Raw genomic sequence first — 68,699 nt, forward strand, 5'->3', positions numbered from 1 at the left:
GGCGCAGATCTCAGGGCCTTCATCTGACAAATGGAGGTCACTCTCTCCCTTGAGAGACAGAGCTTCCTTCGGCACTGCACCTCAGACATATTGAGGTAGCTGCTTTACCACCTGTAAACCCTGGCAGCAGGATAGTGGCATCTTCTGTAGCCCCTTCCGCCTTGTACTTCCTGTTGGCCCTAAGCCTGTCCTCCCAAAGGTGGTTCCCCTGGAGACTGAATATGGACTCCTGGCCTCCTCCCCCTTCTGGCCCTCCCTTCCTCCTCAGAGGAGGTACCTCCAATGGAGAGCACAATTCCCATTCCCAGGCTAAGGGAAGGCTTCCTGAAACTAGCAAGGTCCCAGAAATGATGCTTACTCAAGAGTCCTGACCTGAAGACTGTTACTCCTGTCCAAGCAGCTGTGAAGAGTTTTGAAATATTCCTGCTCTCACAGGCAAGTAACAGTAAGTTTAAACATTAAATGTCTGCCAAAGAACACTTGCGATCTCACTCACCCCTCTTATCCTGCCCGTGAACGAGGTTTATACAAATGTGGCCTACCCTCTTGCCTGTTGTGCCTGTGCAACAATCTGAAGTTCGCACGGGCCCTTAAAAATTGGTGTCAATTACTGGCTCAAGGGCCTTAACTGGCCCGTTAACTAATGGCAGGTGCGCATCAGAGGTCATCATGCACCTGCCTACCGAAATATCATAATAGTGCACGGCGATGTCGGGATGCATGCCCGACGTCACCGCGTGTCATTTCACACGTCAGCATGCGGGGCCCGCCCCCGCATGCTGACAAGAAAATTCTGCCCATGACTTAAAAATAGTGAGACTCAATGCTTAAAATACAAGGATATAGTGTTCAGGAAAGACAGAGAAGGAAAAAAGGGAAGTGGGGTGGCAGTAATGATTAGGTAAGACATTGAAGTATTGGGAAGAGAGGGGACAAGGACAGAGTTCATTTGGTTAAAGTTGAGAAGCAGAAAAGGTAAAATTACACTCCTTTGGGTATTCATCGTTATTATTATAAGCTTCCAACTAGTGAGGGAAAGAAAGAGGAACAAATCTTCAGGAAAATCACAGTGATGTGCACAAACTATAGAGTGATGATACCAGGGGACTTTAACATTATCCCAATCTATATTTGGATAATTAAAGTAAAGGGTGAGGAATGGGAGGAATTTCTGAACTGTGTTCAGAAGAACTTCCTTAAGCAGTATGTTTTTGGCTCAATTAGAAGGGAGGCATTGCTGAATTTGGTGCTGGGAAATTAGGTGAGCCGAGCAGAGTAAGTGCCTGTAGCGGAACATTTGAGTAAAGTATATCAAAGTAGATTAGTAACAGAGAAGAGCAAGGAACAATCTAATATAGAATTTCTAAATTCTAAATGACCGTACCCAACATGCCTATGTTTGCAAAACTCAAAATATGGTGTCCAACATCAGATGTGATTCTGTGATTGGACAGCACTTGTTTAACAATCCTGATTATGCTAAGAATTACATTGACAACCAATTTAATATTATCACTTGGGCTCACAATGTGGCTCACGTATGCATACTAGAAGATATATATATTCACACATAGCGAGTCCATCCATTGTGCCCTTTTCAATTAAACAAAAGCTTGGGGGACAGCCATTCCCTGGTTCATTCCCCGGTTCATTCCCCATGGCAATGCCGTGACCAGAGTCGACCTCCATGGTTTGAATTTAAGCAAAAGCTTGGCAGTTCTCTGGTGCATTTTCCATGGCAATGCCTCTACCAATCAGAATCCATATGAAGGCCAATCAACACTCTCTATTCTAATGCTGTATAAATCATTGTTCCCTTTAGAATTTGATCTTTTTGTGAATCTGTCCTGATTAATGCAAGACAAAAAGCTTTGACAGCATGTCTCTTTTTTCAGCAATACTCAATTTCTAAAGCAGAATAGGGCTTGAACCAGAGACCAACAAGAAAAACTGTAATGGACAATAGGTGATTTTTAAGCAACAGATGCTTCAGGTATAGGCTAAGTACATTCCAACAAGGTGAAAAGTAAGGGACTCAAAAACAGGGCATCTTGGAGATAGATAATATGATGAAATAAAAAAAGGAGCATGGATGGAAATAAGACTGGCAAAGAGATTTTGAGAATAGGATGGCAGTCAACATAAAATGGCACCCAAGCATCTTTTACCAGTGTGTAAATAGTAAGCAGGTAGTAAGAGGTGAAGTGGGCCCTATTAAGGACAAAGAGGGTAATATATATTTAAAAGGCACAAGGCAAGGCTAGAACACTCAATGCGCTCTTTGTATCTGTTTAGTAAGGAAGATGAATCTGACAAAATATCAGTAGAAGCAAATGGATAGTGTGAAAATTGAAAGAGGCAGTACTGGAAAGGCTGGTTATGCTTATTATTAATCTACTTTATGATTATATCATCTTACTCAAATGTTCTCCTACAGGCACCTGGTCCAGATGACTTGCATCTCAGGTTGCTAAGGGAGATGGGGGTGGAGACAGCAGAAGGCTTTGCCTTAATTTTTCAAGCTTCCCTAGATATGGGGAGGTGCCAAAGGATTGGAAAGTGGCAAATGTGGCACTCTTATTCAAGAATGGATGTACGAACTCTCCTAGCAATTATAGGCCAGTTAGTCTAATGTTTGTGGTGGGTAAAGTTTTGAAATCCCTAATCAGGGAAAAAAAAAATCAACGGGCACTTGTAGCACAGATTTGGAAAAAAACAGATCATGCTCGACTGATCTAATTTGGTTTTTTAAAATGAAGCAACAGTGAAGGTTGATGAGGGAATGTGGTGGATGCTATCTAAATGAATTTTAAGAAAGTTGTTTGACAAGATACCACATAAAAGGCTGGTTAACAAAATTGAGCCTTATGGAACAGGAGGGCCAGTGTGCAGATGAATGAAGAATTGACTTTAAGAACAGAAAGCAGCAACTCGTGGTAGATGTTTGTTTTTCGGACTGGAGGGTGGTAGGATGTGCTGTTCACCAGGGGCCAATGCTAGGACTACTGCTTTTCTTTTTTGCTATGTAGAAATGACTTAGATCTTGGAATACAGAGTAAAAATTCAAAACTTGCCAATGATACCGAACTGGGAGGAGTGGAAAACAAGAGCGGATAGTATGAATTTCCTGATAGGCTAGCAGAATGGGAAGAGAAATGGCAGATGGAATTTAATACAGAAATGAGTGAATTTTGGCAGAAGGATGGGGAGAGGGAATATAGACTTAATGGCACAAATCTAAAGAGTGTAGAGGGCTGCATGTACACTGATTTTTGAAGGTGGCAGGACACATTAAGAAAGTGGTTAGCAAAACATATGGGATCTTGGGTTTCATAAATAGAGGCACTGAGTACAAAAGCAGACAAGTTATGCTGAACCAAGAAAAAGTTCTGCTTAAGCCCCACTTAGAGTATTGCATTCGGATCTGGTCACCACACTTTAGGAAAGAAATGAAAGCCCTTGAGAAGGTGTGGAGGGAATTTACCAGAATGGTTCCAGAGATGGGGGCAGCTTTAGTTTCAAGGTTAGATTGAATAGGCTGGGGTTATTCTTGGAACAAAGGCGATTGCGTGGAGATATGATGGAGGTACACAAGATTATGACATGCTTAGATTAGGCAGACAAGGAAAAATGTTTCTCATTAGCTGATGATACAAGGACTAGAGGACACAAGATTTTGGGCAAGAGATGTGGGGAAATGTGAAGAACTTTTTTACACTGAGTGGTAATGACCTGGAGCTCACTACCCACAAGGGTGGTGAAGCAAAAGCAATCCAGAATTTCAAAAGGAAATTGGATGGGCACTTGAAGGAGATTAACTGTCAGGGCCATGGGGACCGAGCGGGGGATTGGGACTGACAGGATTGCCCCGGGGTAAGCCAACATTGACTGGATAGACCAAATAACTTCCTTCTCTGCCGTAAATGACTCGTACCCATTTTCCTTAGCAGAGAGGTCAATAACCGGAGGCATAGATCTAAAGTAATTGGCAGAAGGATTAAAGGTGAGATGAGGAGAAACATTTTCACCCAGAGGTGACCTGGAACCCGCTGCTTGAAAAAGGCATAAGCCCTGATCGTATTTGAAAAGAACTTGGATAGGCATTTGAAGTGCTGCAATCTACAATGCTAAAGAGGACTGGAAAGTGGGATTAGGCTTGATAGCTTCTTCTCAGCTGGCACAAAAATAATGGATGGAATAGTTTCCTGCTGTGCTATAAATTTCTTTTTGATATTAAACATGTGTCCCATCTCCTACTCACCTAGATGTAAAAGATTTTGCAGCAACACAGAAGAAATCAACAGCAGGTGCACTTTCAAATTATTGTTCTATTTATGAAAAAGATGCTTTAAAATATGAGAATCAATTGATTTAAATTACAGCATGCTTTGGGAAATCCTGACATTTGGTAATTGCACCAGCCATTGTAAGCCTGAGCTTTGCACACCAGAAAGGTCCCAGGTTTGATACTTGATCTGTGCAGAGTTAGATCAGCTGGGAAATAAGAGACAGGCATTACAATTAGCCTCAGTAACCTGATTGTTTATTTAATTGGGAGGGGTGCCATGTTTGCCAGCATTTCTGCTCCTGATCAACATGTCTGAATCCGACTGGCAAGTAAATATGTAGATGCTCAGTCCAGCCAGACTCCTGGTTGACAATGGTGCCCACTTTACTTGGGCAAGCTACTAGAGTCTGTACCAACCTGTGGAACTGTGCTCTAGCAGAAGTTAGTACCTTTCGGACAGATGGAAATTAACAAGAGGACTTCCACATCAGTATTTGAAATACATAAAAAATCAATGTTTGATCACAAAATCTCCCAGGGAAAAAGTATGAGTAGAAAGAGATTGAAACAAAGTGAAAATTCGCTGAGAATTTTTATATATTCACTGACCAGGCGCTGAAGGGAGTAAAAAAAATCAAAACTTTCTACTAGCTATGATGGATCTCATTAGATTGATTGATTATGACTTTTTATTGGGGGGAAGAAGAACTCCCATTTTATTAATATACCCTACCAGCAAGTACAGTTATAGACAAGCTCAACTTGGGCTTGGCTGTAATACCCTCTGTACTTGCATAGCTCACCAGCTGATTAGACTACCAATATTTAACATTTTTTTTAACATTGTTCTAAAATTCAAAGCAAGCAAAACAACTAAAATTTGAAATATGCACTTTGAATTTTGCTGTTCTGAATTCTTTCAATACTATTAAAGGTTATTAGATTTTAGAGCATACAAACATACGAATTAGGAGTAGCTGCTGCTCGGCCCCTCGAATCTGCTCCGCCATTCAATATCGGAGCTGATCTGATTGTAACCTCAACTCCACATTCCTACCTACATCCCCCATGATCTTTCGTCCCCTGGCTTATCAAGAATCTATCGACATGTGCCTTAAAAATATTCAAAGACTCTGCTTCCACTGCCTTGTGAGGAAGAAAGTTCCAAAGATTCATGACCCTCAGAGAAAAAAATTCTCATCTGCCTTAAATGAATGACCCCTTATTTTTAAACAGTGACCCCTAGTTCTAGATTTGCCCACAAGAGGAAACATCCTCTCCACATTCACCCTGTCAAGACACCTCAGGATCTTAAAAGGTTTGAATCACGTCACCTCTTACTCTTCTAAACTCCAGCGGATGCAAGCCTAGCCTGTCCAACCTTTCCTCATAAGATAACTCACCTGTTCCAGGTTTTAGTCAAGTAAGCCTTCTCTGAACCACTTTCAATGCATTTAAATCCTTCCTTAAATAAGTAGACAATATTGTACACAGTACTCCAAATGTGGTCTCACCAATGTCCTCTATAACTGAAGCATAACCTCCCTACTTTTGTATTCAACTCCCCTCACAATGAACGATAACATTCTATTAGCCTTCCTAATTTTTTGCTGCACCTGTACGCTAACCTTTTGCGATTCATGCAATATTAATTTGAACTATCAGAAACCAAATCAAATTGCATTGGAGTGTGCCATCATTGTAAGTGATTTATTACTCAGTTGAAGTTTCCGTGTATTTTAAAATGGGAAGGAAACTACCAAGCTTGGATATGCTGCATATTTTATGACAAGTACTCTCATGCAGGATCAAATGGATCCTCATCAGCTTCTAGGTTGGACTGTGCTTGTGACCGCCCTCCCCCTCACCCCTTCAATGTGAACAAGGTTGCTCTGGGATGATGTGGCTTCTCCCTCTTATTAAATCACTGAAGGAACTCTAAAGGGAAAGAGGCTTGAAGTGACAAGTGGCAGCGCAGCACAGAGTATTTTCTTGCAAAAAATGCTTTTTTCCATGTAGAAATCATTAGAGTAATGTTAACAGGAAGTACTCCCCCGGCAATGTCTTATTTCTTCAGGTTATTTTTTTGCCTACTTTTAGAGCTCTTTAAAAATTTCACAGGACAAGCAAGTGACCTGCTGTCTGAGGCTGGTTGCTGCTACTATGAAGCCACACACACTTTGGCTAGAAGACTTTACGTCCAACTATCCCTTCCTGTTGGATACTTCTGCTTTCGCTTGGCAACTACCTTGAAATACCAACCTGAGATTTAAAATCTTTAAATCTGAACTGATTTGCCACACCCTCCTTGCTACACCAGTACATGATCTAAAACCATAACAGACTAAAAACAAATCTCACATTTTAAAATGAATTTAAAGATTTAAATGAGGATACATTTTCAAATGCCATTTTTACATTTAATATTTAGTTCAGAAAATCTTGATCATTGGGTGCACATGGTACAAATGTTTTTACTTGGTCAAATTTTAGATAATGGGAGAATTCACAAATTATTACTTCCATTCTCTGAAAATTCAAGCTCTTGGTTTCCTGCACGAAAGAATGTTTACAATTTTAAAAAAATCTAGACTCTTATATACATAGTTAAACTTTGGGCATTCTAATCTTCATGAATGTTGAACAACTTTGCAATTTCATTGAGGTCATCATGTTCTTCACCATCCTTAATGACCTATGGGAAAATTAAAAAAAAACTTTAAAACAAAGCAAACCAAAGGGAAACATTGGAAATTTCCAAAACAGTGTCAAAGTGTCCCTTTATGGTTTCCTCTCTGCATTGTGTACTTCCCCCATCAAGGGCAGAATTTTACGGCCTTCTCATGGCGGAGACAAAGCCGTAAAATGCGGTGTGCTATTCAAAAGTTCACTGACTTCTGCAGGACTGTAAATTCCTGCCAGTACACCAAGAGTGTATGCCTTGATCATTGGTACCAACTCCCAATATTACCGGGAAACCACTGGTGGTCCAGACAGAGTAGCAAGACAGTGCGGTCTCAGGATCTTCTGCCTGCTAGACATGGATCTATGGCCCTCTCAGATCAGTTGTGAAACTTGTATGTTTGTATAGGTGAGCTATTCCTAAAGCTTCTATCAATACAGTTCTAAACTGGCCACTGGTAGATGCCATGATGAGTGTCAGAGAAGAGTTTGTGCAGAGAATTGAGAGTATGAAGCAGCATCTAACTATTGTGGCACAATAAATTAATTCATTGGCCTGGGCAGTTCCATTATGAACAGAAAAACATTTTCTGAAAGAAAAATAAAATCTGTATTTATAAACTATATAATTTTATTTCCCCATGTTACACTATAGCTTTTCAGCCTACTGCTTGTAATGTAAAGCAATTCTAAGCTGTGTCATATGCACAGTAACATGAACAAGCCTTATTAGAATATTAAGTTACAGTCATCAGAAATACACAGTAAAATCTTTATTATCTGGTATTTGCAGGGAAGGTGTGGTGCCGGTTAATCAAAAATCCCACTTAACAGAGAATTCCATTTACCAATGGAATATAGCACAATACTAGTAGCATGAATTAATTTGCAAGTACTCAGAAAATAAAGAACAGTATTCTTTTTACTTCCAATCTTCAACATTATATTAAAGGTGAAAACAATACAGTACACAGGGACGGGTTCCATATAAATTTGTAATTGCTTCTGGTTGGCAAAGTGACGATTCGTATTTGGAGAATACCAGTAATTCTGGTTGGTAGAGGATTTTGGTTGGTATTGTGCTGATTAACACAAAGTTTATTGTAGTTATATTAACCCAGTAAAACTGAAATTAAATTTTAATATAATTTAACAGATTAATTTCAGGCTCTTTCTTAACTCTTTCTCCCCACTGATCCACTAAGCAAATGTTTAAATATTTTTCCTGCTCTCCATTCTACAAACAGCAGCCGCATAATTAAATATTGGCCTTTGAATGGCTGAATATAACTCTAAAGATGCAGTTTTTCCATCTAATTGGTGCTCAAGGTTGCAACTGAAAGATCAAATTTCAGCATGTCTTATAAGTACTACCTTTAAACTGCATACCAGTTATCTCATCAACAACCCTAGTATCACAATCACGCCTTAAGTATGCACCTTACTTTTGGTGCTCCATGTTTTAAGGGAAACGCCTCCAACTGAAAACGCTTGGTGTTAACATATAGCCTTTAAATTAGAAATTTATCCACCCTGTCCTCTTGATTTTGTCCATTACAACTGGCATTTCTTTTGTGTAGTGCAATGGACTTCAATAGAAGTCCCTACAACAAGTTCTAATGCAGCTGCCATATCGTTACCTTTCACTTTAATTATTATACTGTGAACAAGATTGTTTTTCTGTTAACTGCTATCTCATAACAAATCTATTATACTGATCACACAAGTCTCTGTATTTCCAGCTTGGTCATTAATTTAAATTAAACTAGAAGCTCATTCCTAAATAGCTAAAGAATAAATTTGCAATAAACAGCCACACACACCACAGGATGACTTGGTACATATACTGTAAATGGGAAGAAGATACAATCCAGTAATTTAATGAGAGCTTTTGTGGCATTGAAAATGCTTCCACAAGCTTCATTAGATTTGAGAAAGCAAGACTTTTTGTACTGGAATTAAGATATAGCTACAATATGTCAAGGTCTTCAAGACAACAACAAAAGGACAGAAAGTCAGTTCATGTCTAAAATGGGAGGTTAGAAAAAACATCTTTACACAAAGGGCAGTTAGAATATGGAATTTTCTATTACAGCTGTTGAAGCACAGTTCATAATAAAGAAGAGCAGTTGACATATGTATTTCATGAGTCTGATTAATGTAGTTCAATAGAATTACAATAGAGTCCTTTTTCTCTGGAAGAGAGGAGGGTAAAGGGTGAACTAATAGAGGTCTTTAAAATTATGAAGGGGTTTAACAGAGACAGGGAAGATTTTTCCACTTGTGGGGAGTCCAAAACTGGAGCCATAAATATAAAACAGTTATTAATAAATCCAACACAGAATTCAAGAGAAATTTCATTACCCAAAGTGTGATTAGAATGTGGAACTTGCTACCACCTTGAGTAGTTGAGGCAAATGGCAAAGATGCATTTAAGCGGAAGCTAGTCAAGTCCATGATGGAGAAAACAACAGAAGGGTTTGTTGATAGGGTTAGGTGAAGTAGGAGAGGAGACTCATGTGGACCAAAAACACCAGTACAGACTGGTTAGGCCGAATGGCCTGTTGCTACACTGAAAATCCAATGTAATTAATTGCAACTAACCTTTCTAGCAATCGGCATCCTGTTAAAAATATTCCACAACAGAATTCCCACAATCACTTTCTCTCTTAAGTAGAATATGACGCCCTTTCCGTAGTCCTCCCCCTCCTGAGGTGGATGAGCTGAAGAGACAGCACCAGCAGATACACTTACAGAAGTAGCGACTTCTTCTGTCTCACTTTCCGATCGTATTCCTGTACCTACATTCATGAACAAAACGTACATTAATCATGGTTAGTCACATTGTACCATCTAAACAGGAAAAACTGCTAAATAAGTACCCAGCGCATACATTACGTTTCATCAAAAGGCAAAAGGTACAACTTCATGTGCCATCGACAACCCTGTATGGCAACAGTCATTGGGTAGTTATTACGAACAAGAACCCTGTTGATTTGCAATCCTTCTATCTTTGGGTACTAACAGCACTTACAGCACCCTTACTGTAATCCTATGATCAGCTAGCACAGCAAACACCAGGGATTGAGGATAAGATTGTTCTAGTGTTTATGTCTCAGCATCATATACATCTATGGAGCCCTCAGGCCGAGTTCTACAATGGAGTTTTTGCCTGAGCATCATACTTTTAAGAAATATTGGCACTGATTTTATCTTTTGCCAATGAGAAAAATGGGTGATAGCGAATGTTATATGCCCAGCTTGACTTTCTTTTCTAATGCAGACAATTCTGCAAGGTGTATAATGAGCTGTTATGCTACTGCCTATATTTAAAATCAGGTCAATCATTTCAAATGCAATTTAATTCAAAAAGTAATGCAGCAGACTTTTTTTTAAAAGGTATTAAAAAGAAATTAACTACTAGTTTTAAATATTGTTTTAATACAGCATCAGCTTGTTTGAGGAAAAGCATTACATAATCTAAAAGCAGTATTCTGAATACAACACAGGAGGTATAAAAAGATGGACTCATGCTACATACCAATTGTGCCATCCATTGTTCCTAGTAAGCAAGCATTCTGTAACTTACCAGACTCTTGTGTCACAGCTCTGGGGGTGTCTTTAGCAGTTCCTTTGGCAAACACTCCCACAGTAGGCAAACTACTGTCTACAATACCAATGGCTTCATATCCTACATCAGGGCCCAAGTCACTCCTGCAACAGAAGGAGTTAAACTGAAAAACATTTCACATATTGTGATCAATTGGTCAGTATAAAACATTTACATTTGTTACTCATGTTTAAAATATATCTACTGAAAGAGAATACTAAGCCAACTCATACCAAAACATTGACTGATGCCAATAAGGCTTTGCAGCTCCAGTCATGTTCTCACCAGCCAATCTGCCACTCACTACAGCATGATCATGGTGTTCCACACGTCTCCTGCCCAACTTAAGATCATAGAAACAAGCAGCATCTCCAGCCTGGTGGACATAAAGGAAACACAAAGTGAGCATTTCCATTTATTGCGAAGTGAAAGGCCATATACGATTTGTTTCTGAAAAATTTAGCTTGATATTTGTAGCACATTTCACAACTAGGAAATGATGGTACTCATGCTCTGTTTCACAACTTTTTAGCAAATTTCATATCTTACCTAGAATAAAAGTTTCCTGAGGAAAAGAATATAGAAACAGACAATAATAAATTATACTCCTGTAGATCATGCCTTTGTATTCAGAAACTTCTACTCTGCAACAATGTGAACCATGAATTACTTATTTTAAAAAAATTAAAATCAGTTTCCAAAAAGGTATTATCAGGCAATGATCTATGTACTCACCACCCAAATGTTTGAACGTGCTTGCAATTCTGCATTTACTCTGAATCCACCCAAGTCTGAGTCCACCTCCATTCTTGCTGACTTTGCTAATTCCACACTAGGCTCAAGACCCACTGCTGCAACCACATGATCAGTCTTTATCTGCAAACAGGAGAGCACATCAGCTCAAGGTGGTTTAACTGGAAATTTCATTAACAAGACTAAAATACTTGAATAAATATTGCTCATTCACAGACTTGCAATTCTATGTGAAGAATACTCACTGTTTGCCCATCCTTAAATTTCAGAATAACTTTGTCTTGATACTTTGCAGATTTCACAACTGTGTTAGGCATGACATTAACACCCTCTAAAGAGGAAAAGAAATTACAAAACAACTGTAGTTTTTCTGACATATAGTACTTAATAAAAAGGCTTTGTACATGGTTCACTGAGCCAGAGAGACAGATCAATAAGCTCCCATGTTCATGTTGATGCAATGACATTCACTGGCATTACCATCACTGAATCTACCACCATCAGCATCCTGGGGGGGGTGGGGGTTTTACCATTAGCCAGAAACTGAACCGGACTATCCACAAAAATATTGCAACTGCAAGAGCAAGTCAGGGGCTGGGAATTCTGGAACAAGTAACTCACCTCCTGACTCCACAAAGTCCGTCCACGACGCAAAGTCAGGAATGTGATGGAATACTCTCCCATTTGCTTGGATGAGTGCAGCTCTAACAACATCAAGCAATGGGATATTGACCAGATAACCTGCTTTAGGGAAATTGATTGAGGGGTATATATTGGTCAGGACACTGAAGATATTTCCTGCTCTTCTTTGATATGGTGCTATGGGATTTTTTTAAAGTCCACTTGAGATAATAATTGAGGCATCAATTTAAAGTTTCATCTGAAAGACAGCACCTCTGACCGTGCAGCACTCCCTCAGTGCTATTCTGTGAATATCAGCCTAAAGTCTCTGGACTGAGACTTGAATCCACAGCATTCTGACTCAGAGATAAGAGTGCTACCAACTGAGCAAAAGCTGACACATTGTGATCAGCCACAATCTGACTGAATAGTGAAAAAGGTGAGGGACTGAATGACAGCTCACCACCTCCTTCTCAAGGGCAACTAAGGATGGGCAATAAATGCTGGCTCAGCTAGTGAAGCCCATATCCCATGAATGAATAAAAGAAAAACGACCGAATCCTGCTCCTTTATAGAAAGTCATAACATTAAATAAATCTTTATCACCCATAAATTGAATTATGCAATTTACTTACAACACTATTTAATGTTAATTTTTTGAATACTGTTTTGGCTTAACCCCTACCACAAAGCTTGTAATGATACAACTGCAAAAGAGTCATGTTCAAATATGCTTTTTTATATAGTGTGATGCACAACAGAATAAATCTGTGCTGAATTAAACTCAACTCAATTTGAAACATCAATTAAACAGCATTTCTTACTCTAATTAAATGTTTAAAATCTTAGAGGGGGAAGAAGGAAACAGAAGGAAGGTGTGTGTGTGTGTGGAGGTTTGGGGGGGGCGGGGGGGGGGTCTGTTGATTGAGAGGGAAAGAGAATAAAAGATGGTGAGGATTATCAACCTGAGCTGTACAAGTGTCTCTGCTAGAAGTGTGTATATGACTTGCCAGCCTATGATAATTACTAATCATTAAAAAAATGAATTTTCCCTTGTCACACAAATTCTTAAACTTACATGCTAAGACTTAAAAAAAATTGCATGTACATATATTGGGATTTATTCCTTAAAGACCAAGATTAGCCAAATATTCCAAGACCTTTCAAAAGTTTACTTATGTGTTGAAAGAGCAAATTCCAGAGTTTAATATCAAAGTAATAAATAATTCCCTCTGCTAACCAAGTCCCCGCAGAATCAGGTTCAACAAAAATAGTAAACAAAAACATTTACCTTTTCTTACTTTTTCAGTTGTCCAGTTGCTGAGGTATTCTGGGAGAATCTTACCCATGTTTCCTTTCTCTGGAAATATCTGGATTACCTCGAGTTCTGTATCCCGTGCTGTGGTTTAACATATGATGGTTAAAAGAAATGCTCTATGAAGAACTGTAAAACATACAACAATCCATTTTCACAAATTTGGCTTATGGACAAAGTTTTTCTGAGTTAATGTCTGTTTAAAATATATCTTTTTAAATGTTCCTGAGGAATTGCAAGGTACTATCTAGTAGAAGGCAAAACTTTCATCTGAAATCTATTTGCTTCCCCACCACCACCAAAATTCTCTTGCCTGTGAGTGAAGAATGCTCATAGCTAAGCCTGATCTTGTCCTTGACCAATATCCACATAAGCATTTTCACTTGTGACTTCTGGGTTAGAATGATGGATTTATATATTTAGAAGAATATTGTGCTCATCAATAAGAGACACGTTCATGCTATGGAATAAATACTATCCACAGCTTCTACTATGTCTTAATCAACTATTACTAGGTAAGGAGAAAAGTTTTTTCATTCCGTCAAATGGCTGATGATTATCATTGGACAACCTTTCTAAAGTTTTAGAATTATTTGCAAACCTGTTCATAAAACCCTGTCGTTTATTAATACTGAGGCATCTGGGCATCAATTATCTGCAAATCTCAACCAACTTAGCAACTGCATGGAGGATATTGATGCTTTTAGTTGCTATTGATTATAAGGCCAGAGTTAACTCATTCGTATACTTCTCAGGCTTCCTTCCTTCTCCTCCTGAAGATCCCATGCCATATGCTGTTCCAGGAAGGACTCTGCAATACCTCTCACTCATGTGACCATTCTTTACTTATGAGTCAAGACAGTGAATGTTGACAGGCTATTCATCTATTCAGCATGTCCCCTCAAGCCTGTTCTGTCATTCAACATTATCTCCTCCATCAACTCCATTTTCCTGCCCCATCCCCATATTCCCCAATTCCCCTAGTGCCCAAAATCTATCAATCTCAGCCCTGAATACGCTTATTGACTGAACAGCCACAGTCCTGCGGGTACAGAATTCCAAAGATTCACAATCCTCTGAGCTGAGAAATTTCTTCTCAACTAGGTCCTAGATGGCCAAGTCCTTATTCTGAGACTGTGAACCCCTAGTTCTAGATCAGAGTTGTCCAACGAATGGCCCACTGACCACAATCTGGACTGGAGAGGCAGAGTTCAAAATATAGGTAAAGTGGAAGATTCTGCAACGAGCTTCTCCACCAATCATTAGTGAGGCTATCAGCAGCAAATGCAGGAGAGAAGCAGTCTGCGATTAGAGGAGCAGCGAACATTGTGAAGGTGAGTGGTTTCATTCAGGGGCAGAGTCTGCTGAAGAGGAAGAGGCGCTTTCAGGGAGGGGCTGACCTTGAGACTATGAGTGAGCCAGACACACACACACTCTAATGGTCGTCTTTATTAATTACTCATTTGTTAAAATTATCAGTTTATTGCATTGACATTTTCTCTTGCTCAGCAAGTTGTTTCTTTTCTTCGTATTTGAACCTTTTAAAAAAAAGTGTTTAGTGCTGTGCCAAACCTTACCTTTCCAAAATTTGCTCATCAGCCCCGTGAGTGAGAAAAAAATGAAATGTGGCCCCTCTGACAAAAAGGTTGGACAACCCTGTTCTAGATTCTCCAGCTAGCGGAAAGAATGAGCTGGAGGAAAGAGTCCCTCAGCACCTAGTCAGGCAGCATATAGTAGGTGGAGAAAAATAAAGTTTTATTTTATATTTGTTCATGGGTGTCACTGGCTGGGCCAGCATTTATTGCCCATCCCTAATTTCCCTTGTTTAGAGGGCATTTAAGAGTCAACCACATTGCTGTGTGTCTGAAATCACATGTAGGCCAGACCAGATAAGGATAGCAGATTTCCTTCACTAAAGGACATTAGTGAACCAGATGGGTTTTTACAACAATCAGCAATGGGTTCGTGACTTTTAATTCCAGATTTTTATTGAATTCAAATTCCACCACCTGCCATGTTGGGATTTGAACCCCGGTCTCAAAAGCATTACCCTGGGTCTCTATATTATTCTACCAGTTCATATGAAAGGTCATCGACCCAGTTTCCCTCCACAGATGCTGCCTGACCCGCTGAGTTTTTCTAGCATTATTTGTTTTGCTTTCAAATTTCCAGCATTCATAGTATTTGCTTTTGTTCTCTCAACATCTAGCTTGTCATGCCCTCTAAAATTTTATACATTGCAATGGGATCATCTCTCATTCTTCTAAATTCCAGAGAGTATAGGTCCATTCTACTCAATTTCTCACAACAACAAACCAAAAAAAAAAACATACCACGTCTTCCCAAAGCACAGGCCAATTCACTGCCCAGGAATCCACCACCAATGATAACAATAGACTCCACATTTCTTGAAATCTTCTCCAAAGATCTAAAATCTTCTATCTGCAAGAGGATTTGGAGTTAACATTAGAAAAATGACTTTTCTTCTCCAAAGCAAAATGTATAACAATCATAATAAAAAATTCTCAGTGACATTTAACTACTAAAAACATATTCACCCCACTAACTCCCCACCCAACAAGGTAAATTTGTACACTCATAATGGTAAACCTTGACATGGCTAGCATTTTCCATACACTATTTAACATGATCTAGGTCAGATATAGCATAAATTTGATGCTGGCTAAAGCCCTCTCAACAATATGCATTAATTCTCACCTCAGACCAACTCGCCAATGCTAATTGCATTTTGCATAAAAGCCATCCTTACGTTGTCAAACAGCAAGATTATTGGGAACTGGATTGGGATTGTTACTTCATGTATGCTGACCTCTAAAGTTGGCAAAGGCTTTCATCTATTCTAAATGGGGGCTGATGAAAAACCAGTCTCAGAAGTAAAGGTACAGCCTCCTGCAAAATTTCTCTCATCCAGGACATATCTGTAATGTGCATATTTTATTCATTGCTTCACCCCTTAATATCAGCCCAAATTTTAAAAATTAATGCAGTTTTAACCTTTATTAACTGGGAATAATTGCCTTTGTATTAAATCAAATTATTTCCTCAATGATATGACAATCTCACCACATAACTAAGCGCTATGAAAAGGTCAAAGTCTAACTCTGTTTCTTCCAAAGAAACCTGGTTATGTCAACAAAGCAGCTTTCAATATTACAGGATAATTTAAGTTCCATAGTTCTTCTGAAAAAGTACGTTTCAGAAGGTTTGATGGCTGTTGCATACATTTACCATCTTTCTCTATACATAAAATCTGAGAAAGCTGTGTGTTTGTTAAGATTGATATCAGTTATGGTCAGCAAAACAAAAGCCCTTGCAAGACTAATGTTGAAGGAATTACAACTGAATTTGTAACCCAGACTTCAATTTCTTATTTACCAACTGGATAGTTATGTGGGCCTTGTCCTCTGCTTTGTATATTTAAAATCGACATTAATTAGAATATTTGTATTTATATTTACAGGATGAGAACATTAAAATTTTAGGAAGTTTTGTTTATGGATTAAAAAATGTTGGCCATGAACAAATATTAATAGAATCACAAGGATGGCTGCCATGTGAAACTGAACTTGAATGATAAGATGGTCCAGTGATAAAACTACTAATGTAGAATCTATAGTTGCAGTGTTACAGTGAATAACATTTTTGCAATTTCTGTCCCAAAAAGTGCCATTGTTTATCTCCCACCTTCAGCCTATTACTGTAAAATCGATAGAAAAATTTATAATCTACATTCAATATATTCAGGTATTTTCCTAGCTAATTTACTCCTCTCCTCTTAAAGAAGATGCTATTTTGATGGGGCATTATTCAACGGCTGTCAAAGTTCTCATCTAACTTAGTCAAGTACCCATTATTCATGCAAGCCTTGGTAATGAGTGTTGACTGGCTATTTGACAAATGAAGCCATCACAGCCAAATCTGATTACAGCCCTGCTCCAACATCGAGTAAGGTGCAATTCTACCAAACATATCTGGAAAACAATCAGGATTGGGAACCCTAGCTGAATTTTCCCTTCCTAACCTAGGGCACTGAGGCAGTTGTATCTGTCCCACCACCTGAGATCAGCAAATAATGGGCAACAAACTTGGGGCTTTCCTGGTTGTATGGCTCAGTTACTCAATGGATACCTTCATATAGAACCACAGAAGTTCAAGACACAAGAGGCGCCATTAGCTCATCACAACATTATTCCCACTTCCCTGCTCCCTTCCTATGGCTTTGTAATCTTCCTCTGCTTCAAATATTTATCCAAATTCCCTCAAAGGATACAGTAGTCTCAGCCTCAACTACTACTTCTTGTATACTCCATAGCCTTCTGTAGAAAGACATTACTCCTAATCTATCTCAATGTTTTTACGTGAAAGGAACTTTACAGCAAGTTCCTGAAGATCTTTAAAATGTTACTGCCAAGCTGTTCTTTGAGTCATCGAAGAAGGACATTACTGCCAGTTACATTGGAAATTCCAGTCTCTGATCAATTCTTTGAGAGGGAAAAATTTGAAGAATGGAAACCAGATATAACTTGTCCTCTCTGGTGCTTGGTGGAGGAACAATGACAGGTCTCTAGAGTTAATGGTTATGTTAGCATTTTGGATTTTAGAATCGCTTCAGATCTCAGAGTCTCATTGGCAAATCCCTGATTAAATGGAGTGATTGATGCAGAAGGTTTATGGTAAGAACCTCTTCCAAAGAATGTAAATTTTAACAAGATGTATTAAGTCAAATGTTTAAAAACAACAAAAGGACTTATTATCATCCACAGATTGCAATCTAATGCTTTACTGCGCAGGTACTGTAGAAATTAAGCAAATATAACTGATCCAACCAGTACGAGAAATATAACTGGAAACAACATGGAAACTTCATAAAAGGCCTAGTAAAAGATGACAAAACATAAGAGAACGGTATTAAAAAAAAACTTCCTTGCATCATGCTTGCTCCAGATTATATCCAGCCTTTGAAGAATCAATGAACAAAATAGATAGTAAACAACATTTGAGTTACTTGCAACACCAAGGACACTGACTGGAGCAATTCAAGTGTTTGCACCACTCAATGCTGCAGTCTGCTATGAATTTTGTATCAAGTAGAGAAGGAGACATTGTTCACAACGCACTTCATGAGTATTACACACAAATACACTGTAGCATTGTTTTATATTTAATTTACATATTTCGAACAGCTTCTACTACATATTAAATTACAAAATACAAATGATCCTTACATTTCTATACTCTTAAATTATAGTGTGGTATTTATTTTCATGCTTAAATTAATCTATTGGTGTATGAGATCTCTCATGGCATTATACTTTTCGCGTGGTTTTTGAATGCTGCCCACTTTCTTGGAATCACCATGCCCACATAATCTTCAAGTTATTACAAATAACTCCAGATGCAGAACTGTAATTTGTTTTTTCCAGTATCTTGCTGACCTCTCTTTCTCCTCAATCAAATCCAAACTAAACCCGAGATTAGATATTGTTTTTGAACTTAATCAGCCAGCTAAACCTGCATCAAATATTCTACACTGTCTTCTGCATTGGACTCAAATTATTACTCCAAACATTACAAAATGAATGGCAGTAACATGGTCACGCACAGCATAAAGCAAACAATTTGGGTTGGGATCTTAGAAATCACGTTATGGTTTATGATATTTTTCAGTAAACATGGGTCCCATTATGTAACATAACATAGTTCATGGTCCAGTTTGAAAAATGAAGGATTTATAGAGAAAAACTGATTTTGCTTCAAACTGGGACAAGGCTTTATGATGCTCTCCAATGGATTGGATTTTATTTCCATCTGTACTTCAAGGCAAAATCAGTTTTTTTATGTTACCCATTTGAGGTTATTCATTGTTATAAGTCCCGTACCCAGCAGTATCAGCCCATATCCAAGGACTAACTTTAAACATACCAAAATTGCTGTAATATTTCCTCCCTTACTTCGACTTAATATCTGTAAATCTTCCTCCATCTCCTTGGCTGTAACTTGAACGCCCTATCTGAATCCACTGTCTCAAGTAGTTCCCTTTCTTAAGTCCTCAGTTAGTAGACAGCTAATGGAATGTAATGGACAATTCATGATCAATAGTTAGCTATCGCAAGGATGCAATCTATTTTGTACATGTAAAGTTTCTTCTTATACCCTATATCATGAATTTCTAATTTTTTAAAAATCATTTTACAATGCCTGAGCTACCTGTATCACTTTAAACAAGCTTATTGTTTAGAACTGCACTGTTTTTATGGCTACTGAGTAGACTACTTTTACTCAGGCCTCAAAGTTAATGGGAGTGAGGTGAGCCATACAAATAGATTTTGGAATAGACCATGGAAGCAATGAAAAAAAAAATCCAGCAGGCCAATCTGCTTGATCAGATTCCTGTCCATATATGCTAAATATCATTTGCAAATGCCAGGAAAGTTACCCATCTGAATGATTTGCAGCCACTATGAACTTGAAAAAGTAATAATGCATTTAACTAGGATTAGATTTTCTATCATCTTATGCACTTATTACTTATTTGTGACTAGTGGAAGTGAAATGCAATGACGCTGTTCCATTTGTGTCAGTCAGGTTATACTCCCCAAACACAGCAATGCTCTGTTTTGCCTCATGTATCTAAATTGCTTCCATCATACTTAGATACTGAGCCAAGTAAACTGCATAATCAGTATCTTCTGAAACTCAGGGCAGTGCTGGGTGTGAAAACATTTCATCAAACATCACTGAGGTTTAGGTATACTCACTGACTTGGCTGATGGCATAGCTGGTTAATGTCATGAGTTGTTTAACCATATATACCACAACGTGAGAGGTTGAATGTCTTACATTTCAATCCCTAACCAATGTTCATGGTGCATTATAACTGAATTCAGAACCTCAAGGTTTAGAGGGGGTATGTGTTGGGGGGTGGGGGTGGGAGAAGAGAATAAAAGATGGTGAGGATTGTACAAGTATCTCTGCTAGAAGTATGTATATGAACATCAAGTGAGCACAGACTTTGCACTTACTATAAAATAACCTTATTTGTCTATGCTCACATGTGGTCAACTAGGGATATTACTAGAGTGTCTGACAACTGTGAATCAGCACCCCAGGAACTAGTCAGTGCATTCAGGACAGGAGTAGAGAAAGGGAGAATGTTGGCAGCAGAGGGAAGATGGAAGGGACTTACTAGCAGGAGTCATCAGTTTATGATTTGATAAATACAAATTGCAGTATATGCTGCATCATTTGGTTTTGTGTAGATGTCAGTTGCACCAAGATTGGAAAACCATAATTCTACCCTAAAACCAGAAATTTTTTAGTATGGCTCTTTGTTAAAGAAGTGTAATTAAATTGGAGATTAAAATTCACAACACTTTTTACACTCATGAAAAATAAAGTGTGGACATTATAATACAAGTCATTAGTCACGGCTAGGAGGTTTGACGTACGCAAGTTAATTAAGAAAATTAAAAGGAAAATTGTGAAAAGATAGAAATTTGTAGGAAGTCAATTTAGAACACTTACAAATTTTAATATCTAAAACAGAAATAAAATGTATGAATAAACAAGCTTTTTCGAACTGCCCACATTACCTGTTGCAGCTAAGTTTCTGCTTTTCTTTGCTTTGCATTTAGGAATTCCCTTTACGTATTTCAGGCTAGCTTACTAATTGTCCCGAATCATCCCATCGATCATAACTGTCTTGCAATGCAATAAGTTACAATCCAAATTAATAAAGTAAATTTGCAATAAACAAAATGGTAATGTCCAATAGTTTTATCATCCAGCTCTTCTACATTCCAGGAGAACTGACAGCCCCCTAGTACCTCCCCTAATTGCCCATGTGTGCACCTAGACAATGAGCATCAGTAAGTTTTATTTCAGATTCCCGCATCCGCAGTATTTTGCTTTTAGCATCAGTAAGTTATTTGACCCTTGAGGGCATCAATATCACCTTGCTCTTACATGTGCATGCGTGCTCAAGCATGCACACGCATTCAATAAGGGATCACTGAATACAATCAGTAGTGGTGCACTGGCTAATTTACCCATCCATTGTTAAAGGATGCTAAGGCTAACAACAGTAGTGTTTACACTGCTATCGCCCAATCAGCTAACCTAATACAGGCCAGGGACTGAAACTGGAATGCTCCTGTCCTATATATAAAACTCTTTTACTACACAGTATTGGAGCTTAAATGTATAAATTGCCAGGAAAGTGAAAATATAATCACAAAATAGAATCCAAGTATGGGGCACAAGTCACAGAAGCACTACTGTACAGTTACCTTTCTGAATAGAGTTGTCCGCTTTTGTACCTCTTCTCCTGCTCTTTCAAGTGCTGGAAGGTTACGTGGAGTTCCACCTAGGGGCACAAACAGAAAATTGAGTAATAGAAAAGAAAGTGGCGGGGGGGGGGTTTGCTGTGTGAAGAAAAAAATTCTTAAGCAAAAACTCTGCAAATAGTTTGAAAAAATATGTAAAAGATAGCAGTAATAAAACAGAGGCGACATAGTGCATAGTGGATGGGTCATGGACTTTCCCCTGCTATTATTAATCAGCAAGCTCTTGATCTCACACCACATAGTCATAATGGGGTGCCAGAGGAGACCAGATAGAGAAGAAACCAAGTTTATACATTTGAAAATAAAACACTGGTTAAAGAAAACAAAGCCGTTTGTTGCATAATAGTTTCTGAAGTTATTTATTGTTCACAATAAATGAATAATTTTAGAAAACTTTCCACTATAGGTGAAAAACATTCATTCTTTCTTTCCCTTGCTTAATACTGACACTAAACAGCACAAATTGCTTAAGCTTACATATAAAATATACATTACAATAAGAATGCACTCAGAAGTGGCCATGAACTAAATTCAAAGGACTGCACATTAAAAATATCATTTACCTGTTGCTATTAAACATTTATCATATGTTATTTCTGAACCATTGTCCAATCTTATTTTATTCCCTCGGACATCCATGTGTACAACCTGCAGACGAAGGAACATAATGCAAAAAATCTTGTAATTATGCATGGCCTTCCAAAAACAAAACATCTTGATGTTTCTTTTACCCTTTGTGTTTATACCCAAGCTCAATTCCACACCATATCAAATATGCTACTACTCCAAAGTATTGTCAGAGAAACCCAACTTAATATCTGTTGATTTGCAGTTTATTAATCCCTGTGTATTTCACATTTATGCATGTCACCACCTAAACTGGATTAAACATCTGTGAAACCAACTGATTAAGTAATTGGAATTAGATAATCCCCATACATTTCACCCTTTTGCAGATAAAGCCTAAAATTGTGAAATGCGGTCAAGTTGATGCAATTCAACAGGAATATCAAAAAAATATATTAAGGCAGCAAGCAGTCCATGACAATCACTATCCCTGAGTTCCTGAGCCAATCTCTATCTAAAAGTATACTGCTGTGTCCATATCTACTATGAAAAATTATACAACATCCCTACCATTTCTAACAACAGTATAGAATCTGATGCAAACTTGCTACAATCACGGAATTCAAAATTTTGGACTTACTTTTTTGCTAGTCAACACTGCCACTCCTCCATTCTCCACAAATGGCAAATCTTGAGGACTCACATAGAAAGATGGGGGCTGGAAAAAAATGCTGTGAACACAAAGATTACAGATTAACCGAGTTCTTTTACATCTTTGAAATAGAGCTGTAGCATTACAACTTAAAAAGCAGGGCCTCTAATTAAACTTTGTGATAATATGGAACAAAGGCATTCATCCAAATTCCTCTCTCTTCTGCTCAACCCATTTAAAAGAGCTGACATCTCTGTTAAAATAGTGGAGAGAGAATTTCAGACAAATTTGTTCCCATTACCACACAAAGAAATGTCAAGGTCCAGGACCCTGGATCCGTAGCATTCAGTGATTTTGGAGCCACTGAAATCACCACAGAATTTAATTTCACTTTTTTTCTTGTTCTTCTTCCTCAGATTCTGGGTTAGTGATTGTCATGGACTGCTTGCTGCCTTAATATATTTTTTTGATATTCCTGTTGAATTGCATCAACTTGACCGCATTTCACAATTTTAGGCTTTATCTGCAAAAGGGTGAAATGTATGGGGATTATCTAACTCCAATTACTTAATCAGTTGGTTTCACAGATGTTTAATCCAGTTTAGGTGGTGACATGCATAAATTTGAAATACACAGGGATTAATAAACTGCAAATCAACAGATATTAAAAATAATGGTTACACCTAACAGCATTCAAACTCAGAATGTTATTGGTTACCTGTTGGGCAGATGACTGAAGAAAATATGAAATACATTTAGTTCATTGATTTTAATTCTTTAATCAGAAAGCTTTGAGAAGCTCAAGCCTTGCCTGTGTTCTCAGTCTTTCAAGTGCTAGTATTTACAAATTATATTTTCTTGTATAATGAACAGTCTCAGCAGTGAGTTTCCTCATTTAAAATTATAACAATGTATCTCCTAGCTTGTTAACTGTATGATTGCATTATCCTTTTTCTTCAACTCAAGTGCTGGGTGCACTGGAGCTTTAAATGTAAATGAGGATATAATGATATCATTTGAATTCTCATTTCAAATGGGAACACTCAAGATTGAACAGTTTTAGTTTTAACGTTTAGGTTCAGTTCACCACAATAGGTGATCCATGGTTAAAATATTGGTGCTTAGAGTCCCTATTTTAGATAACTTGTACTGATCTTAGATATGAAACCAAGAAGATACTAATTGGCAGCTTTATTGCTGGAACTTAGAGGAAACCTTTACTGAGCGCAGTAAATAACCTTTAAACAGATGTAAATGCTCAACTTATCTAAAAAAGTGCATCATTGTTTTTGTATATGCAGTTTTAAAAATGATTATATATACAGGGATATTTTAATCAATTGAGATATATTAAAGTTCCATAATCTGCATCCTACTGTTGCGTAATCTAATCAACCTGGCTACAGAAACTGGTTTTGAAGGGGCACTTGGTGGTGAGGACTGGGAACCCTGGCTGATTGTTTCTCCTCCCTGATTAAGTGGTAAGCATGTACCTCAATAGAAAAATAAGGTGCATTTTGTGAAAAGCATGCTGCTTTTAGAACATAAGAACTAGGAACAGGAGTAGGCAATTCAGCCCCTCGAAGCCTGCCCCGCCATTCAATACGATCATGGCTGATCTCATTTCAGCCTCAACTCCAATTCCCCGCCCTCTCCCCATAACCTTTCAACCCGTAACTAATTAAAAATCTGTCTTTCTTCTCCTTAACTTTATTCAGCATCCCGACATCCACTGCACTTTAAGTTAGTGAATTCCACAGATTCACGACCTTTTGAGAAAAGTTATTCCTCCTCATCTCTGATTTAAATCTACCACGCCTTAGCCTAAAACTATGGCCTCTCATTCTAGAAAGCCCCACAAGGGGAAACATCCGCTCCACGTCTAATTTGTCTATCGCCTTTAGCATCTTGTATACCTCAAAGAGATCTCCTCTCATCCTTTTAAACTCCAGCAAGTATAGGCCTCACATTTACTTTCTCCACTGAATAACCATCACCTAAGCAAGAAGGAAAAGCAGGTTATTTGCTCCCTGTTCTCTACCAATGGCTTTTTTGGAAGAAGAAAAATGGAGAAGCAAAAATTCTACATCTTATGTCAATATTGTGTTATGATGTTGCAAAGTAAAAGTTTAAATGGAAAAGGTGCAACTGCTAAATTTAAGTTTCAATGATGTCAAACACCTACCTCCTCTCTTTTCCATTCCATTGCTTAAACTTCAACGTTTCTGGTACACTAGAGTCATCAGAAAACCAGAGCTCTTTCGAAAGCGGCGGCCGCATATATGGCAAATCTGGTTCCTCTGAAACTATCAGGACCTGAAAACATATACAACATATCAAACTCTTGAGAATCTAAACTATGATCCAATAAATATGCTGTTATGCGCCTCTATCTGGCTCAAGCACCAGGGTGCTTACAACAAATGCACACATCACAGACAGGAAGAAGCTATTTAGTTCTGGGCAAATCACTGTTTTGCAGAAACTCAATCTTTTATTTCAGCAACTGAAGTTAATTTTGGATTCTAATACCCTCCACCCTTTTCTAAGGTAACTGACTCTCTAAGTCAGTTAGATGACATGCTACTTTATAATATGATGTAATGCCCTCATTTCATCCTCAGTTTTGCTTCAGCTACACTTTCTGTCTTACATCTTCTCTCACGAGGCTCAGCAACAAAGAATCAAACTAGATAAGAGTAACAAGATATGGAGACAATTAACAATAAAAACTCCAAACAAATGCTAAAAGGGCAATGTTAACTTACAGATGAGGAACTGCCTCATGCAAAATTTCATTAATATATATACATTTTACCATTATAGGCCACATCTCAAACTCAGACCCAAAATAAACTTAAGACACAAACACACAGTCTGTAAATGATAGAGGTTTTATATAAGTTAATTAGGTAAATTACTAAGCACTAAATCAGATACTAGCCATCAAGTTCCATTATGTTAACAAGCTGTTACTCATTTTTAGCAAACATATTTGTGTTGTACAGAACTTCCTCAAAAAAAAAATTAGTAAATGATTTTGCCACTGAGAGATACACGTTAAAGAATTTTTCATCCCATTCTAATAGGACATGCTGTCTTAAGTCAGGAATCAAAGAATGAGGAATGAGTTTTTGCTTTAAACATTAAAATTCTGCAAATTTTCAAAGTATAATGTCAAATCCAACAGACTGATAATCATGCTTCTACTTTTGGATGTACATTGAAAACAGAGGGCATATCTTCAAAACATCACCATTTAGCAGTTGAAGTGAATTCCCTTGCCCCAAACCTTTCCAGCTGAGTGGTGATGCTGGCTGGAAGAATTCTATGCAAAATGAACAAGGACACTGTGCTACTTCTTTTTTGGAGCACTCAAAGCTGACACTTGAGGGTTGACTTTCTGATTCATGCTACTAGCAGGGAGCATCATCCACTTGCTACCCATAATGAGAAGTCCCAAATATACTGTACATTAATTCAGAGAATCCCAAAGAAACAGCAAACTTAGAAATTACCCTTTTGGTTAAGTGGACGAACACTCCATTTTACAGCACTAAAGGTTCCCTTGAACAGTGACAAAAAAAATCCCTTAAAAAAAATCAATGAATACACAATATGTCTTCAACCTTAAAACTGAGTTTGCATATTTACTTTTGCTTGTAAACAAAAAGAACTCCAGATGACCCAAAATTACTACGTTATAAGCAACATCTTGGGATCTAAACGTCAAAATTATGTCATATGTAACTCAATCTCTTCAACCAGTAGCTAGTTATTCACCTTCTGTAACAAATGTATATAATGCATAAATCAAAAGTCTTTAACAATTACAATACTACATCTGATATATCTTCTGAAACAATTACACTTTATCAACAACATTGTTCATTTTTTGTGAAAATCCAAGATTGTAAACTGAACTAAATTTGCTATTATAAATTGAGAACAGAATATCTCTCATTAGGACTACTGTATATGAATTTACTTCTTCCCTTCTACTTCTCATGGCATTGTGTTCTTATAGGAATAAAGTTCCACTGGTCCAGGCAAGCTTCAATATTTAGCTCAAGTGTCTATTCTTCAAGCTCACACACAGAGAATGGACAATATTAGCCTGGTACTTGACTGTATAGGCAATGATTCAGCCTTTTATATGCATTCACTTACAGAAGGGGTCACTGAATAGCAATCAGAAATAGGTAGGCTGGTTGATTTTCCTTTCTTTAAACCAGGGGTGTCGAGATTAGTTGTAGCTCTTCTATTTCTGTCCTGTCAGAGAACTCTTAGCACAGATTCAACGTGGGACTCTGCTGGTGTCTGCCTAAATCAGCTAAACATAGGTGAAAGAGCAACCCAAATATGCACTTAATTAGAATGTTATCTTAGAAGAAGTAAAGTTGTTACCCACCCTTGCTCCAGGATCTCGTGCACGGATGGATCTTGCTGCTGCAAATGATGCAGTTCCTCCACCAATCAGAAGATAAGGAGCATGTGATGGGATGTCAGGCCTTGCACTGACTGGCATAACTGCTGATGCTGCCAGAAGAGGAAAGAAAAAACTTATACCAAATTCTGTACAGTATCCAGATTAGCAGAATTTAACAGAAGCGGAAGCCCTCAAGGAAGTCAGCAAATAAACCATCAATAAAGAAAATAATTAGGAGCAGAATAAATTTCCATCTCTAAGAATGTCTTTCAGGTGACAACACAAGTCCAGAAGTACAAAGCAGCTACTCATTACTAGAAATGCTGTTTCTAATGGACGCGGTAACAGAGGCGGCATAAAGCCTTAAGTTTATAATGTTACATTAGCTGACAATTAGCAGAAAAGGGAAAAGTTGCATCATGTTGGAACCACAAAGACTATAGATACTTTATACTTTGCTCATAAAAACACATATTTCATCAATTGTTTATAATTACTATCTTAAAAGTGCCTCTTGGAAATGTGGTCTTCATGTTTATGAGTCTAACCAATTAAAAAGGTAATATCTTTAATACAGAAAATTAATCACTTACTGTATTGGACACTTTGCATTCGTAGGAGCATAGGACTCAGGAGTAGGAGTAGGCCATTCAACCCTTTGAGCCTGCTCTGCCATTCAATTAGATCATGGCTGATGGCTGTGTTCTCAGCTCCACTTTCCTGTCTGTCCCCCATAACTTTGACTCCTTTGTCTAACAAAAATCTAACTCTGCCTTGAATAAATTCAATGGCTCAGCCTCCACTGTTTTCCGGAGAAAACGACCCTCTTGAGAGAAAACATTCTCATCTCCGTCTTAAAAATGAAACCTCTTATACTTAAATTGTGTCCCCTAGTTCAAGTCATCATCACAAGTGGAAACATCCTCCTGATATCTATCCTATCAAGTCCCCTCAGGACGTTTCAATTGGATTATTTTGTTAATTTAATTTTTTTTAAATCTATTTTTATTTTTTATTTTTCATTTCAGCAGAAAGGTATTAAAGGTAAGCATGTGCGTTTCAGAAGCTGATTCACAGCTGGTAATATCAGTTGCAAAAGGATGTTAATTAAACCAGACTTCTCATTGAAAAAATTATTGAATTCTTTCTCTTGCCATCACTTGTTTTCCCGCAGGTTACAGGCCAGCTATCCTTTACACAAAGCCAATCATTAACAATTGAACTTTGACATTGGCCTTTCCGTTTCATCATCCCCAATATCTTTGACCTGCGTTCTTTTCCTGCAACAATCAATTAGTGGCAATGTGATGAAGAGATACTAACATTTATAATATTATTGGAAATTATTTTTTTTAAATAGAGTTCTAGTGGGGTCTGTGTCTATGTGTGTGTCTACGTGTGTCTTAACTGGATTAAAGCTAGCTAGTCTGGGCACTTTGATGTATAGTAGTTTTGAGATGTTAATTAGGTAAACGTAAGGAGGGTAGAAGGTAAAGTGTAAATTTGCATTTGTTAAAAGAAACAATTCAAGACTGCAGGTGAAATCTAACACCTAGCTAGAAGACACCAAGTAATGTGTTTATTTTTTTCAGCTTGCTAATAAAATTGGTGGGATGAAAGGATGTTATTGTTAGATGAGGTAAAGTTAAAAGTCCAGTGATAGAATGGAAAATTTACATTCAAAGAGAAAGATATGCATAGTGGAGAAAGGAGATTATAAAGTGGAGGCATTTTAAGATGCAACAAGTGTGAGAAGCCTCCAACCTGTATGCCTCAAGTCTGCCTGCAAGAATCCAGAGCTGAAAGAAACTTATTTTGAATGTGACTGTCCAGGGTGTGCTATGCCACCTGTTTGCTGTTAAATCTATGAGGTTTACTGTTTCCTTACTGGGGATGTAACTGAGAGTCAGGTTAATTAGGGGATTTTTGTAGCTTTTAAAGTAGTAACTTTGTAGACACATGTATGTGCTTAAAATCTTCCTTGTATTAATAAATGTTTAATTTAGCTTTATAAAAAACTTCTTGAGGCTTGGTGGTCCTGAATTCAAAGCCTGCATCGCGAAACACGCAAATTGCACAAATAGGTTATGGCAGTTGTTTCAAGTTTCCCTCTGGGATTTGAATAAAGCCTTTACCATCAGCTGTGTTATGATAGCCAAACTATACTGCTTTTTGGCTAATGGAATCATTCAGATCTTTTACAATTTTTACAAATATTTCTACAACAGCCTGTAGTTTATTTTTAATGAATGACATAAACACGAAAAAAAAGAAAACTGAAATGTGCAATGTGACACTTGAATTGGTATAATCAATAAAAGTATAAAAGAATGAAGTTCACTGATCTGGAACTACGATGCACAATTAATTGATTTCCTGCTGCGCCTACAGTCATCTAAATGGGAAACTCATACATTTTCCTACTACTCTGAGAACAAGCCAAGAGATCAATAACTGCACTAGTAGACCACATTTATTTTGTTTTCGATAAGCTAGGCAACACTATATTTGTCATAAAATGCTACCTTACACTGTGTGAAGTACCACTCTGTTTAGAGCAATGTCAACCACAAACTGATGAAGATGCACGGGTATAATTTGCCCAATCCTAACAGTACAAAATTTATGATCTTAGGTAATTGATATCAGTGTGTTTGAATCAATTTGGTTCAATGGTTCACAAGACCACCAAATAACATCTAAAAAGCTTCACCTGCTTGATGGGAAAACAACACAAACTAGGACCCACCCTGGATCTTATCCTTACTACTTTCATCTATCTCTGAGGATTGCAGAGTTTCAGAATTCTCTACTGTTACTTCCACTGAGGCCTGTTCAGGCACTTCATTGGTAACCTCTTTTGGGGCTTCAGCTGAAGAGGCAGATTCTGCAATCACAAACTGTTGGACAAAATTTGACTGACATGCAAGATTTAGAGCAATTCAGTGCTACCCTACAATATGAAATATAGCCTAACAATGTAAAACAAAGGATAAAAAGGCAATAGCAACAATCAATCAGATCCATGTGGGCAACAAAATCATTGCCTGGAGGAAAGCATTCTCACCTTTTACTGCAAATAAAATACACGAAGCAAAGGTCACAACTAGATCCAAAAATACCTCTAGAAAGTCATCACTTCTCACGACCTGAATCAGAGCCATCGAATAGAAGGATCCAAAAAGATCAAGGCAGAAAACAAATTCAGGTGTATTTCAACATGCATGATGATTTAACACTAATCAAAAGCAACTTGCAGAAACTGGTCTGATTTGTCCATTAATCAGAAACCAAAAATCTGAAAATCAGCATGGGAGAACAAGAAGAAACATAGAAAACTGTGCATCTTCTAATTTTTATGGTCTTTACCATAAAAATATCCAGACATCAGCTTTTCTGACAATATTTTTACCTGTTGTTTCCTCCTTCAAGGTTTAGTTCAGTTACAGCTAGGACTCTTAATATTTCAACTTCTAGTTCTTAAGAATCTAGACCCAAAATATCAAGCTTCTTTTTTTTAAAAAAGTGGCAGGTTTGCTGTGACCCAAAGCTGCCTTTTCCCACCTTTGTAATGTCATCCGACTGCCACTGCCTCAGCACATCTGCTGCTGAAAGTTGTCTTTGTTATCCCAAGTCTTGACTATTTCAATGTGCTCCTGGCCAGCCTTGCACGTTCAACCCCCATAAGCTTGACATCATGAAAACACTGCTGCTCATGTCCAAACTCACACCAAGTCCCGTTCACCCATCACTTGCTCACTGGCCTACAATGGTTACCTGTTAAGCAATGCAAGCAACTGATTTTAAAATTCTTATCTTTATTTTCAAATGCCTCTACGGCCTTGATGCTCTATGTTTAGCCTCTTCCAGCCCTCAAAGAACTCTGCATTCCTCCAACTATGGCCTCTTGTCCATCCCTCAATTCCTTCACCCACCATTGGCAGAAACTCTTTCAGCTTCCCAAGTCCCTGGCTCTAGGATTTCTTCCCTAGATCTGTCTTCCTACACCTTTTTCCTCTTCTAAGACCGCCTTAGAATCTACCACTTTGACAAAGCCATTTGGTCACCTGCCCTAATATCTGCTTATATGGCTCAGAGTCAAATTTAGTTTGATAATGCGCCTTTGAAGCGCCTTGGGATGTTTTATTAATCATACAAATTGTTGCTTTATTTGGAAAATTTTATGCTCTTATTTCCAGTTTACAGCATCTGCAGGCTTTCCTTTTTAATTGGCAGATGATTGCTTAAAATTAATTTAAAAAGGTTTGCACTTGTTGAGAAGAATTTTAACTTTTTGAGCACCGGGAATAAGGGTACTTGGTAGTAGCAGGAAACGCACAAGTCGAGATTTCCCCACACACTCTGGGGTTATAACCACTTTGTGTGTGTGATGTCACTGACAGGTTCTCTGTTTGGAGGTCAGGTGGATTGATTTACTTGGCTTCCAGTCAGGTGCGAAGAGGCTGCAGGAGCAGGTAGGTCTGAGACCTGACCCGGGGAAGGGGGTCTGAGGATAATGGCCAAGGGGTGGGGGGCGGCAGGGGGTGGTGTTGGGGATCAGAAAGGGCTGGCGAGACAGTGGACCAAAAGGCACTTAAATTCTGGATCCAGCAGTTCTCATCTCTCTGTAACTGGCGGGTTTCCCGGGACCCAAGAAATGCCCGAGGCACCACCATCCCAATCCGTGGGTATGCCCTGTCCCACCAGCAGGATAGACCAGCCAGAGATGGCAGCACAATGGTATACAGTTGGGGAGTTGCCCTGGCAGTCCTTAACATTGGCTCCACACCTCATGAAGACTCATGGCTTCAGGTCAAACATAAGCAAGGAAACATCCTGCTAATTACTATCTACTGCAACCCCGCCGCCGCCACCACCCCCCCCCCCCCCCTCATAGTTTATGAATCAGTACTTCTCTATGTTGAACACCAACTGGAAGATGCACTGAGGGTGGCAAGGGCACAGAATGTACTCTGGGTGGGGGACAGCAATGTCCATTACTGAGATGGCTTGGTAGCACCATTACTGGCTGAGTCCTAAAGCACATAGTTGCTAGACTGGGTCTGCAGCGGGTGGTAAGGGAACCTTGAGGGAAAAACCTATTTGACGTCATCCTCACTAATCTACCTGTCACCTTGTCCATGACAGTATTGGTAGGCATGACCACCGCACAGTTCTTGTGGAGGCAAAGTCCCATCTTCACATTGAGGGTGCCTTCCATCTTGTTGTGTGGCACTACCACCGTGCTAAATGGCATAGATTTCAAACAGATCTAGAAGCTCAGAACCGGGTATCCATGAGGCACTGTGGGCTATCAGCAGTAGCAAGGTAGTCAACCATAATCTGTAACCTCATGGTGCAGCATAAACCCCACTCCACCATTGCAATCAAAGCTGAGGATCAACCCTGGTTCAATGAAGAGCACAGGAGGGCATGCAGGAGCAGCACCAGGCATACCTAAAAATGGGATGTCAACCTGGTAAAACTACAACACGGGACTGCTTGCATGTCAAACAGTGAAAGCAGCATCGAATAGACAGGGTTAAGCAATCCTACAACCAATGGATAAGATCTAAGCTCCGAAGTGCTGCCAGATCCAGTTGTGAATGGTGGTGGATAGGAGGTGGTGGCTAAACAAATATCCCCATCCCCAATGAGGGGGGAGCCCAGCACATACACGCAAAAGACAAGGCTGAAGTACGTGCAGCCATCTTCAGCCAGAAGTGCAGAGCGGATGACCCATCTTAGCCACCTCCTGAGGTCTCCAGCATCACAGGTGCCAGTGTTCAACCAATTCAATTCATAAGAAACAGCTGGAGGCATTGGTCACTGCAAAGGACATGAGCCCTGACAGCATTCCAACAATAGTACTGAAGACTTGTGCTCCAGGGCTATCTGTGCACTTAGCCAAGAACAGCTGCAACAGTGGCATCTACCCTATAATGTGAAAAATTGCCCAAGTGTGTCCTGTCCAGAAAAATCAGGGCAAATCCAACCCAGCCACTGCATTCCCCACTATCAACATCCTGGGCGGGGGGGGTTACCATTGACCAGAAACTGGCTAGCCTTATAAATACTGTGGCTACAAGAGCAGATACGAGGCTGGGAATTCTGCAGCAAGTAACCACCCCCTGACTCCCCAAAGCCTTCCACCATCTACAAGGCACAAGTCAAGAGTGTGATTGAATGATCTCCATTTGCTTGGAAGAGTGCAGCTCCAACAACACTCAAGAAGCTCAACACCATCCACGTCAAAGCAGGCCACTTGATTGGCACCCCACCCACACCTTAAACATTCACTCCCTCCACCACCAATGCACAGGGGCTGCACTATGTACCATCTACAACAGACACTGTAATATTTCACCAAAGCTCCTTCGGCAGCATTGTCCAAACCTGTGACCTCTACCACCAAGAAGGACAAGGGCAGCAGATGCATGGGAATACCATCATCTGCAAATTTCCCTCCAAGCCAATCACCATCCTGCTCAATCTATACCACTGTTCATTCTCTGTCGCTGGGTCAAAGTCCGGCAATTTCCTTCCTAACAGCATTGAGAGTGTGCTTACACTACATGGATTGCAGCAATTCAAGAAAGCAGCTCAACATCGCCTTCTCAAGGGCAATTAAGGATGGGGAATAAATGTTAGCCTGGTCGGTGATGTCCACATCCCATGAACAAATAAATAAAAAATAAACCCAGCTGTCCAGAGGTAAATTTGAAATGGTGAATAAAAATGAGGCATGCAGCCTCAGTATAATATTTACTGTGGAACAAGATGCCTAAGTCAACCAGGCATAATAAGACAACTCTATTTTTTGGCATCAAAAATCATGCTTTTCAGCTACAAAGTGCTACACTCGCATTGGGAGATGGCCTCAACTTTTCTCCCTAGAAATGCATGTTTAATTTGCCTTATACTGTAAGCTGGCACATGGGATCAAGCAGGTGATACAGGCAGTGTTGCGAAGATGCTGTACGGGAGTTTAAGACATGCCCACACATAGCAGACCACAATGGTATGGCTAGTGAGTAATGAAAATGACTCCTCCAGCAAAAAGAATGAAGTATGAAGCTGCTTTCAAGCTAAAAGTCGTTATATTTGCTAATTCACCAAATAACTGAACTGCAGCGATCAAACTTAATGTTAGCGAAAAGCTGGTGAGAGAATGGAAGGAGGAAGGATCTGCCCTGAAGAAGATGCACAGTACCAATGCGCCAACATAACAGGGATCAGCCACTGGCTTTAACTTGAGAAACATGTATTGGAATGGGTCCTCAAAAATTGTGGGAATGGTTACATCATCACTAGAAATGCAATGCATATATATGCACTTAAGTGGACCAAATCCAACCCCGAGCCCAGCAAAGATTTCAGACCAACAGCTATCTGATGTAACATTATGGCATGAATGAGGCTAGTTTTGTAACAGAACTCCAAGATTCCTCAGAGACTATCAAGAGAGGTTGATGCCAAAATGATCAATTTCCAGCCGTTCATCAGACAGTGGCAAAATCACAAGTTCCTATTAAGTCACATTGCAAACATGGATGAAATGCCCGTGAATTACCATTTGCCCAGCAGCCAAAGCATGGAGTTGAAAAGTTTAAAAACAGTGCTAGTGAAAACAACAGGACATGAGAAGACAAGATTCACAGTGGTGCTAGCCCGCACGGCTAACAAAACAAAAGTATAGCCTATAGCAATTTTCAAACCTAAAGCTATGCTGAACATCAAGTTCCCCGTATGGATTCTTGTGCATGTCTTTGATAATGGTTGGATGGATGAGGATGGGGTGAAGTTATGGATCGATAAGGTGTGGAATGCAGATTAGTGAGGGACATGTTCAGATTCCATATACTGATGAGATAGAGGTGCCAGGGAAGAAATAACACCCACATTGCTGTTATACCAGGGGTGTAACATCCGTAGTTTTTGGATGCATGCCTCAAAAAGCCATTCAAGGATCATCTTTATGCCAAATGAAGCAGGTGGGTGGTTGACGGAAAAACTGCCTTCACAAAGAGTGGAAATATGCATGTTGCCCCGCTTGATGTTTTGTGTGGTTTCATTATCAAATTGTGGGATGCTATTAGTGCACAAAATGTCATCAGATCATTCAAAAATGCAGAATATCCAATGCAATGGGTGGTGAGGAAAATGATTTGTTGTGGAGGGATGATTCTGAAAGTGAAAGTGCAATATCTGATCCAGAGCAAGATCCTTATGATGATGCCATAGCCAAAGTGACTCAGAATGAATTCGATGAAGTCTTTGTGGTGGACGCCGAAGACAATGAATTTGACGGTTTTAAGTTTTGATGCTTTGATTTTGGTTAAAGCTATCTTTGTACAATTAATTTGTTCCATAAATTGCCACATAAATTTACTATGAATTACTGGTGTTTTTTTTTCACATTTCAAAATGGCGACCATCCACACCCATATTGGCAGTTCACATTGCATACTTGGCATATAAGTCAACCCTCATTTTTGGAAGAATGTTTGGAGGGTTCTACCCGCCACAATCTGCGGTAATTTGCGTACCCACCTCCAGGGAGTGGGCTGGTCACTACCACCCATCGCAGCTCCACTAAAACTAGAAGTAGGCAGACTGGAGTCAGGATTTAGACTTTTAACACTTCAACCTCACACCTGACCCAAACCTGCCAGTTTTTCGTGGGCTAAAATTCATCCTCTTGAGCCATTTTTGTAGTTTTATAGTGTATACTTCATTTTCCTCAGAAATTGTGATCAGACTGAGGAAACCTTTATTTGCACCTCTTTAATGTTACTGAGCTCATGTACTTATCTAATCATTCCCGTATATTTACTAAAAATTTCATACCAATTCACATGTCTCTGGTTTGTTTCTGTATCATAGCCCTCTACATTAACTTGATATACTTGCTTCTTTCAATACATGCAGATTGTTTATTTTCTCTCAAACTTATAAAAGACCAACCATCCAGAGTTGTTGCCAGAAATTTCAGTGCACACTATTTGAAATCTTCTTCCTCCTACTAAATTCTGTATCAGGCTGACATCAAGACTGCATCTTATTTAAGACATGAAAGAGATCAATGTCTCTTAATATTTTACCAGCTTATATTTTACCTCTATTCTAATTTTCCTTAATTCTGATGAAGTCATTCGGACTTGAAACGCTAACTGTATTCCTCTCCGCAGATGCTGTCAGACCTGCTGAGTTTTTCCAGGTATTTTTGTTTTTGTTTTGGATTTCCAGCATCTGCAGTTTTTTTGCTTTTATCAATGTCTCCACTAACACCATCTTCTCCAACGAAATGGAAGGTACCATCCACATCCTACTATCTGCATTACACCTGGCAGCTACTTTCCACAAAGGTGATTAATTTCCAAAAATGTTCCTTCCCTTCTCACTAACTTCTTCCCAGTTGAAAATACTAGAATACTGATAGCATACAGATAACAGATTAGATTTCAAGAGTCGTGCTGAATTTCTTTTAAAACTATACAGATCATTTGACACTAGTTTCTCAAATACCATATGTATAGTCCGACATATGTTCCTGCAAACATGGTGAAATGCATCATGCTCAAGATAAAAGTGAAGCTTGTGTTCTTGATCCGCCTGTATACAATCATGAATTAATTTGTCCTGAATCAGAATGTGAAATAAAAATAAAATGAAATCCCCTGGAATTATTTTTGACCAGTGCTGTCTGTTTACGTAGCTGTGGAAGATGCCACAGACTGGGAGAATAAAGCAACAATGCAATTCAAGATTCACCTCCTTCTGCTGGTACTTCCTCTTCTTTTTCACCTACAAATTTAAAAGAAATCACAATTTACCATTTATAACATTGTAGCATTATAACACTTATAAATTAGACACAGTTATTCATGAGAATGTCAGTTTTAAAGACTCATTAGGATCAGTCACAATGCATTCACATTTCAATGTTTACTTAGCAAATATAGATGGTCAAGACTCAACAGCTCCAATTTGCATATAGCTTGAAGAAAGTAAGCTTTTATAAAACAGTAGGAAGGGACTTTCATATAATAGGGAAAGGAAAATTAGAACACAACTAGGGCTAGTCAATCCAAGATATTCTGTCTATTAATTAATTGTCCAAGCACTTCGTCTTCACTTTAGTTCTGCTCCAATTTGCCGTGACAATGAATTAAGCAAGCTTCAAAATACAAGCAGTTTCTGCACCTAACTTTGGAATGGCAAGATTTTACTTTGTACAATTGAATTCACTGTGCATTCATTACAAAGAAAAAAAACTTGAGAAATATAACTGATAGGAAATAATTAAATAACTAAATTTGAGCTCACAGCTAAAACTAAATTATGGAATAAAGAAAACAATTGATAGATTTGTAATAGTTCTGATGCTCAGTCAACAAATGAATTGGTAATTGTCGTGCAGAGTAATACCAACCAGGAAGATGCCATGCCATGGCCTATTTCAGTTTGCATTAGCTAATGATTTCAGAGTTATACCAGAAACTCTGTAATTGGCCTCAGCCAAGCCAGGCCACGGAGGAGATAAGAAGGAAAACAAAACCAGACAGGTTTTTGAAACCTAATTGCAGTCCGATGATTCTGGTGGAAAATGTGAGCAAAGACAGAAAGTGTAGAATTTGATTCCACTGCCTAAAGTCAAACAGCTTGCTGGTTCATACTTTCTAGATTCGTACATTAAAACTTTCATCATAACAGTGCCAAAAAACTGATGCCAACTATGAAATGGTACTGCTGGATGATTACACCTTTATGAGAGTGGAGGAAAAGCATACATACTTTTTGTTGACAATTCTTCAGGTTTCCTTTCTGCATTTGATCTTGAAAGTATTTGCGCTACTCTTTCTGTGTATCTTTCTTTGTCTTCTTTTATTGTCCTATATACCTGTCAAATGATACACAATATACAGTATGTTTAACCGCAGATCAACAATCCAAATGACATATTAATAATCAAAATATAAACTTCATGCCTATTCCCTCCTTCTGTTTATTTTGCTGTCATTCATTTAGCTTATATTTCAAATAGTAATGCAAATGGATTTCATTGAGAAGCTGTTTTATCCATGCCAAACATTTTAGCTTTCTTGGCGACCCAGCAGATGAAGGCAATGCCCAGTATAATACAAATGAACAGACCATCAGATCCCACAGCTGAGTTTCTTATTTACCAATCTCAATTGGGATGCGAAAGCTGGCATCAGAACGCCCGAGCTAGGATGCGGTAAGGGGCAGGAGGAAAAGGGAAGAAAGTCAGGTCAGAAAGAACTTAAGTGAGGTGGTGGTGCCTTCGTGATCCAACAGTTCATTGCCACCCAGTGTTTAGACTAATGCACTAATGATTCCATGGGAAAGGTATAGGTGAATGCTTGCAGAAATGCACCCCAACATTTCAGTGCTTTCAGGAAAACGGAAAACTGGGGAAAAACATTTACACTGTAAAAGTTCTTTAAGCAAAATATACATAGCACTGATTAGTTCAAGGATATAACTTAAATTTGAGGACTTCTGTCCCTAGAAGAAATGATAATAGGTTGGGAACTGGGGCTTCAGCTAACTGAAGGCAAGATATGGATGACCCCAGTGAGAAGAGTCAGGACGAGAAATCTGAATGCAGTCAATTAGGAGCGAGATTTAAGTGGAGACCAGACCAAGTAATGTAGCAATAAGATTAATGGACATGTGGTTACCAGTATGAATTAGATCAGAGAAAATTAGGTTTCACTTAATATGCTAATTATAAAATGGAGGCAGTGGCAAAGTGGTAATATCACTGCACTAGTAACCCAGAAGTCCAGTTTAATACTCTCGGGGACACAGGTTCACATGTGGTTACCAGCATGAATTAGATCATGGTAGCTAACGTTATTTAAATTCAATTCATAAAATCTCGAATTGAATGCTAGTCTCAGTAATGGTGACCATGGAACTTTCATTGGTTGTCATGAAAACGCATCTGATTCACTAATACCCCTTAGGAAAGGAAATCTGCCATCATTACCTGGTCTGGCTTACATGTGACTCCAGGCCCACAGCAATGTGGTTGACTCTTAGCTGCCCTCTGAAATGGCCTAGCAAACCACTCAGCTCAAGGACAATTTGGGATGGGCACATCACATGAAAGAGTAAATTAAAAGTTTTTTTTAAATGCCAACCAAGGGTATGGTGAGGAAACATTGAGCAAGTAACTATTTCATAATGAAGAATCTTCATTAAGGACTAAATTGCTTTGTAGCATAGTGGATATGAGCTTGGCTAAAAAATTAACACAATCCTTTTTTAGTGTTAATGAATGAAAATAAAAATGTCCTATAAAGATTGAAACATATATTCAGATGGCTGTTATTTTTAATTAATATTTTGAATTTTGAAATCATGATCTTGTGCACTATGCAAAAATACTCATCTGACAGTCATGTTGCCTTTTCCCCTTCCTGTTGTTTGAACAGTAATTAATATTGCAACGTTTTTATTGCTGAACCTGATATTTATATAGCCATATAACAAAAGTACATTCCCTTGTTTAAACTCAATTTTAGAAATTGATCATTAGTTTTATAATTTGAAATTTAGTCCAACAGTATATTAAGAGAAAGAGGGAGGAAACTTGCAATCACATATTCATGGTCTCCATCTATTCTACCCTCTTGGTTTCTTCAAGCCTTGCATTCCCGCATGCACCCTCTGCTGCTCTAACACCAACCTTCTATCACCCCTTGCTCCCACCACTCAACAATAGCTTACATTGATATAGCACCTTTAACATAGGAAAATGTTCCATGGTGCTTAACATGAGTTTAATTGAACAGAAATTGCTATCAAAATAAAGAGGGAAATACTAGGAAGGGTTACTAAAAATTGAAATAGAAGTTTAAGGAGAGTATCAAAAAGGAAAACAAAGCAGAGGAGTGGGGGGGGAATGATTTCCAAATGTGGGAGAAGTTACAAAAAAGGGCGGGTTGAAGTCATGAGGTTTTGGGGTGGGGAGGAAATGCAATGCGTTGATGGTCTGGGAGCCACTGTAGGTCAGCGAACATGGGTGAGAGGTGAATAGAGCATGTTGCAGGTTAGGATACCGGTAGCAAAAATGATCTCAGGTTTATGGAAGATGTTATGCTGGCCATAGCACATTGGAACAGTCACTACCTGAGGGGCTAGTGAGTTTAGCATGTTGGACAAAGGGAAAGGGAGGGTCATGGCAAAGTCAACTGAATAGATGGTCTTAACCTTAGCGACAAAAGAGATAATAAAATCAGAGATGAGGTTTCAGCAGCAGACATGCTGACCCGGGGTGGAGACAGGTGATGTTACAGGGGTGAAAGGAGGTGACCTTTGCGATGGGCAAGATATGAGATCAGATACTCAGTTGGGAATTAAATAGGACAGCAAGACAGGAGTCTGATTCAACATGAAACAATGGCCAGAGGGGAATGGATCAGCAATGAGGGTTGAAGACCATAGCTCTAATGTGTTATTGGTGAAAATTGCAGATCATCCAGGATTAGCTGTCTGACAAGCAGGCTCACAATACAGAGGCCATGTTGAACGAGGAGGCAGTGAGGTGGAACTGTGGGTTGTCAGTGCACATGTTGAACATCATGACATCACATCCTTGGATCATGTCACTAGGAAAGATTAACACAGATTTTGGCAGCAACAGCACTTTCAAGAACATTGGAGAGGAAAGGGAGGCTGGAGATGGAATAGTAGTTTGCAAAGACAGGGGTGAAAGATGGATTTTTTTGAGGGGGGTGGAGGCAACAGATGTAAAAGCAAGGGACGCTGTTATCAAGGATGAATTGTTTACAACTTCAGCTAGCAGAGGGGGACAACAAATTAGGTGATCAGCAATTGAGTGATAATGGGGTTGAAAGCAGCAGATGGGTCTCATGGACAAAATGAACTGAGATAGGGATGAGTGGAAGTAGGAGGGAAACTAGTGAAAGATGCAGGTCCAGGGTTATGGCAGGGAGGATACTAGGAAAAGTTTAGTGTGGTCGACAAAAGGAAAGGGAGAGATGTGGCAAAGGCAACTGAATGGATGGTCTTAAACTTAGTGACAAAGAAATCCATGAGCATCCCACACTTCTTGTTGGTGGCAGGTGTGGTAAGGGGCAGAGATTAGGAATTTAAGGAGATGGTTGGTAGGGGAGAAAAATCAGAAGTTACCTTTGCATTTCAGGTGACATTGGATTGGTGAGGAATTTGGACAAGGAAGGGACTGACAGCACTTGATGTGATGCCGACAGATCTGGTAATAAATGGCTAAACCAGTTCACCTTCAGCAGCCTCCCATTAAGGCACTACACACCAATAATTTATTTTGGTCTTGCCACCTCCCATTATAATCTTTCCATTTTCCTCCTTTTTGTGCATAGCTGGCATCCAATGTATCTTGTTCATCCTGAAAACAATGCACCCTGCACAGTTGTCACCAGGTGAGGAAATTTACATAAACTATATTGTGCATATTTATTCATGACTTCAAATCACTCATGCCAGTACCACCACTGGGTTACACTTGGAATTATCAGTAATTGGGTATTAACGTTCAAAATATTCCCTCTTTAAAGCCTGAATTTATAAATAAACAATTTCTATTACAATGACAGAAGGTGTTTCCTCTAATTCAAAATGACATTGTATAAAAATTTCCCATACCCACTGTTACACTTCATTGATAGCTTAGCGACGACATTGCATGAACCAAACACTACAATTTGGGAAAAAAACGTATAATAGATTACAATAGCCTAGCCATGGGAAGGAATATTTGAAACACAACTACAGAAGGGCAAAACTGGCTTACATATGCAACTCCCCCAATGAATGTTCCACCAACAATGAAGCAGTACATGAGATTGTTGCTGCTGTCCCTTGGCAGACCTGTGGACATCAAGCACCCTGAGGGGGATCCTACAGCAGGCATTCTGAAAGGCTTGAAAACTGTAGGGAAGCATAGAAAAGTAAAGAAGAAACTAATCAGGAAAAGAGTAAAGGAAGAAACTGAATTGGAAAAAGTGGTGAAAACCCTTTAATTTCAAAGCCCTTTTATTTCACTTTTGGTCCAATTCCCTTTCCATTGTTTGATGCTTGAAGTTTAACATTAAATTTCCATGCTTGCTTGAAAATTAAGAATATTATTTCCTTGCAAAACCGTGAAAAACTAGCTGATGTTCTGTGACACTAAAGAAGCAGAGGAAACATGTGCCTCCTCTTTATATTTCTGCTCTCAAAATTGCTGCCCACTGTGTGCTACAATTGTAGATATAAAGTAATTTGTAAGCTATTTTTAGCATTAAGCATTCCCCTCAGCAAATAAAGGCTTACTGTCCTTATCTGTTTTGCTACTTAGTGGACTTCTCTGAACAATCAAGAAACTTATATATGCGGAATGGTGAGCTTAACTGTGTATAGGAGATCAGACTGAATTTAAAAAGTTGGTGAAATTACACCTACATAATAAATAAATTTTAAAATAATTCAAAGGAATGTAACAAACAATAGACAAAATAAGAATGAGGTTTAAAAAAAAAGTCAGGTACAGACAAATACAGCAAATGTAAAAATAAGGTTCCAGACAAGACATGACTGGGCTCAACTATAGGCAAAGCAGGGATAATAAAACCGATGAGAGAAATTTAAACTGCAGACAAGGAGAAAAACTGCAGACAAGGAGCACCAGGTCTCAAGGCCCACATTATTTTTTTTAAAAATTCATTTACGGGGTGCGGGTATTGCTGGCTAGATGCGGATTTATTGCCCATCCCTAATTGCCCTTGAGAAAGTGGTGTTGAGCTGCCTTCTTAAACTGCTGCAATCCGTGTAATGTGGGTACACCCACAATGTTGTTAAGGAGGGAGTTCCAGGATTTTGGCCCAGCGTCAACGAAGGAACAGCGACATATTTCCATGTCAGGATGGTGAGTGACTTGGATGGGGGCTTCCAGGTGGTGGCGTTCCCATCTGTCTGCTGCCCTTGTCCTTCTAGATGGTAGCAGTCATGTGTTTGGAAGGTGCTGTCTGAGGAGGCTTGGTGAGATCCTGCAGTGCATCTTGTAGATGGTACACACTGCTGCCACTGTGCATCGGTAGTGGAGTGAGAGAATTTTTGTGGATGGGGTGCAAATTAAGTGGGCTCTTTTGTTCTATATGGTGTTAAGCTTCTTCAGTGTTGCCTGCATGAGTGCAGCTTCAGTAAGTGTAGAGTATTCCATCACGCTCCTGACTTGTGCCTTGTAGATGGAGGAGAGGCTTTGGGGAGTCAGGAGCTGAGTTAATCACCACAGGATTGCTAACCTCTGACCTGCTCTTGTAGCCACAGTATTTGTATGGCTTGTCCAGTTCCATTTCTGGTCAAAGATAACCAGCATGAAATAATCCAAAAAGGCAATTATATAGGCATATTTCATGACTTTAAGAGGAAATCCTTTGCAGCATTTGTTCTAATGTTTATACAGCTATATATTCAGCTGGGTCATAAATAAAAATGGTGGTTCCAACTACTTTGAAAAGTAAATTTAATAATGTGCTAGTTTGCTATTTCAGCCTTTCAAGCAATTCCTTTTCCATGGGATATTTTCTGATCATATTTCAGTAATCAGCACCAGTTGCTTTGAATCATAGAATACAACACTGAAGGAGGCCATTTGGCCCATCGTGTCTGTACCAGCTCTCTGCAATAGCAATGCACCTGATGCCATTCCCCTGCTTTTCCATGTAGCCCTGTAAATTTGAACTAAGAAAAGACTGACATTTTTCAGCTTTACTTAATGTATAATGTGGCACATTAAGCTTGAAACATGTCATACACAAAATGTTTGATTCTATAGGTACAATACACACTAAAGACCATTTGTTTTTAATTCCAGTATAAGTATTAGACACACATTGCTGCAGAAAATTGAAAATTATAAGGTTTATCAGCCAAATCCTAATTCAAAAAGTGGGGCTAAATCAAGGCATAGTACTGAACATAAAATGGTGCTCACATTGAATTTCGGTCACATCCATTCAATCCCTCCTGAATAATCCTTTTTCTAATCAATTCATTCAGGCTTTTCTTTAAAATAATAGATTTCATTTTAAATAGACACTAAATTAAACTGCACAACATTCAAAATAACAGCCAGTACAGAAAAGTAATTTTATTTGGCCACAACTGATTTCTTATACCCCTGCCTAGCACCCATTGATTGTCAGGATAGGCTCCAACTCCCCACGACCCTGAATTGGATAATACGGTTCTGGAAAATTGAGTGAGTGATTTCTTATACTTCTTAGGAAACTATTGGAGTAAATTATGTTACTGTCACTCATACCGTACAAACTGAAAGTTAGTTTGAAAGAGTCTACTGCATTCATAGGAAATGCTATCGCTACCATAACTCACAACCTTTTTGAGAAAAAAAATTGTTCCTATGCATTCACCTGATTTTTGAATTTTAGATCAATAAAGTGAACCCAAAATCCCATGACATGGAAACAGTACCTTTTCCCATTTCCTAGCTGCTATTGCAATAAAATTTATAATCAAAAAGTGGATCTAAAGGGCCAATGAAATCAAGGGTCACACAATAAGGAAGGTTGAGTGATTTATATAATCCATATGGTATTTTATAATCTTTTTTCCAGTTACCAGAAGTACCTAGAAATCAAAGGTTAGCTGAAAGAAGAGAAATATTAGGAAATCCTGAAGGAAACAAAAAGGAAGTTACTGACAGAAGGAGGGGTGGCAAGGTCATTCCTTATGTTAAACAGCCCTGCTACTTACATATGCACCAGCTCCTAAACTTGTCAAGCCAAAAAGCACTAAATAAATAGTGCCAGAGCCACCAGGTTCAGCGCCGCTAGCCATTTGCCTGTTCATCTGCTGGTCTAAGGGAAACTTCCATCGCTGTAACAAAGTGCCTGAAGAGTAAAATTTATTGCAAAAAAAGTCAGACTTTGATGATGGGTAATTAGAGAATTATGGAAGACTGGATAAGAGTAATAAGGTTATAATTCAATCAAGCATTTGACGATGTCAAATATTAAAATGAAGCTCGAGATTAAACAGCCACAATACTTCATGTTATACGTACCATTGTCTCAATAAAGTGAAAACAATGCTTTAATTACAGTGATAAATTGTGAAATGACCGCTATCAATCCACAGAAGAAAATTATCACTTGATTCACAAGAGGGTTGTAGCAGAATAATTTTATATCTAAAAGGCAAAATTATTAGGTTAAAAACACAAAGAAAATAAGAAATAGGAGCAGGAGTATACCATATGGCCCATCAAGCTTGCTCTGCCTTTCAATAGAATCATTGCTGATGGATTATTGAGGCCATAGTATAAATCATTAAATATATTATTTAGAGTTTCATCTTAAGTTTGATTTTACACTTAGAACGTACATAATTAGAGAAAATAAAGCAAATTGGTATCAATCTATCAATTCTCAGATCGCATGGTGCACTTGTGCAATTCAAAGGGCTGCAGCAGACCTGCTGTTTTGGACTAGAACATTTGGGTATATGGAATAATTTTCTAATGTTTTAAACCTAATATGAGTGACTGGGAGGATGTGGCAATAGCAGCTGCAGGAGGTATTACAGAGTTATAGAGTCATTGTCATTTGGAGGCCATGCCAGCTCTCTGTAAAGCAATCCAGTCAACCCTACTTCTATCCCTGTAACACTGCAAGTTTATTTTTCTCAAATGCCCATCTAATTTCCTTTTGAAATCACTGATCATCTTTGCTTCCACCACCCTCGTAGTGCAAGTTCCAGGTCATTACAACTTGCTGTATAAAAAAGTTCTTCCTTACATTCCCCCTGCATCTCTTGCCCAAAATCTTAAATATGTCCCCATTAGTTCTTGCACGATCAGCTAATGGAAACAACTTTTCTTTGTCTACATTATCTAAACCTGCCATAATCTTGTACATTTCTATCAAATCTCTCGGCTTTGCTCCAAGGACAACAACGCTAGCTTCTCCAACCTAATCCTATTCTCCCAGTAAACTGGAAATAGGATTTTTGAAATTGATTTCCCAGAATCAAACCTGCCAGAAACAAAGCTCTAGTAGATTGTTTCGAGTGCGGGTATAGGAAACTGTGCTTCATCTAATATGTATCAAAAGACGAAAACAAAATAATGAACAAATTACTAATTTGCCTGCATAAATCATTGTCCATTAAACTAACTTGCAGTATGTGAAATGGTCAACATACTTCTAACATGGTGATAAAACAGAAGTTTTACTTTTAATGTTGCACATCAATGGTCTGACGTTTCTATACAGCAAGGGGAGCCAATACTGTAACCAACGAACCTGAATGCAGACAAGTACATATTCTGACAGTATTTACAAGCTGAGGCCCTATGGATTTTCTGAAAATTAGCTGTATATACTTGTATCAAGGATACAATTTTTGAATTTAGAATTCTTTGCAGTGCAATGGCAGATTCTGGGAGGGTTTTTGTCCTTGTTGGAATATGGTTTCTATGTTCGGTGCAGCACCCGAGTTGGTTAGGTGAGATAATGCAAAAAATATCTATGCTGGACTAATCCTTTAAAGTGAGAGGGTGTGCCTCAAAGAACAGTTTCATGAATAAGTAAACTAAAACTAAACAGGAACTTAAAAGGAAGTCATAATATAGCATGGGCGCAAAATACCAAAGATAATCATGAGTGATGTAAAAGTGTAAAAGGAAAGTAAGAGGACAAATAGGAAATATGAAAATAATAGATAATATTGAATATTAGTAAGGGTTATTATGTAAAAGTTACAGAGAGTAGGACCTCTCAGAAATGGAGTGAGCCTAAATGTGAAGGATTAAGATATGGAAAAGGCGTATTAAACAAACATTTTGCATGAGTTTTCACAAACAATGGTGCAAATAAAAACATATTGGGAAATATGGAACAACTGTTACATAGCTCTAGAAAATAAATTTGTTTTGGGGAAAAAGGCAAAATAAATAAGGATGTATCACTGGGCTCAGATACTGTGCAAGCTGGTCTGGATCAGAGAGGGGATATTAAGGCCCTAGCTAGAATTTTTCAGTCAATACACGAGCAAATTATGCCATGGGATTACAGCATAGTCAATATAGTGCTGCTCAAGAAAAAAATTTGCAATTATTTAGCACCTTTCAGAACCTCAGCACCCAAAGAACTTTACTGCCAATGAAATACTTCTGAAAGGTAGCAGCTTGTTATAATGTGGGAAATACAGTACCCTTACTGCAAATACAGCACTCAAACTCTGCACAGCAAGGTCCCACAAACAGCAATTAAATAATTGAGATAATTTGTGTTTAATATTAGTTGAGAGGTAAACAGTGGCCAGAACACCAAGCAAAATCTCCTGCTCATCTTCAAATAGTGTCACAGAATCCTTTACGCTCATCTGAGAGAGCAGGCCTCTTAAGATAAACTTCTTATCCGAAAGGCACCATCCCAATAGTGTAGTACTTCCTCAGGAAGTACTGCAAACCTAGATTATGTATTTAAGCCTTGAAAGTGGAGCTTGAATGCACAACCTTCTGACTCAGAGTGAGAACACCACCACTTAATCACTGCTGTCATTGGGAGAGTTAAATTTAAAAGTTAAATCAACTAACTATACTCTATATAACATTATTTGTGAGGAAGTTAAAACATTAAAACCATTACCGCTGGAAAAAAAAGCACTTGACAAACTTATGGGGCTAAAGGCTCACAATCCCCTGGGTCTGATGGCCTTAATCCTAGGGTCTCAGAAGTGGCTGCAGAGACCGTGAGTGCACTGATTATAATCTTGCAAAATTCTCTAGGTTCTAGAAAGGTCCCAGTGAATTGGAAAACTAAAAACTTAACACCCATATTCATGAAAAGGAGGGAGACAGGAAGCAGGAAACGATAGGCCTGTGAGCCTAACATCTGTTAATGGGAAAATGCTGGAATCTGTTATTAAGTAGTAGCAGGATATTTAGAAAATCATAAATCAAGCAGAGTCAACATGGTTTCATGAAATAGAAATTGTGCTTGACAAAGCTTCAAGGGTGCAAAAATCTCGCCTATTTGGATTTCCAAAAGGCTTACTGCACAAGATAAGAGCTCATGGGGTTGAGGATGATATATTAGCATGGATAGAGGATTGGCTAACTAACAGAAAACAAAGAGTCAGATAAATTTGTCATTTCCAGGTTGGCAAATTGTAACTAATGGGATGCCACAGGGATCAGTGATGGGGCCTCACTATTTACAATCTATATTAATGACTTGGTTAAAAGGATTGTGTGTATTATAGCCACATTTGCTGATGATACAAAGAAATCAAGTTGTGAGGGGGACACAAAAAGTCTGAAAAGGATGTAGGTTAAGCGAGTGGGCAAAAATTTGGCAGATGGAGTATAATGTGAGGTTGTCCACTTTGGTAGGAAGAATAGAAAAGCAAAATATATTTAAATGGAGAAAGACCACAGAATGCTGCAATACAAAAGGATCTGGATCACCTTGCACATGAAACACAAAGTTAACATGCAGTTATTGCAAGTAATTAGAGAAGCCAAAGGAATGTTGGCCTTTATTGCAAGGAGGCTGGAGTATAAGTCAGGAAGTTGCATTACGACTGCACAGGGCATTGGTGAGACCGTACCTGGAGCACTATGTACAGTTTTGCTCTTCTTATTTAAGGAGGGATATACATGTATTTGAGGCAGTTCAGAGAAGGTTCACAAGGTTGATTCCTGGGTTGAAGCGGTTGTCTTACAAGGAAAGGTTGAGCAGGTTAGGCCTATACTCATTGAAATTTAAGAAGAATGAGAGGTGATCTTATTGAAACATAAAATTATGAGGGGGCTTGACATTGTACATACTGAGAGAATGTATGGAGGAATATTGAACTAGGGGACATAGTTTCAGAGAATCAAGAATTTTTGGAACTCTACCCCAGAGAGCTTGGAGACCGAGTCAATGAATATATTCAGGGCTGAGATACACTGATTTTTGAACTAAAGGTGAGTCAAGGGTTATGGGGAACAGGCATGGAAGTGGAGATGAAGCCAAGATCAGATCAACCATGACATTATTGAATGGTGCAGCAGGCTCGAGGAGCCGTCTGGCCTACTCCTGCTCCTATTTCTTATGCAATTGTAGGCAACATCTTAAAATGTAGAAGATAAAACTAATGAGCATTTAGCAATGCATGAGCTAATCAAGGACAGCCATCAAAGGTTCCCCTTCCACTGTGTTTGACAGGGCTCTTGACCATGTCCATTGTATTTCCACATTTCTGCTCTCACCCCTTTCCCTCACTCAAGGACCATGAGAGGTTTCACCTTCCACCCACCAGCCTCTAGATTCAATGGATCATCAAATTTCTGACACTTCCAATGCTAAGCCAACACTAAACACACCTTTCTATTCAGTATTTCGAAGGGAACAGTCCTTCTATGGCAGCTTGGTCCAATCTTCCATCACCTCCCGTTTCCATGGCACCTTTCCGTGTAATCACAGGAGATGCAACATCTGCCCTTTCACCACCTTCCTTCTCACAATCCTGGATGCCAACCAGCGTTCAAGCTGAAACAGCAATATACTTGCAATTCTTTCTCAATTTAGCATACTGTATTCATTGCTCAGTATGTCATTTCCCCTAACCTTGGGATGCCAAACTTAAATTGAATACTTGCTTAGCAGAACACCTCCGTTCAGTCTGCCAGCGTGACCTGGTGAGCTTCCGGTTACCTGTCATTTTAATTCTCTCCTCCACTCACTCTGCCCTTAGCCATTGTTCCCATGACACCCAAAGGAAGCTCTAGGAACACCACCTCATCTTTCGATTAGACAACTTGCAACCTTATGGTCTCAACAAGGAACTTAACAATTTCAGATGACAACCACTACCCATAATCATTTATTCAGACAACATGTGCTAATAATGGCTCAACTGTCGCCATTTATAGATCCTGTAGACTCATCTTTTGTTTCTTTACTTGCCCCACTACCACTCTCTTTTGCCTCAACTTTTGTCATTTAATTCCTCCAGCCTTGTACCCAATCTCAGATTTTCCTTTTTGTCCTTCCCTTTCTATTTGCTTAAAACTTGTCGTATCGCTAACATTTCCCAGTTTTGACGAAAGGTCATCAACTTAAATGTTAATTTTGTTTCTATGTGACCTCAGCATTTCCAACATTTTGTTTTTATTTAATTTCCAGCCTCTGCAATATTTTGCTTTTGCATTGGGTGATCAAGATATTTGCATGTACAACTCCAGTTAGTTCTTGGTGGCATTGACCTTGGGCCGGTTGAAAAAAATGCCAAGTGCCTACTTGCTGTGAATGGTCACAACCTGCAACCAGTGTAAGATTTAGATTGTTTTCAAGTGAAACTGGTCATAAAATTGACTTCAAATCCACATCTGATCTTAAAATAAATGCTCAAACAGAAAAACACACAAAAGGACTTGCTCCCATTTCCAGGTATTTTGAAAGATTCTCTACACAGGTATGAATTATTTTAGTACTTTATGCATATTTGAAATCACAGCATTTCAGCTGTGCAATTATAGGAATAGGACTGAGACAGCTCGCACTGTGTAAAATCTTAGGTAACAGATCCCTTGTGCGTGAATTCTCAGAATGCCTAGGGCACAGATAGATCAACATCCTCTAATGCACAGGTCACGACTGGAGTGCAACCTACCAACAAAAATCAATCAATGGAAGGTAAACGGGTGAGAGAAACACATCAGATAGTGAGAGGCTGAGCATCTAGTGGACTGGGCAAATGTTGCACATACTGAGGCTCAAAAATAGAAACTTTTGGCGAAGACGTTCCCACGACCTTGGCTGAAAGGGGCCCACAATGACCAGGGAGCAAACCCGCGGCCTAGACCCAACCGCCAAACTGCACTCTCCCAGTCCCTTTACCTCGTCTCTTGGCGCTACTCCTCACTAGAATGGACGATGCCCTGCTCAGTGGAGCCAGTTTCTGCCACACCACCCTGAATTGTAACATGGTTGCGGCTCGGCGATCTACCTTGACCCCCTTTCCCCAGCTCCTTCTCCAACAACCCGGCCGTGCCGAATCTGCGCAGGCGCCGACCAAGCACGTTGTGGCGCCCGCTCTCCCCTGCAGCCGCCGACAGAGGGCGCCACAACATGATTCCCCATAAATAGATGAAACAGGTCAAAAGCAGCAAATAACTCTGACAAGAATGAAACTCCCTGAGATAAAAGCAAATTAAAGTAGGAACTTTTCCATTACTAATTATGCTTTAGAAGTAAGGTTATTAAAACTTAATGAAAATGGAGTAATTTTGAGTGACATATTTCCCAAAAAGTATTTCACTATAGTTAACAATAGAAACAACTCATATAGTGCTTTTAATGTAATGAAACCTCCCAAGGTGCTTCACAGAAGCATTATCAAATAAAATATGACACCAAGTCACATAAGGAGATATTAGGTCAGATAACCAAAGCTTGATCAAAGAGGAAATTTTAATAAGTACCTTAAAAGAGGAAAGCAAGGTAGAGTGGCAGAGAGGTGTAGGGAGGTATTTCAAATCTTGGGGCTGAGGCAACCAAAGGCATGGCAACCAATGGTGGGGCAATTATGATTCAGATTGCACAAGAGGTCAGGATAAGAAGAGCAATATCTCAGAGGGTTGTGGGGTTGGAAGAGAATACAGATAGGGAGGGACAAGGCCACGGAGAGATTTGAAAACAAGGTTGAGAATTTTAAGATCAAGACATTGCTTGATCAGGAGTCAGCAAGAACAAGGGTGATAGTGAGCAGAACTTACTGCAAGTTAAGACACGGTGTAAGGAACATATCTTTTTATTTTTTGTTGGACTGTTGTAAAGAACATATCTTTTTATTTTCTGTTGGACTGAGCATTAAAATTACAATGGCTACAGTTTGAAAGACATGTCCACTGGAACAGGTTGAGAGATGTATACAATGTTACAGTCCTGGACCAAAGGAGCTGCCTGGCAACAACAATTTAATTGGCTCCTGACCAGGTGACCAAATTTTGTGTGAGAGCAGTGAGCAGAATAACTCCTAGCCTGAAAGGACCAAGACCTAAAACCTCTTTCTCCTGTGTGTGGAAGATTCTAGTAATTCCACAATAATAGCTAGCTGGCTTTTGCTCCTCATATTTCTATAATCTGCTCTCTCTCTGAAAACTACTGTCAAGAGGCAAAGGGGGAAATCACTGTTGGAGACGTTGAAAGGCAAATGCTCAACCAGTGAGCTAAATACTGAAAGTGTTGGAAGACCACCTCGTGTCATCAACAAGAACTGAAAGGAATTTGGAATACATTGATCAAAATCAATCCATCAAATCCTGTACTCCGGAATTGGTGCTATTGAACTGTTTTATCCTACCCTTAAAATCCATGCTCATTTGTGTGTCTTGCGAGTGGGTGAGGATTTAAGAAGGGAGTAGAGTTTAAGTTATAGTGTTGGAAGTCAGCAGTTCGTATTTCTTTCTTTTGCCACTAATTAAAGACAATTTGTTCAATAAACAGTTATTTACTTATTAAGTTTAAAAACCTGGTGCTCGTATTCTGTAAACCTAAATTAAAGTTAGGTAGAATTGGGGCAATCTGATGGTTTGGTCAAACTTTTCACATTTGTCGTGGCTCAGGGCTTGATATTACAGCACACTATCCCCCGTGACAACGGGCAGCAAAGTTTTGAATGACCTCTAGCTTACAGAGGGTAGAATGTGGGAGACCAGCCAGGAGTGCACTGGAATAGTCAAGTCTAGAGGTTGCAAAGGATTGCGGGTTTCAGCAGATGAACTGAGATGGGGCGATGTTGAGCAATGCTACAGATGTAGAAATAGGCAGTCTTCAAGATGCAACAAGTATGAGATTGGAAGTTCACCTCAGGATCAGTGTGACACCAAGGTTGTGAAGACACTGTCTTATTCTCTGACTGTTGCCAGGAAGACAGATGGAGTCAAAGTTAGGGAACAGAGTTTGCAGTGAGGGCTGAAAACAATGGCTTCAGTCTTCCCAATATTTAATCACAAATGGCCTGGATTTGGGGATAAGTATAATGGTAAGACTATCAGCACTCAACATTATTACGGAGTAAATCGGATAGCAACTTCCCAGTTCTGAACAAAGGTAGTTTAACACAACAATCAGAAAGTTGCTGTCCATTTTATCATGCTTGTCACAAACTTCACTATAACGGTACCGCACATAGCGACTTGGTGTTCAAAATAAAAGCATGAATTTGCACATCTTACCCATTAGATATGCAACTAAACATCTCAGAAAATGTTAGGACTTCATCATTCAAGTGCAAATGAATGGTGTGATAGGTCCTAATTATTTGCAAGCAATCTCTAACACCAAAAATTCACTTTTCCAAATGCAGAGTCAGATTCATACAGATTTTAATTATTGTTGAAGATTTTGAAGTACTTAAAACTATATTGCTTTACTTTTTACATCTCTTACCTTGCTCGTAATCCCATCTTTCATTCCTTTTCTTTATTTCACCCCTTTATTTTAAATTACTACATGATTTTATATTGATTTAAATGTTCAAACTTAGAATCATAGAATGGTTACAACACAGGAGGTCATTTGGCCGGTCAAGTCTGAGCTGGCCCTTTGCCAAAGCAATTCAGCTAGTTCCACACCCTGTAACCCTGCACATTTTTTATCTTCTGGCGCTTATCCAATTGCCTTTAGAAAGCGACCATTGAATCTACCTCCACCATACTCTCAGGCAATGCAATCTAGATCCTAACCACTTGCTGCATTAGATAAATGGTTTTCTCATGTCGCCTTAGTTTTTTTTGCAAATCACCTTAAATCTGTATCCTCTGATTCTCGAACCCTCCAGCAAAAGGGGCAGTTCTCTTTTTGTACTCTGTCAAGACCTCTCATGATTTTTAGCACATCTATCAAATCTCCTATCAACCTTCTCTTTTCTAAGGAAAATAACCCCATCTTCCATTCATAAGTGAAGTCTCTCATTCCCCATTCTCATAAATCTTTTTCACACCCTCTCTGAAGCCTTTACATTTTTTCTAAAGTGCACTGCCTAGAATTGGACACAATTCCAGCTGAGGTCGAACCAATGTTTTATAAAGATTCATCATAACTTCCTTGCTTTTGTACCCTATGCCTTATAAAGCTCAGGATCCCGCTTTACCTTTCAGTTGCTTTCTCAATCTTATACTTACTTATATTTCCTGGTTTAGACTCCATGCACATCAGTAAGTATTCTTCAATCTGACTTTTTGAGGAAACACACCACTGCTTGCCCTGTTAACACAGCTCACTATTTTAAATATATGGATATTAATGGAATAAAATGCCCCAAGGTCCTTCACAGGTGCATCATAAAACAAAATATTACACCGAGCCACAAAAGGAGATATTAGGGCAAATGACCAAAAGCTCAATGAGGTAGGTTTCAAAGAGTGTATTAAAGGAGGAAAGTGAGGTAGAGAGGCAGGGAGGCTTAGAGAGGACATTCCAGAGCTTAGGGCCAAGGCACAGCCACCAATGGTGTAATGATTAAAACTAGGAATGCTTATGAGGCCAGAATTAAGGAGGGCTGGTATCTTGGATGGTTGTCAAATTGGAGGAGATTACAAAGAAGGGGAGAGGCAAAGCCACAGAGGGATTTGAAACTAAGGATGAGAATTTTGAAACCTGGTTTGATAACCAGGGATCCAATGTAAGTCAGTGAGCACAGGATGATGAGCGAACAGAATTTGATGTGAGTTAGGATATGGGGAGCAGAGTTTTGGATGACCTCAAGTTAATGGAAGGTATAACATGGAAAGCTGCCAGAAGTACATTGGAATAATCAAGTCTTGAGGTGCCAAACGCATTACTGAGTGTTTCCAGCAGATGAGCTGAGGCAGAAATAGAGTTGGGCAATGATGTGCATCTGGAAATAGATAGTCTTTGGTGATGGCATGGATATGTGGTTGAAAGCTAATTTCTGAGACATATATGGCACCAAAGTTGTGAACAGTAATGCTCAGACAGATGCCAGGGAAAGATTAGAGTCAGTGGCCAATGAGAGTAGTTTGTGGCGGGACCAAAGATAACAGCTTCAGTCTGCTCAGTATTAAATCAGAGGAAATTTCTCAAACCATTGCTTCTTTAAAGGCAGCCATTGTGCCATTGATTCAAATTACACTAATATAAATCATCATATATTTCTGATTCCAACAAAACCAAGAAGCATAAATCTTGTGACACTTCTCTCCTCTCACAGAAGATAATACACAATTTTCTATGTTCAATTATCAAGAATGTCTGGTAAATCTGATTTGTACTTAACTGGGCAAATTGTTCTCCTATGTGTGTGTCCATGGATCTCTGAAGGCAGAGGGGCATGTTAGTGGGGTGGTGAAAAAGGCATATGGGACACTTGCCTTTATTAATCAAGGCATAGATTACAAAAGTAGGGAGGTCATGTTGGAGATGTATAGAACCTTGGTGAGGCCACAGCTGGAGTACTGTGTGCAGTTCTGGTTGCCACATTATAGGAAGGATGTGATTGCACTGGAGGGGGTGCAGAGGAGATTCACCAGGACGTTGCCTGGGATTAAACATTTAAGTTATTAAGAGAGGTTGGATAGACTTGTGTTGTTTTTGTTGGAGCAGAAAAGATTGAGGGGCGACCTGATCGAAGTGTACAAGATTATGAGGGGCATGGACAGGGTGGATGGGGGGCAGCTGTTCCCCTTAGTTGAAGGGTCAGTCACAAGGGGACATAAGTTCAAGGTGAGGGGCAGGGGGTTTAGGGGGGGATGTGAGGAAAAACTTTCTTACGCAGAGGGTGGTGACGGTCTGGAATGCACTGCCTGGGAGGGTGGTGAAGGTCGGTTGCCTCAAATCCTTTAAAAGGTACCTGGATGAGCACTTGGCACGTCATAACATTCAAAGCTATGGGCCAAGTGCTGGTAAATGGGATTAGGTAGGTAGGTCAGGTGTTTCTCACATGTTGGTGCAAACTCGATGGGCGAAGGGCCTCTTCTGCACTGTGATTCTGTGACTTATCAATTGAACCTAAGTATTTTGTAAATTCTTTGCCATGTTTACAAAATATAGCTATTGGATAGATATATTTCAAAAATAGCCAAAATGAGTTTATAGGACAATCCTTCTGCAAATCTGATCTAATATTTGTCTACACTTGTGCATTTTCAGGTAATAATGCCTGGGAATGACCATAAAATAATGATTTCAGAAGTTCAGAAATAAAACAAAAATTACAGTTTTCAACGACCTTGAAATGCAATTACTGCCTTGAAGTCACCCAGAATTTTTATCATACAAACGAATTCCCACTAAAACCAATACTCTCTTACATCTCTCTCATTCTGGTATGGCCCTCATCACAACTCCCTTAGGTCTAAAAGACACAGGCTTAACATTTATGTCAAATAACTCCCTTAGACACTCTGGCTAAACTACATAACACACTATCAAGTCCTGCTCTCTTCTGCCAAAACTGCTCAGTTTGCCAGGATCATTCTGGAATGCCAAGATAATCTTTGGCTTATCTTCTCCACTACAAGCCATCTTCTCAGCCCCTCTTCCTTGACACTTCACCATCACGTCCTACAACTGAGAAGAGCTCAGGGACTTCTTTGTTACTAATATTGAGACCATCTATTCATCTGCCTCTGCTGCTTCCTTCTCTTCCTCCAGCTCACCAAAGCAAATATTCCCAAAGGCACCCATGCTCCCTTGCCCTAGACCTGAACCTACATTTTTTTCTAGTTTCTAGCCATCTCCACTTCTGCCCTCTCCAAGCTCATCTTGTCCATGAGACCCACTCCTCAACCCTATTTTCACCAAATTTTCACCTTCTCTTCCTGGTCCCCATGTTAGCTGATATTGTTAACAGTCCTGTCTCCTTAGGTAATATACCCCCTCCCCTTCATTTCTGCAATCGTCACCCCTCTTGCTCAAAATTCAACACACCTTTAATCTCTCTACTGGCTACTAGCACATTTCCATCCTCTCCAAAGTCCTTGTTGTTGCCTCCCAAATCCATTCCCATCTTTCCTGAAACTCCATGTTTGAATCCCTCCAGTCAGGATTTCCCCACTGCCACACTGAAATGGCTCTTATCTAGGTCACAAACAACATCCTATGCCACTGTGGTCATGGTAAACTATCCTTCTTCATCCTTCCCCACCTATCTGCAGCCTTGGTCACAGTTGACTGCACCATCCTCTTCCAAGGCCTTTCTTCTGTTGTCCAGTTGGGACCTCCCTCATTTGGTTCCATTCCCATCAATCTAGTTGTGTAAAGAGAGTTATGTGTAATTTTTATTCCTGCTTCCACACTGTTACCTTTGGAGTCCCACAATGATCTATCCTTGGTCCCCTCCTATGTTTCATCTACCTGGGTAACATCATCTGAAAGTACAACATCAGGTTCGTATGTACGCTGATGACTTGCAGCTTAACCTCAGTGGCACCTCTCTCGATGACTCCACTGTTTCTGACTTATCACGTTGCTTCTCTGAATCCAGTGTTGGATGAACGCAAATTTCCTCCAAGTAAATATTGGAAAGACCAAAGACAGTGGGTTTGGACCCTGCCACAAACTCTGTTCCCTAGCCCCCAACTCTGTCCCTCTCACTGGTCCGAAGCTGAACCAAACTGTTCATAAACTTGGTATCCTATTTGACACTGAGCTGAGCTTCAGCTCCCATATCTTCTCCATCACCAAGATTGTTTATTTTCATCTAACATCACGCAGCTCTGCCGCAGCCTTAATTAATCTGCTGCTGAAACCATTTCCATGCCTTTGTTACCATTAGACTGGATTACGCTTTCCTGGCTGGCCTCCTACCTTGCACCTTCCATAAACTTTAACTCATCCAAAACTCTATTGCCTTTATCCTGACCCTTACCAAGTCCTGCTCATCCATCAGCCCTGTACTCATTGATCTACATTGACCCTCCATCTGCCAAGGCTGAATTTTAACATTCTCATCCTTGTTTCAAATCCTGCCATGGCCTCACCCCTCGCTACCTCTGTAACTAGTTTCAATCCTGCAACCCTCTGCGATCTCTGCCTTCCTCCAATTTTGGCTTCTTGTCATCCCTGATTTTTGTCACTCCACCATTAGTGGCTGTGCATTCAGCTGCCAAGACCCTAAGCTCTGGAATTCCCTCCCTAAACATCACCATCTCCAAAACGCACCTTAAAATGTACTCCTTTGACCAAGCTTTTGGTAACTTGTCCTAATATCGTTTTATGCGATTCTGTGCTAAATCGCTGTTATGAGCTGCCTTGCGATGTTTTACTATGCTAAAGGCTCAATGTAAATGTAAGTTGTCATTGTTTTCTATGTTCAGTGCAGCATTCCATACGGCTTTCTTATTGGTCTGTACTAATCATGGGTATTACTGGTCCAACAGCCACCAAGTTAGAGTCTATTCCAGGACAAACACACAGAATGCAACATAGCCACTGGGGATCTGGTACACAGAGCAGTCTAGACTAAAATGTCTTTAAAGTCGATTAATGGATTACCCAGGCTGACTGAATGAGTCTGTGTTTCATTTATGTACAGAATGAGAGGTTGCAGCCTCTCTCCCATTACTTGAAGAGGCTGCTCCTCCATTGAGGATCTCTACCAACTAGTTTCTTGGGGATGGCCTGGGTCTTCTCCTGGGCCTGAGGGTGTTTGCTCTGGCCGATGTCTGTCTACTTGGAGTGGTCATGTGAATTGTGTCTGCCAGCATGCTTGAGTCTTTTTGCGACCGATGGACTCCAGAAGGACTGGAGAGCTTAATGTATGCAGAAAATAAAATTATTATTTAAAAAGTTGTCTTGGCTCACAGTTCCAATTCATCCCCTTGTCTAATCTCCTCACCTACATCCACGACTCTTCCAACAGCCTCCCCAATTTTAACGGTTTCTAGTTTCCTGGCCCTACTTGTCTCCTCTTCACCATGGATGCCCAATCTCTCTACATCTCTATCCCCCATGAGGCCAGTGTGAGGCCTTATGCAATTCTTTCTTGAATGTAGGTCTAATCTGTCACCATCCATCACCATCCTCCTTTGCCTGGCTGAACTTGTTCTTAATTTGAAGAACTTCTTCTTTGACTCCACTCCCTCCAAATCAAAGGTGCTACTATAGGAGCTCATATGGGTCCTAGCTATACCTGCCCTTTTGTGGGAAGTATGGAATATCCTTTGTTCTACTCAGGTCTCCTCTCTCAACTCTTTTCCTGATACATAGATGACTGTATCAATGCTGTTTCCAGCTCTCATAGAAACTTAGAAAATAGGAGCAGTAGGCCATTCGGCACTTCAAGCCTGCTCCGCCATTCATTATAATCATGGCTGATCATTCAACTCAGTAGCCTGCTCCACTTTCTCCCCATATCATTTGATCCCTTTCGCCCCTAGAGCTATATCTAACTCCTTCTTGAAAACATACAATGTTTTGGCCTCAACTACTTTCTGTGGTAGCAAATTCCACAGGCTCACAACTCTCTGGGTGAAGAAATTTCTCCTCAACTCAGTCCTAAACCTCTATCCTCAGACTGTGACCCCTGGTTCTGGACTACCCCACCATCAGAAACATCCTTCCTGCATCTACCCTGTCTGGTCCTGTTAGAATTTTAAAGGTTTCTATGAGATCCCCCCGCTCATTGTTCTGAACTCCAGTGAATATAATCCTAACCGACTCAACCTCTCCTCATGTGTCAGTCCCGCCATCCCAGGACTCAGTCTGGTAAACCTTCGCTGCACTCCCTCTATAGCTCTCAACCTCAACTAGAAAATCTCATCAACTTTATTTCCATTTCCACTATTCCCTCACCTTCTATTGCTCCATCTCTGACTGTTCCCTTCCCTTTCTTGACTCCTCTATATCCATTTCAGGAGATAGGTGGTCAACTATATCTACCACATACCCACTAGCCCATCAACTCCCACAGTTAACTTGCTTACGCTTCCTCCCATCCTGTTTCTTGTATTCCATTCTCCTAGTTTCTCCGTCTTCATTGCATTTCTTCTGACGATCCTGCCTTCCATACCAGTGTTTCCAATATGTCTTCCTCTTTCCTCAACTGAGGATTACACCAACCAACACCCTGCCCCACCATAGCTAAAAGGCCCTCAACCTTGTCCATTTCATTTTCCACAATTGTGCCCTCACTCCTTCCCCTCTCTCATCACAGAAAATAATGAGATTTCCTGGGGGTCTCCCCACGTTGCTATGCTATCAGGCCAAAGAATGACAATTTTGGTAGTATGAGCTGCTGCAATAGTATTCCTAAGGTAGATACAACACTGCTGTTTATTATATTTTTTTGCCACCTAGCAATCTATATGGTATTTTGGGAGGATTGACTCAGGACTTTGGTTGTTACTTTTACTCAGCCTTTACTCCAAATATATCTTGGCACTCTAGATACAGATTACTCAGTATATCTATTCTGATATTATGAAAATGTTATGACACAGCATTTGGTAAAGGCTGAGTTGTTTAAATCCCAGAGGGAAACTTGAACAACTGACAGATTTGCAAATGGTACATTTGAGATGCAGCTCTGAATTCAGTAATAAGACCCCTGAGCCTCAAGAGTTTAAATATAAAACTAAATTAAACATTTATTAATTTAACAATAAATTAAACAAGTACACACCTACAAATTAGTACCATAATAACTTTTAAACAAATACCCAAATTAATCACTCCCAGGTAAATGTTCACCAAGGCGACAATAACCCATAGACTTTAAACAGACACCAGGCAAAGCACATTTGACCTTACAAATTCGAAATGAGGTTACTTGCAATTTGGTTCATTTGCATACACAGTTGTACGCTTGCAGGCTGGTTAGATCTTAAATGCCTCTACCTTACACACAATCTCTTTTCCCACTTTATACCCAGCTTCCCCTTTGAACGTAAATTTTCTATGGTATCACTAGACTTTTCTTCACATCTTCTAACAATAACATTTTCATCCCATTAATTTTATTAGTAATATAAACACATTGCTTGCCGTCACCCAGCTAGTTGCAAGATTTTACTCCTACTCTTGAATGCTTTATTTAACAAATGCAAATGTACACTTTACCTTTTAACTTTGTTAATGTTTACCCAATTAACATCTCAAACTACTATACATCAAAGCACCCAGGCTAGCTGGCTTTAATCCAATTAAGACACACACAGTCAAACACATAGACACAGACCCCTTTACAATTCCATTTTAAAAATAATTTCCAATAACATAATAGACATTAATATCTCTTCATGACAGAAAAGGAAGGTGAGGATATGGATGAGGCCAGAATGAAGACTATTTAGAATAAGGCTTCTTAAATGGTATCATAGAACCATTGAAAAATTACAGCACAGAAAGAGGCCATTCAGCCCATCATTATCTGCACCAGCTGAGAAATAAAAAATAAAAAAACTAGCTGCCCATGTTCCAGCACCTGGTCCATAGCCTTGCAGATTACAGCACTTTAGGTGTAGATCCAGGTGCCTTTTAAATGAGTTGAGGGTTTCTGCCTCCACTGCCAAACCAGACAGTGAATTCCAAACACCCACCACTCTCTGGATGAAGAGGTTTTTCCTCTTGTCCCCTCTAATCCTTCTACCAATCACCTTAAGTCTGTGCACTTCACTTAGACACTCACTGTTAAGAACTCAAAAACTACAGTCTTTCTAGTATAATGTCTTTATTGAACTGAATGTAAGATGGCTACCTGCAGGAAGTCCCTCATGGCAGAGCTCGCATGACTACGGTAAGCCAGATAGTATGTAAGCTAGGTATAGTAATGATTGCATTTCAAAACCCAAACATTCCTCTTTTCATAATGGACAAAAGACAAATGTGCAATGCACTGTAATGTGTAACTGTGAGTTACCTAAGTTACCCACTATACCATAACTGTTCTCATGCATTAACAAACTGTTATTCTCGTCAGCCTCTGCACATGCATTTCATACATAGTCCTTAAATCTCTTAATGGTACACGTCCGCATTGTCATTGGCTGTTCATCAAGATGATGTTCCCTCTCTGGGGAGTGTTGGTCCTGTGGCACTCGTTGTCGTGATAACTGTTTTTGTTGTTACATTTGCATTGTTTGGGACCGGTGGATCTCTGGGAGTGATGCTCGTTCTGTACTCTGTGAAGCTGGTGAGATCCCATCTTCCTGGTCAGCCACCTGCAGTGTTGGAATAGCTTCTTTCGTTGTTTGTATGTACCTGTGGTTGCACTGGTATCTTTGGACATTCACTTCCACAGTGTATGATGGAGGTGACAACTGCTCTATGCATGTCCCAAGTTACAACATGGGATGACTAACGTAGAAAACATTTAAGGTTTGTTTCCTGACTGGCTCTCCAATGCTCATCTCTAGTAATGGTTTGGCAGTCTTGTCAAAATGAAATTTGGCTTTCTGTCATTTCACCTTGATTTTTTCACTCATGGCTGTGACTACTTCTGGTTTCAGTTGCTTTTTTGCTATTGGAAGAGTAGTTTGGGTGTTGCGTGACATTAGTCTTTGGACTGGACTACTTTCCATGCCTTCAGTCAGTGTGTTTCTCCACTCGAGGATTGTTTTGTATACATCTGTGCTAGATTTCCTCGATTTCTTGATGATTCCTTTGGTGATTTCCAGCCTTTCAATTCGACTAGGGATAGTGCGGAAATTATACATGGTGTTGAATTTCTCAATCCATTGTGAAGTGGCTGAATTCTTCACTCATGAACAGAGGGCCATTATCACTCATCACAATGTCTGGAATGCTGAAGTGTGCTTTTAAGCATTCTACTATCTCTCCTGTTGTCATTGAAGTTAGCTGGTCTACTTGACAGAATAATCATCTACAATGACAAAATAATCAGTTCCTGCCACGGTGAAGAAGTCTACTTCCAGCATCATCCATGGTCTGTCTGTGATGTCATGTGTCACCAACAGCTCTCTAGCTTGTTTAGCTTGGTACTCGTTACAAGAACCGTACTGGCTAATGCGGCCTTTAGTTTTAATTGCTCATGTTTGACCAGTAGAGCACTTTTCTTGCCTTGCTCAGGCTTGATTCAATTCCTTGATGGATTTTATGGATGTGCTTTAACATCTCTCCTCTCATCTCCTTAGGGACGACGTCTCTATTTCCTTTGTACAGGATGCCATCTTGAGCTATCAATCCATCTTGGTATGCCCAATATTCTCTTGCAACCACAGGGGTGTCCTTGATGCTTTCAGGCAATTCTTTCATCACTACTTCTTGCAGCACTTGGAGAGTTGCATCTTGTTGGCTAGTTCGCTTGATTTGAGCAAGGTGTTTGTCTGAGATTCAAGGTCTCTGCTGGGTTGATGACTTCCAGAGCATATCCAGCTGCTGCTTCACATCGAATCTGGAAGATTTCACATTCTGTTGTAGCACCCTCAAGTTTCTTCATGAGAAGTGCTGCTCTCGACAGCATGTATGCTATGTATATCTGTTTCCCTTGCTTGCACGTCATGTCCAGATGATATCTCTGTAAACGAAATAACATTCTTCACAGGCAATTTGGAGCAGATAGTAGCAGTTTGAGAAAAATGCTCTGAATTAGCTTGTGGTTGGACTCTACTGTTACTTTGTCTCTTTCAAGCAGGTAACGATGAAAATGCTCACAAGCAAAAACAATAGCTAGGTACTCTTTCTCGATTTGATAATAGCATCGTTGAGTCTGTGTTAATGTCCTGGATGCAAATGCAATTGGTTGTCCTTGCTGTATTAGGATTGCTCCATGATGTGTCTTGCTGGCGTCACACGGCAAAGTTGTAAAAAAAGTGACCCATTTAATGAAGAAATTGAGGTGTTAATTAAATTAATAAAGTAAAGTAAAAACTAAACCACATTATGCAGCATTTGAATCATTGCCACAAAGCCAGTCCCACACTACACTGAAAGCACAGGAACTCAAAAATACCTCGACTGCCTTATTGTTGGAAGAAAGCCAAACACCTGGAAGAAGCCAGACAGTAAACAAAATAACGCTCAAGGATTCACATAAAGACAACTAAAAAAATGACTGATAGGACTTATTTAAAAAATTGTTTTCTTGGTATACAATGGACAATGCCAGCCTGTTTCAATGAGCCACAGAGACAGGATCCACGTCTTTAAAAAAACCAACACACAAAAACAGAGACATAGGTCAGCCATCTTTAGGACACAAAGGATTGAGTTCACCATTAACTGCCCTTAGAGGTTGAGACAAAAGACACCTTAAAGAACTTATACTGGATTGTGAGTATAATCTTCTTCAATTCAATATTTGTTTGAATATCCAATTATTAATTATGGTGGATTTAGATATTGTATATACATTTAGAGTATAATGTTATACTCACCTGACTATGGCTAATTCTCATTAAGAGAATACAGTAATGAATATTTACTTCTCTGATACAGTATTCATTACTATAATGTAAAATATAATTCTTTTTTATTTGTTCCTTGTTCAGAGGGCATTTAAGAGTCAATCACATTGGCTTTGGGTAAGGATGATAGATTTCCTCCCCTAAAAGGACATTAGTGAATCTGATGGGTTTTTACAACAATTGACAGACTTTTATTTCAGATTTTTATTGAATTCAAATTTTACCATATGCTATGGTGGGATTTGAACCCAGGTCACCAGAGCATTACTCTGGGTCTCTGGAATACCAGTCCAGTGACAATACCAGCACCAATACTATGCCACCAGCTCCCACAAATATAAAAGTATAAAAGAGTTGAAGTCTCAAACTTATATCCTCACGAGCCCACAATATCCTACAATTCTTAAGTTAGGACTCTAGGTACTGATATTGGTAAACTTAAAAAGAGTTGTTTCTGCTATAATATAGTAAATATATTCTACCCTGAGATAACTTTGCTGTTTTGAAAACTCCTAGGAGGAAAGACATTTCATTGCATGACTTGATCTATAGCTGGTAAAGCTGACTAAGTTCCTTTAATAACCTGAAATTTCTGTTAGCTGAGGTTGTAAACTAACAATTAGTGGGTTTACCTTGCTGGGCAGGAGGGGCTGGAGGGTAAAGGTAGTAGAACCATTAACAGGTGACTTCATCATTGACATCATAGTACTTCAGCACTGGCATTGTTATCACTTACTATTTGATTTTCGTGAATGCTGCTTCTTGTTCTGTGTCCCAATACCACTGCACATCTGTGACAATGACCTTCCATAATAGCTCACACTCCAATGAAAAATTAGGCAAATATTTTGCTAAATAGTTCACAGACCCAACAAATTGTTGCACTGCTCTTACATCTGCTGGTCACTGCATCACTGCCACAGCTCTCACCTTGTCAGGATGAAGCCCTTTTTCTCTTAGCACATGATCTATGTACTTGACATCAGGCACCTTCAACTGCAACTTATTCTTGCTCAGTTTCGGGTTCACCTGGCGAGCTCTCTCTAGCAGTCGTATTAAATTCTGATCCTTCCATTGTGTCTCCACATCCGTAGACTAGTAGATCATCCACTGTGGTTTCCACTCCGGGAAAATCACTGACTGTTCCATGCTATCTGCATTGATACTCTTCTGAAGCCATGGAAATGCCAAACTGCATGCACATGTATCTGCTGAAGGGCATTCAGAATGTGGTTAGAAAGCTGCTGCTTTCATCCAGTTTCATTTGCCAGGAACAATCCTTCGCATCTAGCGTAGTAAAGATCTTTGCCTTGGCAAGCTGTGGCAAAATTCCTTGGATGGTTGGCATGGGATAGTGAGATCTTTTCAGCGTGTTATTTAGATCCTTTGGGTCTAAGAATACTTGCAGCTTTCCAGGTTATTTCACTGCTACCATGCTGCTAATCCAGTCTGTAAGATTTGTTATTTTCTTGATTACTCTCTTCTTTTCCAGCTCTTCTATCTTGCTTTTTAGGCTCGACTTCAGGTCAACTGGAACTCTTCTTGGCAAATGCTGAATTGGTCTTACACTCTCACCTACTTCGAGATGATAATCTCCAGGCAGACATCCAATCTCTAAACACATCTTTGTACTTCTCCAGGATCTGTTCAGCAGTCAATGGTTTTGTGCTGTGACATGTTGTAAATCTCTGGTAGCAGGTTTAGGTTACCAGTCCAAGCTTTAGACTTGCTCCAACTGAGATGAATGGCTGTTGCATACCATCTATGATCTGGAACTCCAGATCCTCATTCTTGCCATTGCATTTGGCTCTTTGTCCTCTCGGTATGAGTATCGTGCCATCATATAGCCTCAAACTTACTTTCGAGGGCTTCATTTTTGGTTTGCCATGTTGAGCCAATTCGCACAAGTCAGTGAAGGTCATGAGGTTGTATGACATAACAGTGTCTATCTGACACACTTGTTCACTTGATACTCTCCTTCTGCAGTCATAATTCTAACAATCACAAACCATTTACTGCCTATAGACTTGATGGAACCAACCAGTTGTAGTGTTTCGTGCTGCATCAGACTCTTTGGCTGATAATCTTTCCAGTGGTCATCTGTATAGGCTTGATTTGCTTCTTCCTAGCCAAACATTTGTGTGCAAAATGAGCCAGCTTCTTGCAGTTAAAATACTGCTTTCCCCATGCTGGACAATCCTTCTTTTCCTATGATGTCCTCTGCAATATTTGCATCCTACTCTTTGTCTGTGATTGCTCTTCTCCTTCAGCCTGGAATGTCTCTCAACATAATGTGTCTCCTGGTCTGTTCTGCCATACATGTGCTCTAGCTGATGTTTTACAATTTCCGTGTTTCTGCACATGTCTATCGCTCTCTTGAGAGTACGTTTCTCCTCTCTCAGTAGACTTGTTCTCACTGTCAGATCTCTTATACCTAAGACAGTTCTATTTTTAGTTAGATCATATTTTAGCTGCCTGAATTTACATGATTCTGAAAGCTATGTTACTGCAGTCACATGCTTATCAATGGACTTTTTTTCACCTTGAGCCCTAATGTTGAACACATACCGTTCATAAGATGTTCACTTGGGGTTCAAAGCATGCCTTCAAGGATTTCAAAATTTCTTCAGTCTGTTTTTTCAGTTCTTCGTATAGATTTAGGATGGAATACAATTCAGTACAGCCTCTCCCTAGCAGTGCTAAAAGTGTTGCTACTCATATTGGCTCTGACTTGTTAATTAACTCTGTTGCAATCTCGAAGTTTAGCCATTGCAAGTGGAAAAATTATCAGTTCTGCTGCATATCTCCTTTCATTTTGACAGGAGCTAGGAGTGGAAAATTTACAACCATTTTTGTCTCACCCAGTATTTACTTGCAGCCTTCAGCTTGTTAGCTTTTCCTTGTCTGTCGTTTTTTTTCCAGCAGCTTTTAGTACGTTGAAACATTTCAGTGTTCCTCTTTCAGTAGCTGTGGCTTCTCTTCCAGCTTTTCAAAACTCAATCTCAGTCCACTTCTGACACCATGTTACGAGCTAAAAGACAGAGTCTTTCCAGTGTAATGTCTTTATTGAGCTGAATGTAAGGTGACTACCTGCAGGGGGTCCCTCATGGCAGAGGTCACATGATGACAGAAAGCCAGATCGGACATATATTATATTGCATTACGATTGCATTTTAAAACCCAAACTCTCACACACAAGGGTCTGAAGTCCAAGCATATCTCCTTAGTCACTCCCAAACATGAGCAGAGGGCACAAGAAGTGGAACACAAAAGTCAGCTGTCATCTGACAGAGCAAGGAGAGCACAACTGATAACTTTTAATATCCAAAGTTCTGGGTGAACTCACCAAATACTGTCACTTAGCTTTTGCACTGCCTTCACATAAGATCAGTGTTCCTGAATCATTATTCTTTTGAAGACTAGGCTACGTGCAGTTGCAGAACTCTCTCTTTCACTCCCAGGTCTAATTCTTACTTGTGGTTAGTGACTCAAGTGACAAGAGGTCGTGAGGATAAGGCAGTAGCTGTAGATCTGGAAGTGTTCAGGCAATCATTATTATGGCTGGTCTCTACCTCCAGTGCACCCACCGTGAAAGATAGAAGAGCTGTTTAGCAATAGACACAATGGCATTTGCCCTTCTGCATATCACGAAGATGAAAATTGAAAGTGCCTTTCCTCCTTTGAATGAAGTGTCCCTGAAATCCAGCAGAAATCTTCCTGGTAGGTAAAGCAATATGAAAGTGGTTTTGATTAAAGAAGGAGCTCTAGTGTTCAGAGAGTTTGTTCTTTGTGAAAGGGGCAATTTGGTGCCAGTGACATTTCAATGGTAGCACTTGCCTCTAAGTCAGAAGGTTGTGGGTTCAACTTTCAGTCAACCAACACCTAAAAACAGTACAAAAACAGAAAAATCTGGAGATACTCAGCATGTCTGGCAACATCTTTGGAGAAAGAAACAGAATTAACGTTTTGCGTCATGGACCTTCCTTCAGAACTGAAGGA

General features: G+C 39.4%; 1 protein-coding gene across 5 annotated transcripts; it reads right to left on the bottom strand.

Moving 5' to 3' along the window:
* Positions 1-6,686: 6,686 nt before the first annotated feature.
* On the bottom strand, positions 6,687-51,388 carry aifm1 (apoptosis inducing factor mitochondrion associated 1). Of its 5 annotated transcripts, XM_041195720.1 has the most exons (18): positions 51,211-51,341; positions 49,695-49,860; positions 45,074-45,210; positions 38,081-38,186; positions 37,058-37,090; positions 27,266-27,393; positions 25,040-25,170; positions 22,843-22,933; positions 22,199-22,283; positions 21,579-21,655; positions 15,603-15,711; positions 13,246-13,353; positions 11,579-11,664; positions 11,316-11,456; positions 10,814-10,956; positions 10,560-10,684; positions 9,575-9,771; positions 6,687-6,983 (listed from the first exon to the last, which is right to left on the bottom strand). In XM_041195720.1, the coding sequence occupies exons 3-18, from the start codon at positions 45,167-45,169 to the stop codon at positions 6,912-6,914; spliced, it is 1,728 nt and encodes a 575-aa protein (XP_041051654.1). In that variant the 5' UTR covers positions 45,170-45,210; positions 49,695-49,860; positions 51,211-51,341; the 3' UTR covers positions 6,687-6,911. The 5 variants fall into 5 exon arrangements, with proteins under 5 accessions (XP_041051654.1, XP_041051652.1, XP_041051653.1 ...); XM_041195718.1 differs by lacking the exon at positions 49,695-49,860 and having other exon boundaries at positions 51,211-51,388; XM_041195719.1 differs by lacking the exons at positions 45,074-45,210; positions 49,695-49,860 and adding an exon at positions 42,111-42,247 and having other exon boundaries at positions 51,211-51,387.
* Between the last annotated feature and the right edge of the window lie 17,311 nt (positions 51,389-68,699).

This window comes from Carcharodon carcharias, chromosome 9, assembly GCF_017639515.1.
Source record: "Carcharodon carcharias isolate sCarCar2 chromosome 9, sCarCar2.pri, whole genome shotgun sequence".
NCBI lineage: Eukaryota > Metazoa > Chordata > Chondrichthyes > Lamniformes > Lamnidae > Carcharodon > Carcharodon carcharias.

Bases quoted from the DNA above. Each gene is read 5' to 3' on its own strand.
- aifm1 (XM_041195718.1), bottom strand. From the start codon at position 51,298: ATGTTACAATTCAGGGTGGTGTGGCAGAAACTGGCTCCACTGAGCAGG. The intron at 45,211-51,210 runs GTAAAGGGACTG...TTTACTCTTCAG, and splicing joins GAGTAGCGCCAAGAGACGAG to GCACTTTGTTACAGCGATGG. The intron at 9,772-10,559 runs GTAAGTTACAGA...TCATGAATGTAG, and splicing joins AGCTGTGACACAAGAGTCTG to GTACAGGAATACGATCGGAA.